General features: G+C 42.7%; 1 protein-coding gene across 1 annotated transcript; it reads left to right on the top strand.

Annotated features, from left to right (window-relative positions):
* The first annotated feature begins 20444 nt into the window (after positions 1 to 20444).
* LOC135542322 (major facilitator superfamily domain-containing protein 3-like) lies at positions 20445 to 54042 on the top strand. Its single transcript, XM_064969600.1, has 8 exons — positions 20445 to 20493; positions 21956 to 22741; positions 32449 to 32536; positions 34794 to 34887; positions 35012 to 35206; positions 41092 to 41192; positions 48491 to 48600; positions 51911 to 54042. Exons 2-8 carry the CDS (start codon positions 22031 to 22033, stop codon positions 52100 to 52102), a joined length of 1491 nt encoding a protein of 496 aa, XP_064825672.1. The 5' UTR covers positions 20445 to 20493; positions 21956 to 22030; the 3' UTR covers positions 52103 to 54042.
* The last annotated feature ends 18047 nt before the right edge of the window (positions 54043 to 72089 follow it).

The following is a 72089-nucleotide window of genomic DNA, read 5'->3' as shown; positions in this document are numbered from 1 at the left end:
GGCATGTCAGTTTGGCAAGTTTGATGCCATTCCATTTGCTCCGTTCCGGACATTATTATGACCCCTTCCCTCCTTAACAGCCTCCTGTATCTGCCATGTAGCATGATTCTGTCTATAACATGATCAGCTCAGTATGTTTCGATAATCCTTGTTACTGCTGCTTTAAAAATATATATATATATAACGTTAGACATGGAGATCTGCAAATGTGTTGCTAATGCTCTCAACAACATTGCTGCCCAGAATTGTGATGACTACTTTATGCACATTGCCAGTGTGAATCGGAGTGACTTGACACAACAACGGGCCAAACAATGTGTAGCTAGCTACAAACCAAATGGAAGCATTCATGCATGTATATGGGTAAAGGTCTAGCTACATTTTCAGATATTATGTTCCTAATTTTGTCAGAAATACATTTATTGCTAGTTATAGCCCAATGTGAGCTAGCTAGTTAACATTGACCTAGTTGCTTAGCTTTAGCTATTTGCAGATTTATACTCCAGCATAATGCACAGTGGCTGGCTATAACAATCCATTTGTCCTGTAGATAATGGGTTGAGATTATGGTTCATTGTTTAGCTAGCTAGATTAAAAAGATAATGATTACATGACCCATCAAGTTAGCCAGGTGTGTCTGGGGTGATTATGGATATCTATTGTATTTCATGAACATGTGTACATGTCTAGACAATAGTGACCCATAAATGTAGCTAGATGTGGCTGGGAGGTGTTTATAGCATTTATTTCACATGACCCATTCATTTAGACAAGTGTCTGAGTAAGCATCTAATATTTATACAATATTTTGATCTGGACACTTTCAAAGTCAGATTAGGATATATGCCAAGGACTAGATAAAGTGTATTTTTATCTGGAGTTTTTCCTTATTGTAGGCTACTATTTTCACCACTTTTAGTCTTGAAATCTTTGGATGTTAACTACCTTACTCACTCTGTTTACCACATTGCCTCATGTGAATCCTCAAAGAGATGGGTAGGGCTTAAGAGGGTGTGAACAATGATGAATAGGTGTAGACAAAGAGCTGTCCTGTAGGTGCACCAAAAATATTCAAGGGCCATTTTCTCAAAAGTTGGGTTACAAGTTTATCAACTTTCAAAGCAGAATTACTTTCCAATTCTTCCTCAACTGCTCAATATATCATTTTGTAGCTCTGAGTCTCTACTTTTATAAAAATGTTGCTACAAAAGACCAAATTGAGGCGGTGGGTCAAATATGTGATTATTTAAAATTACTGGGGGAAAAATGAAGATGTCTTTAATGCAGATGTGTGTTTCTCAGACAAAGGACTTGACCATGGGAAATTATGTTCTATGTTGACAGGTGTGTAGAGGACAACAGGTAGCTTAGTAGTTAAGTGCATTGGGCCAGTCACTGAAAGGTTGCTGGTTTGAATCCCTGAGTTAACAAGGTGAAAATCTATTGATGTGCCTTTGAGCAAAGTTCTTAACTGTAATTGCTAAATTAAATTAATGTAGAGGGTGACTCTGGTCTCTGTAGAGTGCATCGCAGCTGTGGGTGTGGTGATGAGGCCGCCCAGGAAGTGCTCAAACTCAACACGGCCATACCTGAGGGGCGGAAAAAGAGCCTTGATGCTGTATCAACACAACAGCCCAATGTTGCGAGACATTATGTCAGAGGTAGACTTACTCATGTTATCTACATTTGAGCTGATTATGCATATCACCCTGCACTAAGTGGTCTTCCTACTATGGCACACCGCCTCAGTGCTGACAGTGTAACTCTGGTTTATAGGCTCATGATTACTGCTTACAGTAGCTGTAGGATAAACATATGTATTCGGTGCAATTAGGTGAACATAAATTAAATGACTTACATTGTGTTTTCCAATGCCCCTAAGATCATGTACATTTGATGCAGCATTATGACAACTCATTGTCCCAATGGTAGGGATTAACTGAGCTGGTCTTGGAACATTTACCAGTCATTGTTTCAACACAGCCTTGAAATGGGTCCAGAAGCCAAGATGATTTGGAATAGATTAAACGTGGATGTTTGTGAGAGAGAGCAGAGAGAGATGTGGGGTGGGGGGGGATCTAAGATCTGAGATTTGTAGATCTCCTAGTCTATCCTAGCAGCATTTTCCATCCTTTTTCTGACAACAATAAGTATTTAAATCCACGTCTGCCTGGCTGAGGTGCAGTGGTGTAAAGTACTTAAGTAAAAAATATTTGTAAGTACTACTTAATTAAGTCGTTTTTGGGGGTATCTGTACTTTACTATGTATTTATTTTTGGCAACTTTTACTTTATTCCTAAAGAAATATAATGTACTTTTTATGCCATACATTTTCCCTGACACCCAAAAGTACTCTTTACATTCTGACAGGAAAATGGTCAAATTCACACAAGAGAACATCCCTGGTCATCCCTACTGCCTCTGATCTGGCAGACAAATGCTTTGTTTGTAAATTATGTCTGAGTGTTGGATTGTGCCCCTGGCTATCCATCAATTAAAAAAAAAACAAGAACATTGTGCCGTCTGGTTTGCTTAATATAAGCATTTGAAATTATTCATCATTTTACTTATACTTTTGATATTTAAGAACATTTGAGCAATTCCATTTACTTTTGATATTTAAGTATATTTAAAACCAAATACTTTTAGACTCAACTATTATTTTACTGGGTCACTTTCACCTCTTCTTGAGTCATTTTCTATGAAGGTATCTTTACTTTTACGTGAGTATGACCATTTAGTACTTTTTCCACCACTGCTGAGGTGCATGCATGGCTTATGGGCTAATTCAGCACACCGAATGGATTGGGTGTATCATAAAATAAAGAATAAATCATTGATTGCATTTATATAGCGCCTTTCTAAATGCTCAAAGCGCTGTAAACTCACCTCTTCCACCACCAATGTGTGTATTGTACGTGTAGACCTTATGTACCAGGTCTCTATTGAAAAATAGATTTATATCTCAATGAGACCGACCTGGTTAAATAAAGGTTAAATAAAAAATAAAAAAAATTGTGGAAAGGTTACACATGACAAAATATTTTTTGTATAGGCCTAAATGTGGATAGGTTACACATATATTTATTTATTTATGTATAGGCCTAAATGTGGATAGGTTACACATATATTTATTTATGTATGTATAGGCCTAAATGTGGATAGGTTACACATATATTTATTTATGTATGTATAGGCCTTAATGTGGATAGGTTACACATATATTTATTTATGTATGTATAGGCCTTAATGTGGATAGGTTACACATATATTTATTTATTTATGTATAGGCCTAAATGTGGATAGGTTACACATATTTATTTATGTATGTATAGGCCTTAATGTGGATAGGTTACACATATATTTATTTATGTATGTATAGGCCTAAATGTGGATAGGTTACACATATATTTATTTATTTATTTATGTATAGGCCTAAATGTGGATAGGTTACACATATATTTATTTATGTATGTATAGGCCTAAATGTGGAAAGGTTACACATATATTTATTTATGTATGTATAGGCCTTAATGTGGATAGGTTACACATATATTTATTTATGTATGTATAGGCCTAAATGTGGATAGGTTACACATATATTTATTTATGTATGTATAGGCCTAAATGTGGAAAGGTTACACATATATTTATTTATGTATGTATAGGCCTGAATGTGAACGGGTTACACATATATTTATTTATTTATTTATGTATAGGCCTGAATGTGGATAGGTTACACATATATTTATTTATGTATAGGCCTAAATGTGGATAGGTTACACATATATTTATTTATTTATGTATAGGCCTGAATGTGAACGGGTTACACATATATTTATTTATGTATAGGCCTAAATGTAGATAGGTTACACGTATATTTATTTATATATACAAGAAACATAAACTAACGTGAAGCTTACTAGGGCTATACAGGCCACTAACAAAGACAACTACCCACAACTAAGGTGGAAAAATAGGCTGCCTAAGTATGATTCCCAGTCAGAGACAACGATAGACAGCTGTCCCTGACTAGAACGATATCCGGCCAAAACAGAAAACATAGAAATAAAGAAACTAGAATGCCCACCCTAGTCACACCCTGGCCTAACCAAAATAGAGAATAAAAGCCTCTCTATGGCCAGGGCATGACAGTCCCACCCACCAAAGGTGCGGACTCCGGGCGCAAAACCTGACTCTATAGGAGAGGGTCTGGTTGGGCATCTACTTCGGTGGCGGCTCCGGTGCGGGATGCAGACCCCGCTCCACCTCTGGCTCCCCCCACTTTGGTGGCGCCTCTGGACTGCAGACCCTCGCTGCAGGCCCCGGACTGGGGGCCGTCGCCACAGGCCCTGGACTGGGGGCTGTCGCCGGAGGCCCCGGGCTGGAGGCCTTCTCTGGAGGCTTCGTGCCACGGATCATCACTGGAGGCTTCGTGCCATGGATCATCACTGAAGTGAGGAGACAAAAAGGAGGCCTGGTTCTGGGAGCAGGCACAGGACTCACCAGGCTGGGGAGACATACTGGAGGCTTGGATCTTGGAGTAGGCACCAGATACACTGGGCCGTGGAGGCGCAGTGGAGTTCTCGAGCGCAGAGCCTGCACAACTTGTCCTGGCTGCATGTTTACCTTCGCCCGGCAAATGCAGGGCGCTGGCACAGGACGCACTGGGCTGTGGAGACTCGCCGGAGACACAGTGCGCAGAGCCGGCGCAGGATATCCTGGGCCGAAGAGACGCACCAGAGGCCAGATGCGCTGAGCCGGCACCATCTGTCCTGGCTGGATGCCCACTCTAGCCCGGAAGATGCGGGGAGCTGGAATGTAGCGCACCAAGCTGTGAACACGCACTGGAAACACCATGTGCTCCACCGCTTAACACGGTGCCTGAGCAGTACCATGCTCCCTAAGGTAAGCACGAGGAGTTGGCTCAGGTCTGAATCCTGACTGCCGCACTCCCCACGTGTGTCCCCCCCCCCAAAAAAAATTGGAGTGGCCTCCCGGTCTTGCCTGGTTGCAGTGACTCCTGGTATCGCCGCCGTTCCCCCCTTACTGTTTCCACCTGTTTCCATGGTAGGGTCTTGTCCCCTGCCATAACCTCCTCCCATGTCCATGAGGTCATCCACTCCCGGGCCCAGGATCTCTGCTCCTCTTGGCCACACTGTTTGGTCCTTTGGTGGTGGGTAGCTCCGTCACGATCGTCATCATCTTGGAAATGACCGGACCAAGGTGCAGCATGGTGAGCGTACATTTTCTCTTTATTATAAATGTCTCCAACAAAACAAGAAACAACATAAACGACCATGACGCTTACTAGGGCTATACAGGCTACTAACAAAGACAACTACCCACAACTAAGGTGGAAAAAAAGGCTACCTAAGTATGATTCCCAATTGGAGACAACGATAGACAGCTGTACCTGATTGAGAACCATACCCGGCCAAAACATAGAAACAGAAAACATAGAAATAAAGAAACTAGAATGCCCACCCTAGTCACACCCTGGCCTAACCAAATAAAAGCCTCTCTATGGCCAGGGTGTGACACCCGTGGGAATCAAACCCACAACCCTGCGCCATGCTCTACCAACTGAGCCACACAGGACCATTTTTTGTTACACTGTTAATAGTTATGTATAGACAAGTCTGATGACATGACAGTAGTTACTGTATTTGAACAATCTTATCATCAACACTCTCCTTTCCATAGGCCTAAGTAGGCTAAGCACCGCGCCACGGTGTGAAATAGAAACATATTGCTGAACAGTGCTTGATTTGGGCAGAAGCACACTGGAGCTGAGTACCGGCACCTAAAATCTGGTACCGATTGAACTCCTGTTCCTCTTGTAGAAAATTAGCTCATAGAAAAACAAACATAGTCTGCCCACCCCATGCCCTGACCATACTAAATAATGACAAAAATAACAGAAATAAAGGTCAGAACGTGACATATATTTGAAGAAGAAAATATCCTGATGAAAATAAATACCCTCACATTTGCTACACATGGCAGTTGGTTCAGTCAAAAACATCACACCCTGACCTTAGAGAGCTTTTTATGTCTCTATTTTGGTTTGGTCAGGGTGTGATGTGGGTGGGCATTCTATGTTCATTTTTCTATGTTTTGTATTTCTTTGTTTTGGCCGGGTATGGTTCTCAATCAGGGACAGCTGTCTATCGGTGTCTCTGATTGGGAACCATACTTAGGCAGCCTTTTCCCACCTGTGTTTTGTGGGTAGTTGTTTTCTGTTTAATGTTCTGCACCTAACAGGACTGTTTTGGTTTTCCCTCTTGGTTTATTTTGGTTGAGTGTTTGTTGATCCAATAAAATCATGAACACTTACCACGCTGCTCTTTGGTCCGATCCTTCATGCAACGATGATCGTTACAGCGGTGCACAATTGGCCCAATGTTGCTGGGGTAAACTGTCATTGTGAATAATAATTTGTTCTTAACTGACTTGCCTAGTTAAACATAAAATAAATTGCTTTGATGACTGCTTTGCACACTTGGCATTCTCTTCACCAGCTTCATGAGGTAGTCACCTGGATTTCAGCTGCATTTCAACTAACAGGTGTGCTTTCATTTGTGGAATTCCTTTCCTTCTTAATGTGTTTGAGCCAATCAGTTGTGTTGAAACAAGGTAGGGGGGTTATACAGAATATAGCCCTTTTTGGTAAAATACCAAGTCCATATTATGGCAAGAACTGCTCAAATAAGCAAAGAGAAATGACAGTCCATCATTACTTTAAGAAGTTAAGGTCAGTCAATCCGGAACATTTCAAGAACTTGAAAGTTTCTTTTAAGAGCAGTCACAAAAACAATCAAGCGCTATGATGAAACTGGCTCTCATGAGGACCGCCACAGGAACGGGAGACCCAGAGTTACCTCTGGATAATTTCATTGGAGTTACCAGGCTTAGAAATTGCAGCCCAAATAAATGCTTCACAGAGTTCAAGTTTCCTAGTTAAATAAAGGTTAAAAATATATTTTTTTAATTAAACAGAACCATCTCAACATTAATTGTTCAGAGGAGACTGCGTGAATCATGGTAAAATTGCTGCAAAGAAACCACTACTAAAGGGCACCAAAAAAGAAGAAGAGACTTGCTTGGGTCAAGAAACACAAGCAATGAACACTAGACGGGCTGAAATATGTCCTTTGATCTGATGAGTCCAAATTTGAGATTTTTGGTTCCAACCGCTGTGTCTTTCTGAGACACAGAGTAGGTGAACAGATGATCTCTGCGTGTGTGGTTCCCACCGTGAAACATGGAAGAGGAGATGTGATGGTGTTGGGGTGATTTGCTGGTGACACTGTCTATAATGTATTTCGAATTCAACAATAATTATTGCTCAGCATATGTGTGAACTCCTTCAAGACTGTTGGAAAAGATTTCCAGGTGAAACTGGTTGTGAAAATGTCAAGAGTGTGCAAAGCTGTCATCAAGGCGAAGGGTGGCTCCTTTGAAGAATCTAAAATATAATTGTGATTTTTTTTTTACTGTTTTTTGGTTACTACATGATTCCATATGTATTATTTCACAGTTTTGATGTCTTCACTAAAACCCTGGAATGAGTAACAAACTTTTGGCTGGTACTGTATTTCAGTCCAAGTCAAGCACTGTTGCTGATTCCATATCTTTATTTTTTTGAACCTTTATTTTACTAGGCAAGTCAGTTAAGAACAAACTATTATTTACAATGACGGCCTACCACGGCCAAACCCAAACCCAGATGACACTGGGCCAATTGTGTGCCGCCCTATCGGACTCCCAATCACGGCCAGTTGTGATACAGCCTGGATTTGAACCAGGGTTTGTAGTGATTCCTCTAGCACTGAGATGCAGTGCCTTCGACTGCTGTGCCACTCGGCCTGTCTGCCTTGTTGTCTGGCTTGAGCTGTCACTATATACAGTGCCTTGCGAAAGTATTTGGCCCCTTGAACTTTGCGACCTTTTGCCACATTTCAGGCTTCAAACATAAAGATATAAAACTGTATTTTTTTGTGAAGAATCAACAACAAGTGGGACACAATCATGAAGTGGAATGACATTTATTGGATATTTCAAACTTTTTTAACAAATCAAAACCTGAAAAATTGGGCGTGCAAAATTATTCAGCCCCCTTAAGTTAATACTTTGTAGCGCCACCTTTTGCTGCGATTACAGCTGTAAGTCGCTTGGGGTATGTCTCTATCAGTTTTGCACATCAAGAGACTGAAATTTTTTCCCATTCCTCCTTGCAAAACAGCTCGAGATCAGTGAGGTTGGATGGAGAGCATTTGTGAACAGCAGTTTTCAGTTCTTTCCACAGATTCTCAATTGGATTCAGGTCTGGACTTTGACTTGGCCATTCTAACACCTGGATATGTTTATTTTTGAACCATTCCATTGTAGATTTTGCTTTATGTTTTGGATCATTGTCTTGTTGGAAGACAAATCTCCGTCCCAGTCTCAGGTCTTTTGCAGACTCCATCAGGTTTTCTTCCAGAATGATCCTGTATTTGGCTCCATCCATCTTCCCATCAATTTTAACCATCTTCCCTGCCCCTGCTGAAGAAAAGCAGGCCCAAACCATGATGCTGCCACCACCATGTTTGACAGTGGGTATGGTGTGTTCAGGGTGAGAGCTGTGTTGCTTTTACGCCAAACATAACGTTTTGCATTGTTGCCAAAAAGTTCAATTTTGGTTTCATCTGACCAGAGCACCTTCTTCCACATGTTTGGTGTGTCTCCCAGGTGGCTTGTGGCAAACTTTAAACAACACTTTTTATGGATATCTTTAAGAAATGGCTTTCTTCTTGCCACTCTTCCATAAAGGCCAGATTTGTGCAATATACGACTGATTGTTGTCCTATGGACAGAGTCTCCCACCTCAGCTGTAGATCTCTGCAGTTCATCCAGAGTGATCATGGGCCTCTTGGCTGCATCTCTGATCAGTCTTCTCCTTGTATGAGCTGAAAGTTTAGAGGGAAGGCCAGGTCTTGGTAGATTTGCAGTGGTCTGATACTCCTTCCATTTCAATATTATCGCTTGCACAGTGCTCCTTGGGATGTTTAAAGCTTGGGAAATCTTTTTGTATCCAAATCCGGCTTTAAACTTCTTCACAACAGTATCTCGGACCTGCCTGGTGTGTTCCTTGTTCTTCATGATGCTCTCTGCGCTTTTAACGGACCTCTGAGACTATCACAGTGCAGGTGCATTTATACGGAGACTTGATTACACACAGGTGGATTGTATTTATCATCATTAGTCATTTAGGTCAACATTGGATCATTCAGAGATCGTCACTGAACTTCTGGAGAGAGTTTGCTGCACTGAAAGTAAAGGGGCTGAATAATTTTGCACGCCCAATTTTTCAGTTTTTGATTTGTTAAAAAAGTTTGAAATATCCAATAAATGTCGTTCCACTTCATGATTGTGTCCCACTTGTTGTTGATTCTTCACAAAAAAATACAGTTTTATATCTTTATGTTTGAAGCCTGAAATGTGGCAAAAGGTCGCAAAGTTCAAGGGGGCCGAATACTTTCGCAAGGCACTGTATCTCCAGTGGAGACGTCATAAAATAGGCTACCTGAACACGTCTGTCTTACTCAAATACAGCTATGTCTGTTCTGAGCTCATGAGCATGGGAAACATTGAGGGCCCATTTGAAACAATGTTACAAGTTCACTATAGCGTTAGCTCAAGCCAGACAGAGAGAGAGGCAGACAGGTGGAGGAGAGATTCATGTTTTTGACTGAACCAACTGCCATGTTTAGCAAATGTGATTATTTTCATAAGGGTATTTATTTTCATCAGGATATTTTCTTCTTCAAGTATAATTTTGGATTTGCAGGTATTTCACATATTTTCAGACAGATTCGAGGTCCGTGGCCACCGAGCGTGATCCGACCCCAGATCTCAGGTAATCAGGTTAGGGTATATCCGTGAAGACCTCTAGCTCAGAGACGGCTGTCAAAGAGACGACACACACACACTGGGCCAGAAGAAAAAGAAAAAGAGAGGAAGAGAGAAAAAGAGAGAGAGAGAACCTTTCACATGAAACAGAGAAGGAAATTAAAAATAGTTCTCAGAGAAGATGAAAACCTCCAGGAGCGAGGGAATGCTAGGACAACGCACACGTAAACGTTCTGACATTACTATGTGACAGCTAAACTTATGGCAGGAGAAGGAGAGGGATAAACAGTGATATTCATCACGTCTATATTCTATATTCCACAGCAGCGCTAACATCAACAGCTATCAGCTACTCTACTAATCACTATTCCCCACCAGCACCAGTTTAAACTGTCGTACCCCATCAAAACCCAAAATATAAGCTTGTTTTACTCCTCTGTTTGTAAACAGTGTCGGCCTTATTGTAAACAAACACTGTATAGCCTCAAAGTATGGTTAAAACTCTACTCTATTTTGATCTCAAGGGATGGTCATTCCTAGTCTATGAATTTGAGAGTGGTTACATTCCTCCAACCCCATCCCTGAGCAATTTACCAAAACACTGGATAGGGTAAAAACCTTTGTGATTGCTTGAACAGAGGATTGCCCTTTTAAAGCCTGCAGGTATAATGTGTTATAACATGTTATAAGCACTATAAGCCTTTATAATGTCTAATAATCTGCAGGTTACTGTTGCAGTTCATCATATTTCCTACACTGAAATAATCAACTCTTGATTCTTTACCAGTGGTTCTGGGTCTCTACAGCATTCAGTGCTCCCACTGCTTCAAACTCATTAATTATTTAAAAGGGGAGTGCAGACAAACACAACAGGGCTGATTATTCAACATAAATATTCAGGGCTTGTCCATTATTCATTAGGCATCCACAAATTAAATATTCGGGACAAAGATAGAGAGACAACAATTGTCCATTTCAGTGAGGGACACAGAGAGGGGTCATTAGGCATCCACAAATTAGAAACTAGAAGAAAGGGAAGGAGTATGGGAAGGAACAGATAAAGAGAGACAGAGGAGAAGGACACAGAGAGGGGAGAAACACAGACAAAGGAGAAGAAAGAGGGGTAAAGAGAAGGACACAGAAGGGAGAAAGACACAGAGAGGGAAGGAAAGGAGAAGGACACAGAGAAAGGGGAGAGGGGTAAAGGAGAAGGACACAGAGAGGGGGAGAAGGACACAGGAGAAGGACACAGAGAGGGGTAAAGGAGAAAGGAGAAGGGGTAACACAGAGAGGGAGAAGGACACAAAGGAGAAAGACACAGAGAGGGGTAAAGGAGAAAGACACAGAGAGGGGTAAAGGAGAAGGACACAGAGAGGGGTAAAGGAGAAGGACACAGAGAGGGGTAAAGGAGAAACATGAACAGACAGAGAGGGGTAAGGGAGAAACATGAACAGACAGAGAGAGAGAGAGGGGTAAGGGAGAAACATGAACAGAGAGGGGTACAGAGAGAGAGAGGGGTAAAGGAGAGAAACATGAACAGACAGGGAGAGACACAGAGGGTAGAGGGGTAAAGGAGAACATGAACAGACAGAGAGAGAGGGGGTAATGGAGAAACATGAACAGAGAAAGAGGACACAGGGGGTAAAGGAGAAACATGAACAGACAGAGAGAAAGGAGAAGGACACAGGGGGTAAGGGAGAAACATGAAAGGACAGACAGAGAGACACAGAGAGGGGACACAGAGAGGGGTAAAGGGAGAAACATGAACAGACAGAAAGGAGACACAGAGAGGGGTAATGGAGAAACATGAACAGAGAGAAAGGAGAAGGACACAGGGGGGGAGAAACATGAACAGACAGAGAAAGACACAGAGATGGGTAAGGGAGAAACATGAACAGACAGAGAGAAAGGAGAAGGACACAGAGGGCACAGAGGGGGTAAGGAGAAAGAAAGATGAACAGACAGAAAGAGAAGGACACAGAGGGGTAAAGGAGAAACATGAACAGACAGAGAGAGAAGAAACATGAACAGACAGGGGGGTAAGGGAGAAACATGAACAGACAGACAGAGAGAGAGGGGTAAGGGAGAAACATGAACAGATAGAGAGAAACATGAACAGAGGGGTAAGGGAGAAATCAAAGAGGGGTAAGGTAGAAACATGAACAGACAGAGAGAGAGGGGTAATGGAGAAACATGAACAGAGAGAGAGGGGGTAAGGGAGAAACATGAACAGACATAGAGAGAAAGAATTTAACAGACAGAGAGAGAAAGAGGTTTAAGTCAAATCAAATTTATTTGTCACATACACATGGTTAGCAGATGTTAATGCGAGTGTAGCGAAATTCTTGTGCTTCTAGTTCCGACAATGCAGTAATAACCAACGACTGACTAATCTAACCTAACAATTCCAAAACTACTACCTTATACACACAAGTGTAAAAAGATAAAGAATATGTACATAAAGATATATGAATGAGTGATGGTACAGAACGGCATGAACAGACATAGAGAGAGTGGTAAGAAACAAAGGAATTTCCATAGTTAGCCATCCCAGGAAACTGGGTGTGGTATCTCGTATGTCTAAAGGTTGGAAATAAGTTAGGTAGAGTGGGACTTTAGAAATGAAAACATAGCAATGTATCAACCTACATATCACAATATTTTTCAAATGTTTTGACTGCCTGGCAGTGTTTGACGGTATTCTATGTTTCTGAATAATACAAGCTATAAATATGTTTTATGATTAGTTCATAACCCTAGGATGGCAACAGATTCATTCTAATTGGTTTAATGGTCTTTCTCCTTCCTGATTGTTTTATACTCAACCAAACAAGGACAAAACCGTTTTACCTTGAAATATGATATATCACCCAGCCCTACACCAGTGTATTGACCAATGATTGATATCTATGCTGTTGACAAAGTAAACAAACACTGACTATACAATCTAGGGGAGCAGTGTTATGGACAACTAAACAGGGTCACTTGTTGGTTTGGCTCCAGTATTGAAAAAGTCCTGTTATACCGTCCCAATACTGTCCTCTCTCTTTAGGCCTCTTTGCCTTTATCCATTTCTCTCTGTCTCCCTCTGGGCACCATGTGGTGGTTCTTCATTAATTCATCGCCCCTTCAGCCTCCCAGCCGTCCTCCTTTTTCCCTCTTAAAAATGACCCCACATCCCTCCCCCCTCTTCCCCTCACCCATGCTTTGCCATCATCTCTCCTGTGTCTCATAGTCTATCCTCCAAGTATGGCTGTGCATGGAAGGGAGGGGACCAGTTTCCCACAACAGGAAAATAATCCTGCAGCAACAGGAAATTGTAATTATTGTGTGGATTATAATTAATAACACAACATTCAAAAACAAGCACATGTATGTACATGTACATAGAACATGTTTTCCCAACACCAAACACACACACCAATGTGATGCTGCCAATGCTTCCATTTCAATTTCCATGAAAAAAACACCAGACATACAGACACACTAATCCTTACATAATCCCCTCCTGCTGCCAAACACCAAACTCTGTTCATATCAACTCTTGCTCTCTCTCACACACACACACACACACACACACACACACACACACACACACACACACACACACACACACTGCTCAAAAAATAAAGGGAACACTAAAATAACACATCCTAGATCTGAATGAATGAAATATTCTTATTAAATATTTTTTTCTTTACATAGTTGAATGTGCTGACAACAAAATCACACAAAAATGATCAATGGAAATCAAATTTATCAACCCATGGAGGTCTGGATTTGGAGTCACACTCAAAATTAAAGTGGAAAACCACACTACAGGCTGATCCAACTTTGATGTAATGTCCTTAAAACAAGTCAAAATGAGGCTCAGTAGTGTGTGTGGCCTCCACGTGCCTGTATGACCTCCCTACAACTCCCTATAACGCCTGGGCATGCTCCTGATGAGGTGGCAGATGGTCTCCTGAGGGATCTCCTCCCCGACCTGGACTAAAGCATCTGCCAACTGCTGGACAGTCTGTGGTGCAACGTGGCGTTGGTGGATGGAGCGAGACATGATGTCCAAGATGTGCTCAATTGGATTCAGGTCTGGGGAACGGGCGAGCCAGTCCATAGCATCAATGCCTTCCTCTTGCAGGAACTGCTGACACACTCCAGCCACATAAGGTCAAGCATTGTCTTGCATTAGGAGGAACCCAGGGCCAACCGCACCAGCATATGGTCTCACAAGGGGTCTGAGGATCTCATCTCGGTACCTAATGGCAGTCAGGCTACCTCTGGCGAGCACATGGAGGGTTGTGCGGCCCCCCAAAGAAATACCCACACCATGACTAACCTACCACCAAACCGGTCATGCTGGAAGATGTTGCAGGCAGCAGAACGTTCTCCACGGCGTCTCCAGACTGTCACGTCTGTCACATGTGCTCAGTGTGAACCTGCTTTCATCTGTGAAGAGCACAGGGCGCCAGTGGCGAATTTGCCAATCTTGGTGTTCTCTGGCAAATGCCAAACGTCCTGCACGGTGTTGGGCTGTAAGCACAACCCCCACCTGTGGACGTCGGGCCCTCATACCACCCTCATGGAGTCTGTTTCTGACCGTTTGAGCAGACACATGCACATTTGTGGCCTGCTGGAGGTCATTTTGCAGGGCTCTGGCAGTGCTCCTTCTGCTCCTCCTTGCACAAAGGCGGAGGTAGCGGTCCTGCTGCTGGGTTGTTGCCCTCCTACGGCCTCCTCCACGTCTCCTGATGTACTGGCCTGTCTCCTGGTAGCGCCTCCATGCTCTGGACACTACGTTGACAGACACAGCAAACCTTCTTGCCACAGCTCGCATGGATGTCCCATCTTGGATGAGCTGCACTACCTGAGCCACTTGTGTGGGTTGTAGACTCCGTCTCATGCTACCACTAGAGTGAAAGCACCGCCAGCATTCAAAAGTGACCAAAACATCAGCCAGGAAGCATAGGAACTGAGAAGTGGTCTGTGGTCACCACCTGCAGAACCGCTCCTTTATTGGGGGTGTCTTGCTAATTGCCTATCATTTCCACCTGTTGTCTATTCCATTTGCACAACAGCATGTGAAATTTATTGTCAATCAGTGTTGCTTCCTAAGTGGACAGTTTGATTTCACAGAAGTGTGATTGGCTTGGAGTTACATTGTGTTGTTTAAGTGTTCCCTTTATTTTTTTGAGCAGTGTATAAATGTATGTACCTGTTTCTTTGTACATAAATGCTATTCACACAGCTCAAAATTGCATTTTTTCCAAAAACAGGATTTTAAATAGGCTAGATTCTGGACTCACTATCAAGTCCCTGGTAATAACCCACTCATTCCCTTTTTTTCATCAACAGATTAGTTGACCAGTATAGATCAGGGTCGTCACTACCACAGCCACAAAGCCATAAACCCTGCTTAACTTCAACAATTTCTCTTCTTAAAATGTGATTTTAACACTAACCTTAACCACACTGCTAACATTATGCCTAACCTTAAATTAAGACTAAAAATCTAAGTTACGTTTTCATACATGTTTATGATATAGCCATTTTTTACTGTGGCTGTCGTAATGAGTGGAAAACCTAGATCTGGGCCCTCTTAGACATGAAAACAGTGACATCACGTGGTAAGAAATGAGTCCACGGCTGAATGGAGAAAAGACTCAGTCTTGCTTACCTCACAAATGAGGTTACAGGTCATCTGAGTTGTGTTCATTTAGGCACTAAACGGAAGAAAACTGACTGAAACAGCAAGGGGATTACTTGGATCGGACCAATATGAAACACTTAATTTTGTTCACCATTGCTAACTGTTTTAATATGTTTTCTTTTGCATGCCCTAGTGAACAAGACCCAGAGAACGAAATGTTTAGAATGGTGTCATCAAGGTTGTATTCATTAATACCAAACGGGAGAAAACAGACTGAAACAGGGAGGGACTATGAGAGCTTGTCCAATAAGAAACGCTTGTTTTCATTTTCCATTGCAAAATGTTTTGCTACATTGTGCACTAATGAATATAACCCCAAAAGGTTTTGTGTGCTTTCTCATAGGAGTCAAATAGACACTACCTGTATTGAAAACTCCTCTGTCACTTGAACTCGATGACCTAAACCCCACTTACTTGGAGAATTAGTAGAGAACTCGTTAAGGCTATTTTAATGAAAAAGGTGGTGTTCAAATGCTGGGAAAGTACTGATACAACACAAAACAACTTCAACCAGTCTCTACAGTAAAGCTTTTCAACGTGGAGATAAATTATGAAGTGATGGAGGGGTTTTCAACATAGTTATAATATATGGATTAATCGCTGTGCTTTTCAACACAGGCACAGAACCAGTGGAGGTTCCAGACCATTTCAACTGGAGGGGCCAAGCTGGGGCCAGTTGTACTGTTAGAGAGGCCAGTTACATTAGACGTTACTGTTGTCATCGTTTTCTTCACTGCATTGCAGACATTAGCAGGCAAAAGGCCATGTTCATAATCATCATCGTTGCCACTGTCTAATAGCGGATGTAAAAAAAAGAACGATAGCAAAAATTAGTTATGTAAAAATGATTTCATACACCACATTTAGGGGGGCCACAAGGGGGTCCAAAATTGTTGTCACAGGGGCACTGGCCCCCCCTGCCCCCCAACCTCCACTGCACAGAACATTGATGGAGTAATCGCCTAGACCTGTAGGACTACTATTGGAAGAAAACATGCTTTGGCTAAGTCATTTATGGAATAGTGGGTTTCTTATGTAGTAGTCTTGTAGTGGATCAGCTTCAGTGTACAGTAGATGAGTGTGGAGGTTAGTGTTAAGACTTTTAGCTACTTCTCTAGTTGGTACAGTAGATGAGTGTGGAGGTTAGTGTTAAGACTTTTAGCTACTTCTCTAGTTGGTACAGTAGATGAGTGTGGAGGTTAGTGTTAAGACTTTTAGCTACTTCTCCAGTTGGTACAGTAGATGAGTGTGGAGGTTAGTGTTAAGACTTTTAGCTACTTCTCCAGTTGGTACAGTAGATGAGTGTGGAGGTTAGTGTTAAGACTTTTAGCTACTTCTCTAGTTGGTACAGTAGATGAGTGTACATGGTTGTCAGACTGACTAGCAGATTTACCCAGCTTGTATGTGAGAACGTAGATCATGGTCCAGGGCGTCCCAGGTGCTGACAGCATCTTCCTCCACACCCTCCAGGGATGCACAGCGTCCGACTGGACCCCCTTCCTCCCCTCTGCCTGCCCCTCAACAGCTCATTGTACAGCATAGGGTCCCCCTCCACAATCAGCTCTGAATAATACTGAGTGTTGCTGGCCTTTTAATGTGGTCAAACTGCTTAAAACGGGGTGCCTTGACACTATAGGGTACAAATATAACAACGTACAGGAAAAAAATATTATTTGTTCCTGTCAGGACCCGGTTTCGAACCTGGGTCTCCGGAGTGAGAAACAGTCACTTAACCAACTGAGCCACGAATAGACAGCAGAACCCAGAAGATGAGGCAGACACAGCAGTACTTAAGACGGTGTATTTAATAAAGAAAAAATCCTAAAATACAAAAAATGGCAAATCCAAAAGGTGGTAGGAAAAACACAAAAAGACCTCAAAAGAAACTCACCAAAAATAAACAAAAACAAAAAACAGAATACCACAAGAACGTCACCCGGAATCGACAAGAGCACACAGAACACTAGGGTAGGGTGCTAACATACAAAGCACATTGCACAGAACTGAGGGAAACAAAGGGTTTAAATAAATCAGGAGTGTTGGTGGCAAATAATAATGTGGTCAAACTGGAAAAACATAGGGACAAAACACAATAGGGGCATCTATAACCAAAACCCGGAACAACCCTGGCCAAATCCTGATTTGTTCCGATGTAAATGTGGACTATAACACACTTTATAATACACTCATTCGTTGCAATCCCTAGTCGAATAAATCCATTGAATTGGTGAAAAATCTACACTGAGCATACTAAACACCTGCTCCTTTCTATGACATAGACTGACCAGGTGAATCCCGATGAAAGCTATGATCCTTTATTGAGGTCACTTGTTAAATCCACTTCAATCAATGTAGATGAAGTGGAGGAGGCAGGTTAATTAAAGAAGGATTTTTAAGCCTTGAGACAATTGTGACATGGATTGTGTAAGTGTGCCATTCAGAGGGTGAATGGGAAAGAAACATATTTAAGTGCCTTTGAACAGGGTATGATAGTAGGTGCCAAGCACACCGGTTTGAGTCAAGAACTGCAACGCTGCTCGGCTTTTCATGCTCAACAGTTTCCCGTGTGTATCAAGAATGGTCCACCACCCAAAGGGCATCCAGCCAAACTTGACACAACTGGGAAGCAATGCTTTTTCTTTCATTATTATTATTATGCATGAATATGATGGCTCACTGTTTGTTGTTGGCATTTCCTGCCTAAGTTTGCCCACTTTGCCAATAAAGTAATCATTGTAATAATTGGCAACATCAAATGGTTTTGTGATGAATAAGCCATCTGATTCGATGAAAGATTGAATTTGTCCTTCTGTCCATAAACGTTTTTTTCCCATCATTCCATCATCATTCATATATCATTAAGCTTGGCTTCATAATCCAGTTTCTGTTTCTTTTTGTTGAGTTTAGTCACATAATTTCTCAAATTGCAGTAAGTCAGCCAGTCAGATTTGCAGCCAGACTTATTAGCCACTCCTTTTGCTCCTTCTCTTTCAACCATACAGTTTTTCAAGTCCTCCTCAGTCCATGGAGCTTAAACAGTTCTAACAGTGAGTCTCTTAACAGGTGCAGCATCTGGATGCACCTTATTAATCACATCAGACCAACAAATATTTTTAACATCATCCACATAAGTCAAAGCAAATTCTCGGCCCAGCTTTTGGAACTTTGGATTTCCTGGATATTGCAACTATATTGTGAATAGTGAATTCTAAATAAATCACAGACAGTGTCACCAGCAAAACACCCCCACACCATCACACCTCCTCCTCCATGCTTCATGGTGGTAACAACACACGCAGAGATCATCAGTTCACCTACTCTGCATCTCACAAAGACACGGCGGTTGGAACCAAAAATCTAAAATTTCCACTGGTCATTTCCACTACTGATGTCCATTGTTTGGGTTTCTTGGCCCAAGCAAGTCTTCTTCTTATTATTGGTGTCCTTTGGTTGGTTTCTTTGCAGTAATTCAACCATGAAGGTCTGATTCACACAGTCTCCTCTAAACAGTTGATGTTGAGATGTGTCTGTAACTTGAAATCTGGGAAGTATTTGTTTGGGCTACAATTTCTGAGGCTGGTAACTCTAATGAACTTATCCTCTGCAGCAGTGGTAACTCTGGGCCTTCCTTTCCTGTGGAGAGCCAGTTTCATGAGAGCTAGTTTCATCATAGTGCTTAGTGCTGTTTTTTGCGACTGCACTTTCATTTTCATTCATTTTCCGGATTGACTAACCTTCATGTCTTAAAGTAATGATGGACTGTTGTTTCTCTTTTTCCAAATAGGGCTATCTTCTGTATGCCACCCATACCTTGTCACAACACAACTGATAGGCTCAAATGCATTAAGAAGGAAAGAAATTCCACAAATTAACATTTAACAAGGCACACCTCTTAATTGAAATGCATTCCAGGTGACTACCTCATGAAGCTGGTTGAGAGAATGCCAAGAGTGTGCAATGCTGTAATCATGGCAAAGGGTGGCTACTTTGAAGAATCTCAAATATAAAATATATTTTGATTTGTTTACCACTTTTTTTGGTGACTACATGATTCCATATGTGTTATTTCATAGTTTTGATGTCTTCACTATTATTCTACAACATAGAAAATAGTTTTGAAAAAAATAAAGAAAACCCTTGAATGAGTAAGTGTATACAAACTTTTGACTGGTACTGTACATTTTACTTCGACACCTAAACTATATTTCTCTCTATAAGAAAATATGTAATCTATTGGCCTGTAGTGTATTGCATTGGAACCAAGGGAGTGGGTGGTGTAAAAAGTGTCGCTGTGCATATAAAAGTGTCCACCGTGACATAACATCATATATATATTATACAGACCGCACTGATAATTCCTTTCAATACTTTTACTGCGGAAAACAGAATAGTTTTTTTTTCTCTATAAGACAATATGTATTCCATATACAGTTATTCCCATTGTGGCCAATGGAATGGGTTGAGGACAAGGCCAGCAACACTGTATTATTCAGAGCCCTATGAAATGACACCATACATACAGTATATACATTCTACAGACCCTACTGAGTATTTCCTACAATACTTTTACTGTGACACCCAGAATAGTTTTTGCTTTTTTAAACCAATATGTATTCCATATGGTGATTCATATTGTGGCCATTTATTTGACCTTGGAACAAGTTTTAAAACCCAGGTTTAATGCAAATGTAACTTAAATATGAACAAATAGGAATCATTGTTAATGTTAAGACAATAATTGTTCATATATCATGAGTAAATACAGGTTATTGAAACGTTTCTACTATTACTTGGGGGGCTTTTATTTGGAAAAGTTCTGAAATTGCGTGACCCGGATGTACTCTGTTAGTGTTGCTGACGAGACGCTGAAAGCAGGTTCTCCCTTTCCAGTATGTAGCCATCTAGCTAACGACACAATTATCATAACAGATTGCACTCAGATTAACGTTTTATAATATAATATTTATAAAACTTCACCACGGAATTTGCTAGCTATTGGCACGCGCTGATACTTAACTTACTCTGAATTGGTAGTATGACAGCGTTAGCTTGAATACTAGCTATTTGGCCATGCATGTTTATTGGTTTTTGCTTGTGGTATAACTAGCCAAGTTACCGAGACATCAGTTTAGCTTGCTACTATCGAAAGGTCAAGTTTGGGGCGTAAACGGATATCTACACGGTCCCATGTGTTATACGTTTAATTAAAAGGAAGATGAACGTGTTATGAAAGTTAATTATTGCTTGTGAATAAAGCTTGACAGCTGTCTGATGCATCAGTTTGCCAGAATCTATACTGAACAAAAATATAAACGCAACTATTAACGATTTCCCTTAGTTACAGTTCATATAAGGAAATCAGTCAATTTAAATAAATTCATTTGGCCCTATCTATGGATTTTACATGACGAGGCAGGGGTGCAGCCATGTGTGGGCCTGGGAGGGCATAGGCTACCCACTTGAGATCCAGGACCAGCCAATCAAAATGTGTTTTCCCCCACAAAAGGGCTTTATTACAGACAAAAAATATTCTCCGTTTCATCAGCTGTCGGGGTGGCTGGTATCAGACAATCCCACAGGTGAAGAAGCCGGATGTGAAGGTCCTGGGCTGGCATGATTACACGTGGTCTGTGGTTGTGAGGCCGGTTGGACATACTGCCAAATTCTCTAAAATTACATTGGAGGCGGCTTATGGTAGAGAAATTAACATACAATTCCCTGGCAAGAGCTCTATTGGACATTCCTGCAGTCCATATGTCAATTTCACGCTCCCTCAAAACTTGCAATATCTGTGGCACTGTATTGTGTGACAAAAATGCACATTTTAGAGTGACCGTTTATTGTCCCCAGTACAAGGTGCACCTGTGTAATTATCATGCTGCTTAATCAGCTTCTTGATATGCCACACCTGTCAGGTGGATGGATTATATTGACAAAGGAGAAATGCTCACTAACAGGGAAGTAAACAAATTTGTGCACAAAATTTGAGATAAACACATTTTTTTGGTGCATTTAGAACATTTCTGGGATCTTTTATTTCAGCTCATGAAACATGGGACCAGGACTTTACATGTTGCGTTTATATTTTTGTTCAGTGTATAATGAAACCTGAGTTTCCTTCATTTAATACATATACTAAAACCCCAAACTATTTATCATGAGGGGAAGACAAGTAGACAAGGTGACAGATACAGAGGGATATAGGGAGCAAGGTGGAATTTGGAACCCCGTCACTAGCTTGCATGTGTGGTCTGGAGTCTGCCGGACTAACTAGACCAGACTCCGGCACCCATTTGCTCATGTTTTCCGTCAGTGAAATGATCCCCTCTCTCTCTTCCCCATCTCTCCTAGGCTGATCGACCCATTTGATCAGCTCCTGGTGGAACATCGTCATGACCTGACGAATTGTCCCTTTCCTATTTAATCATGAATGACAAGCTGGTTTTTCTGGGCCTCCTGTACTTTGTGCAGGGGATCCCCTATGGTCTCCAGTCCTTGTTGCTCCCTGTCTACCTCCGTGGGGCGGGCCACTCCCTCACCCACATCGGCTTGACCAAAATCCTCTACTTCCCCTGGGTGCTCAAGGTCCTCTGGGCACCCCTGGTGGACCGTGTGGGCACCAAGCGGCGCTGGCTGGTGGCCACGGTCTCTGGCCTGGCGCTTACTTGTCTCTCCAGTGCCGCTCTGGCCCCGGAGGCCCACATCTGGGGAGTGGTGGGGACTCTGCTGGCCATGAATGCCCTGGCGTCGGTTCAGGACATCACAGTGGACGGGGCTGCTGTGGGACTGCTGAAGGGCCGTAGCGAGCTGGGCCTGGGCAACATGGCTCAGGTGGTGGGCTACAAGGCCGGCTCGGTGTTCGCCGGGGGCGGGCTCCTGGCTGTGATTGACGTGGCTGGGTGGGGCCCTATGTTTATGCTGTTGGCCTTTGTGTACTTCGGGGTGGCACTGTTTGTGTTGGGGGCCCCCGTGCTGGACAATGAGCTGTTGAGGGGCCAGGCAGAGGGGAGGAAGGGGGTCCAGTCGGACGCTGTGCATCCCTGGAGGGTGTGGCGGAAGCTGCTGTCAGTACCTGGGACGCCCTGGACCATGATCTACGTTCTCACATACAAACTGGGTAAATCTGCTAGTCAGTCTGTACCAACCATGCTAAAAGTCTTAACACTCATCATCTACTGTACCAACTAGAGAAGTAGCTAAAAGTCTTAACACTAACCTCCACACTCATCTACTGTACCAACTAGAGAAGTAGCTAAAAGTCTTAACACTAACCTCCACACTCATCTACTGTACCAACTAGAGAAGTAGCTAAACGTCTTAACACTAACCTCCACACTCATCTACTGTACCAACTAGAGAAGTAGCTAAAAGTCTTAACACTAACCTCCACACTCATCTACTGTACCAACTAGAGAAGTAGCTAAACGTCTTAACACTAACCTCCACACTCATCTACTGTACACTGAAGCTGATCCACTACAAGGCTACTACATAAGAAACCCACTATTCCATAAATGACTTAGCCAAAGCGTGTTTTCTTCCAATAGTAGTCCTACATTATTTAATGCAAAACATAGCAAAACATTTTGCAACGGAATACAAAAACAAAAATGTTCTTATTGGACAAGTTCTCATAGTCCCTGCCTGTTTCAGTCTGTTTTATTCCATTTGGTGCCTATTGAATACAAGCCAGATGACCTGTAGCCTCATTTGTGAAGTGGGTGGCAGGTAGCCTAGCGGTTAAGAGCACTGGGCCAGTAACCGAACGGTTGCTTGTTCAAATATCTGAGCTGACAAGGTGAAAAATAAAATCTGTTTGTGCTCTTGAGCAAGGTACTTAACCCTAATTGCCCCTGTAAGTCGCTCTGGATAATACCGTGTGCGAAATGACTAAAATGTATAAATAAAGTAAGCAAGACAGAATCATATTTTCTCCATTCAGCTGTGGTCTCATTTCTTACCACTGTTGCCCTGAACTATTTACTACAGCCACAAAGTAAAAAAATGGGCTATATTGTAAAAATTTACTTTTTGGTCTTAATTTAAGGTTAGGCATAAAGTTAGCAGTATGGTTAAGGTTAGGCATGAAGTTAGCAGTATGGTTAAGGTTAGGTTTAAAATATAATTTGTGTCTGGGGTAACTAACGATGACCCTGATCTAGACTGATCATCTCGTCTGTTGATGAATAAAGGGAATTAGTGTGTTATTCCCATGTACTTGGTAATGAGTCCAGAACCTACTTAACATTCCATTTTTTAGAAAATATGACATTTTGAACTCTGTGAATAGCATTTATGTACAAAGTAACAGGTATATATTAGGGATAGTGAGATGTTAGGTATGTTGTCCTTTAAAATTTGTATTTGTCTCCAAGTTTATATTTGCAAGAGAAAACGTTCTATGATGAACACAGTTTGGTGTTAAGCAGCGTGTGTGTGTGTGTGTGTGTGTGTGTGTGTGTGTGTGTGTGTGTGTGTGTGTGTGTGTGTGTGTGTGTGTGTGTGTGAGAGAGAATTGGTAGGAACAGAGTTTGGTGTTAACAGCGTGTGTATGTATGTGTGTGTGAGCGAGAATTGGTAGGAACAGAGTTTGGTGTTAAGCAGAGTGTATGTATGTGTGTGTGAGCGAGAATTGGTAGGAACAGAGTTTGGTGTTAAGCAGCGTGTGTATGTATGTGTGTGTGAGCGAGAATTGGTAGGAACAGAGTTTGGTGTTAAGCAGCGTGTGTATGTATGTGTGTGTGAGCGAGAATTGGTAGGAACAGAGTTTGGTGTTTGGCAGCAGGAGGGGATTATGTAAGGATTAGTGTGTCTGTATGTCTGGTGTTTTTTTTCATGGAAATTGAAATGGAAGACGCAGCATCACACTGGTGTGTGTGTTTGTTTGGGTGTTGGGAAAACATGGTCTATATACATTTGCATACATGTGCTTCTTTGTCAATGTGTGTGCCATTGTTTTTCCTGTATGTGTTCGTGTGTGTTTGAGAGAGAGTGTGTTAGGGGTGGCACAGTAATTGGATGATCCCAAGCAGACACTAGACAGGAGAGTAAGACAGTTCGTTTGAGGGGTTCACCAGTATTGTCATCATCACCACTGTCACGCTCTCCATAGCAATCATTTTCATCATCGCCATTATTGTTAACATCCTCATGAAATTATCGTTAACATCCTCATCCTCATGATGCTATCAATATTAACATAATAATCATATCTAATATAATCAGCATTTACAAATAACCGGCTTAGTTGTCCGCTCTTTATTTCAGAATAAAAAGGTCAGACTGTTTGTGTGCAACTGTCGGGTGAAACTCAACAATCCGTGTGAATGTGAGACTGTTTGTGTGTGAGATTTTAGAATGAAAGGTCTGCCTTAAACCCCCCCTCCCCCAACACACAAACACACTCATCTCAGACCCCTCTCCCACTCACTCTTAATGAACACAGCGAGTTTGCTCTGTGTAGAACCGCAAAACCAATGAGAGGGAGCCATTTGGATGACCCCTGTGTCATTTGAGGTCGCGGACATGGGACTTGCTGTCTGGGCAGAATCCCAGAGAGAGAGTCAGGGGCAAAAGGGATAGAAGGAGAATGAACCTGTGTATTGTAGTCCGGGGAACACTGATGGAGGGATGGGATAGTATTGGTAGATTGGAAAGTGATAACGCTGCTCTTATTGGGTTTAGTACCCACTGATCTAGGATCAGATTAACCTACCCTACAATAATAACCTTAACCACTAATCAAACAGAGAAAAACTGACCCTGTATCAGTCAGTGGTTAACTTGGGGCCAACATCTACAGATGTAAGATCTTAATTTGATCACCCTGTTGTTGCAGGTAATTTCCACTTTAAAATGTCAGACTTGATTTGCACTAACAAAAAAATGTATCAACCCCTACAAAAATGTCCATTAATTATAATCCACGCAATAATTTAAATGTCCTGTTGTTGCAGGATTATTTTCCTGCTATGGGAAACCGCCAACCTCTGCCATGCACAGCCATACTGGATAGACTGTGAGACATGGGAGAGAGGATGGCAGAGCAGAGAGGGGGGCCTGGGAAGTGGGGGGAGAGAGCGGTGTGGGGGGGGGGGTGGGGTTAATTTTCCAGAGGGAGAAAGGAAGACGGCAGGGAGGCTGAAGGGGGGATGAATTAATGAAGAACCACCACATGGTGCCCAGAGGGAGACAGAGAGAAATGGATAAAGGCACAGAGGCCTAAAGAGAGAGGACAGTATTGGGACAGTATAACAGGACTTTTTCAATACTGGAGCCAAACCAACAAGTGACCCTGTTTGGTTGTCCATAACACTGCTCCCCTAGATTGTATAGTCAGTGTTTGTTTACTTTGTCAACAGCATAGATATCAATCATTGGTCAATACACTGGTAACGTGTAGCTAGGGCTGGGTGATATATCATATTTCAAGGTATACCGGTATGGATTTTTTTTAAATCGTCTATAACGATATGTTGATACAGTGCTAAATAAATGAAAAGTCAGATTTGTCCTAGTTTGGTTGAGTAATAAGCAATCAGGAAGGAGAAAGACCATTAAACCAATTAAAATGAATCTGTTGCCATCCTAGGGTTATGAACTAGTCATAAAACATATTTATAGCTTGTATTATTCAGAAACATAGAATACCGTCAAACACTGCCATGCAGTCAAAAGAATGAGAAATATATTGTGATATGTTATTTTGGCCATATCGCACAGTCCTACATGGAATGTTAGGACCCCTGATTGGTGGAATGGTGTAGATCTCCTGGTGCTATGGAGCTCTGTAGTGCAACAGCTTTCTGTAGAAAGGTTAGCGAGGACAGTTATAGTTCATGTGGTTATGGGAATAAAACATAGTTGGTAACGTAAGAGCATTTTAGCAGAGTGACCCATCTGGGTAGGGTGGGTGGTGTTCAACTTTTTTTCCCATGCTTCAGCCTCGTTCCTTAGGGGTTCAACAAACTCTGTGACTCCCTGCAAAGTGCACACCTGTAGGGATTGCTGTTAATGTGTGTGTGTCAATGGAAGGTGTACGTAGAACTGTAGCTTACTGATTTACTGGGCCTCTCTCTCTGTCTTGTTCCCAGGGTGTGTTTTGTGTCTTGTTTTCTCCTAAGTGTCCTCGTGATCCCATCTGATCCTGGACTCTAGTGTCTGAGCTTCATGTGATCACTCTGTTACCCGACCGACCATTCTGTGTCCTAATTGACTCTCATGCTGATCCCTCATCCTGTTCTCTCTCACTATTTCTTTCTTTTTCTTTCTTTCTTTCTTTCTTTCTTTCTTTCTTTCTTTCTTTCTTACTCGTGCACAAACACCTCCTGTTTCCCATCAGCAACCTGTCAGCCCTACTCTCCTCATCACCCCTCCTGTACCAAATTCCTCATTCTCCTCAGTCTCATTCTTCCACATTTTGCCTCTTTTTCTGCATCCCTCCTCCTCTATAAACCCAGTCTCTCTCCATAAATCATTCTCACTATCTATCTCCCTTACCCCTCTCTCTCTGTCTGTTCATGTTTCTCCCTTACCCCTCTCTCTCTCTGTCTGTTCATGTTTCTCCCTTACCCTTCTCTCTCTGTCTGTTCATGTTTCTCCCTTACCCCTCTCTCTCTGTCTGTTCATGTTTCTCCCTTACCCCCTCTCTCTCTCTGTCTGTTCATGTTTCTCCCTTACCCCTCTCTCTCTGTCTGTTCATGTTTCTCCCTTACCCCTCTCTCTCTGTCTGTTCATGTTTCTCCCTTACCCCTCTCTCTCTGTCTGTTCATGTTTCTCCCTTACCTCTCTCTCTCTCTCTCTCTCTCTGTCTGTTCATGTTTCTCCCTTACCCTTCTCTCTCTGTCTGTTCATGTTTCTCCCTTACCCCTCTCTGTCTGTTCATGTTTCTCCCTTACCCCCTCTCTCTCTGTCTGTTCATGTTTCTCCCTTACCCCTCTCTCTCTGTCTGTTCATGTTTCTCCCTTACCCCCTCTCTCTCTCTGTTCATGTTTCTCCCTTACCCCTCTCTCTCTGTCTGTTCATGTTTCTCCCTTATCTCTCTCTATTTTTTCTCCCTACCCCTCTCTCTATCTGTTCATTTTCTCCCTTACCCCTCTCTCTCTGTTCATGTTTCTCCCTTACCCCTCTGTCTCTCTGTTCATGTTTCTCCCTTACCCCTCTCTCTGTCTGTTCATGTTTCTCCCTTACCCCTCTCTCTCTGTTCATGTTTCTCCCTTACCCCTCTCTCTCTCTGTCTTTCTCTCTTATCCATTATTTTTCTCTACACCTTATCTCATTTTCTGTCTCTGTCGTTCTCCCCCTCTCTGTCTCTCTGTCATTATCCCCCTCTGTCTCGCTGTCATTCTCCCTCTCTCTATGTCTCTCTGGCATTCTCCCTCTCTCTCTGTCTCTCTGTCATTCTCCCTCTCTCTCTGTCACTCTGTCATTCTCCCTCTCTCTCTGTCTCTCTGTCATTCTCTCTCTCTCTGTCTCTGTCATTCTCTCTCTATCTGTCTCTCTGTCATTCTCTCTCTCTGTCTCTCTGTCATTCTCCTCTCTCTGTCTCTCTGTCATTCTCCCCCGCTGTGTCGCTGTCATTCTCCCTCTCTCTCTGTCACTCTGTCATTCTTTCTCTCTATCATTCTCTCTGTCATTCTCCCTCTCTCTGTCTCTCTGTCATTCTCTCTCTCTATCAGTCTCTCTGTCATTCTCCCTCTATCTGTCTCTCTGTCATTCTCCCTCTATCTGTCTCTCTGTCATTCTCTCTCTCTATCTGTCTCTCTGTCATTCTCCCTCTATCTGTCTCTCTGTCATTCTCTCTCTCTCTCTCTCTCTCTCTCTCTGTCTTTATCCCCCTCTGTCTCTCTCCCACTATCTGTCTCTCTATCTTTCTCCTTTACTCCCCTCTCTACTAGTTTCTTCTTTGTGGATGCCTAATGAAATCCCCACTGAAATGGACAATTGTTGCTTTGCGAATATTTATAGAATTGAATAATCAGCCTTGTTGTGTTTGTCTGCACTCTCCTTTTAAAGAAATAATGAGTTTGAAGCAGTGGGAGCACTGAATGCTGTAGAGACCCAGAACCACTGGTAAAGAATCAAGCATAGGAGGTTGGTGGCACCTTAATTGGAGAGGACAGGGCTCGTGGTAATGGCTGGAGTGGAATGAGTGGATTGGTATCAAATACATCAAACACATGGTTTCCATGTGCAACAGCATCCTGCGGTTTATTAGACATCATAAAGGCTTTAAAAGAACAATCTGTTCAAACAACAACAAAGGTTTTGGTAAATATCTCAGGGATGGGGTTGGAAGAATGTAACCACTCTCAGATTCATAGACAGAGCTAGGAATGACCATCCCATGAGTGACCAACTGCCCCTCCCTACCTTCAGGCTATGCTCAAACCCTACACCCCAACCCAAGCACCTCTGGTCTCCAGCTCCTGCTCAGCCCAGTCCAAGCTCTTCTCTTCCCTTGCACAACCCGATGGTGGAACTGGCTTCCCCCTAAAGCTAGAACAGCAGAGCACCCCCCCCTGCATAAAAATACATTTTGTGAACTAACACTTTTCTTTCCTTACTAACTCTGACTTTGCTGATAGCTACTTTATTGAGGTTTTTCTGTACTTAAATGTACTTACTATAACTGTGATATGTGTTTGTGGTTGTCCCACCTAGCTATCTTAAGATGAATGCACTAACTCTAAGTCACTCTGGATAAGAACACTTGCTAAATGACTAAAATGTAGAAATTAAATATGACATCAAAATTATAGTTATAGTATAATTTTTAGGCTATTTTGATGCAGTGTTTGTTTACAATAAGACCTACACTGTTTACCAACAAATGAGTAAAACAAATGTATATTTGGGGTTTTGATGGAGTAAAAGAATTTAACTAAGCTCATGAGGCATTTGAACTACACTGAGTGTACAAAACATTAGGAACAACTGCTCTTTCCATGACAGACTGACCAGGTGAATCCACGTGAAAGCTATGATCCCTTATTGATAGGTTAAAAAATAACAAAGATTTAAGTGCCTTTGAACAGGGAATGGAAATAGGTGCCAGGCGCCCCGGTTTGAGGGCTTTTCACGCTCAACAGTTTCCCATGTGTATCAAGAATGGTCAACCACCCAAAGGACATTCAGCCAACTTGACACAATTGTGGGAAGCATTGTAGTCAACATGGGCCAGCATCCCTGTGAAACACTTTCGATACCTTGTAAAGTCCATTCCCTGACGGCCTGAGGCTGTTCTGAGGGCAAAATGTGGTGCAACTCCATATTAGGTATGTGTTCCTCATGTTTTCTACACTCAGTATATATTCTTCAAGAATCAATGGGTGTATATCAATCATTTCAAAGTCAAAAAAATGGATGTAGCAATGGCAGATTGTCCATTTAAGTAATGTCTTGCCTCAAACTATCTACCCTGTTGGATGATAAAAAGTTCCCCAGGTTTCAACCGGTGATGGTGGGAAGTAGTGAGTAATACAGTAGCGGATAGCTGTTTATGTTACACCGGTGGGAAGTAGTGAGTAATACAGTAGCGGATAGCTGTTTATGTTACACCGGTGGGAAGTAGTGAGTAATACAGTAGCGGATAGCTGTTTATGTTACACCGGTGGGAAGTAGTGAGTAATACAGTAGCGGATAGCTGTTTATGTTACACCGGTGGGAAGTAGTGAGTAATACAGTAGCGGATAGCTGTTTATGTTACACCGGTGGGAAGTAGTGAGTAATACAGTAGCGGATAGCTGTTTATGTTACACCGGTGGGAAGTAGTGAGTAATACAGTAGCGGATAGCTGTTTATGTTACACCGGTGGGAAGTAGTGAGTAATACAGTAGCGGATAGCTGTTTATGTTACACCGGTGGGAAGTAGTGAGTAATACAGTAGCGGATAGCTGTTTATGTTACACCGGTGGGAAGTAGTGAGTAATACAGTAGCGGATAGCTGTTTATGTTACACCGGTGGGAAGTAGTGAGTAATACAGTAGCGGATAGCTGTTTATGTTACACCGGTGGGAAGTAGTGAGTAATACAGTAGCGGATAGCTGTTTATGTTACACCGGTGGGAAGTAGTGAGTAATACAGTAGCGGATAGCTGTTTATGTTACACGGTGGGAAGTAGTGAGTAATACAGTAGCGGATAGCTGTTTATGTTACACTGTTTATGTTAGGTGGGAAGTAGTGAGTAATACAGTAGCGGATAGCTGTTTATGTTACACCGGCGGGAAGTAGTGAGTAATACAGTAGCGGATAGCTGTTTATGTTACACCGTGGGAAGTAGTGAGTAATACAGTAGCGGATAGCTGTTTATGTTACACCGGTGGGAAGTAGGGTAATACAGTAGCGGATAGCTGTTTATGTTACACCGCGTGAGTAATACAGTAGCGGATAGCTGTTTATGTTACACCGGCGGGAAGTAGTGAGTAATACAGTAGCGGATAGCTGTTTATGTTACACCGGTGGGAAGTAGTGAGTAATACAGTGTTTAGCGGATAGCTGTTTATGTTACACCGGTGGGAAGTAGTGAGTAATACAGTAGCGGATAGCTGTTTATGTTACACCGGTGGGAAGTAGTGAGTAGTAATACAGTAAGCGGATAGCTGTTTATGTTACACCGGTGGGAAGTAGTGAGTAATACAGTAGCGGATAGCTGTTTATGTTACACCGGTGGGAAGTAGTGAAGTAATACAGTAGCGGATAGCTGTTTATGTTACACCGGTGGGAAGTAGTGAGTAATACAGTAGCGGATAGCTGTTTATGGATGTTACACCGGTGGGAAGTAGTGAGTAATACAGTAGCGGATAGCTGTTTATGTTACACCGGTGGGAAGTAGTGAGTAATACAGTAGCGGATAGCTGTTTATGTTACACCGGTGGGAAGTAGTGAGTAATACAGTAGCGGATAGCTGTTTATGTTAGTGCTGCCTTGGAATATAGAATATAGACGCTGGAATATGTCACCACAGCAGCCTCTGTTTACCCCTCTCATTCTCCTGCCACATTTAGCTGGCTGTCAAGGGTGTGCGTTGTCGATAGCATTTATCCCGTGTGCCAGGAGGTTTTGAGCTCTTCTCGGAGAGCTCCTTTTGATGTCTCCATTTCATGTGAAAGATTCTCTCTCTATTGTGTTTTTCTTCTGGCCAAGTGTGAGTAATACAGTGTCGGATAGCAGTGAGCTTCACTCAGCACTCCGTCTCCCTGTGGTCACTCTCCATCCGGCAGCGCTGAATATTTTACAGCGTCGTGGGCAGAAAATTGTCCTTTTAAACCACACAGCGACAGAGGCACTATTGTCTCACTGACAAACTTTTATTTCACCAGAAAGCACTGTGACTGAGGCTTGTGTTATCTGAGGAAGTTTTACATTTGGCCCTTTTGAAAAAATGACAGGATATTGATAGCTTTTTTATTTACATCTATTATTGATACTATCTAGGAATAGTGTATGTTGTTTGATTAAGAAAGCACCAATATAACATTGTCCAGTCTATTAAAGGTAGCTTTGTGCAGTCACAGTGTTTAAGTTGGAGTTGTCATACATGAGACATACACTATTGTTTTCTTCTTCCTGTTTTCCTTTAACTAGCTCTGTCACAGGAAGGTGGATTGTGGGTGTTTTTGAGTATGTTTATTTCCAACAGTAGCATAGGATCTTGCTATGTTGTAGATAAAATGACTAAAACTACAGATGAACAGATTTGTGAGTAACTCTCTACAGTAACCTGAACTCCATTTGTCTGTTTCTGTTCTACACAGGTGAAGCAGTGAGTACCATCACATGACAGCCCGGATAGCTGGAACGGCATGTTGTATCTCAATCTGTTCCTCCCTCCTGTGCTCTCCCAGTTCAGTAGTCAGAGGCAGCACTCTCCTGTTAGCGTTCAGATAGTTAGCGTTCAGAGGCATCTCCTGTTAGCAGAGGCAGCACTCTCCTGTTAGCGGGGCAGCAGTTAGCGAGAATAGCACTCTCCTGTTAGCGTTCAGAGGCAGCACTCTTGTTAGCGTTCAGAGGCAGCACTCTCCTGTTAGCGTGGGAAGTAGTTCAGAGTCTCCTGTTAGCGTTCAGAGGCAGCACTCTCCTGTTAGCGTTCAGCAGCACTCTCCTGTTTAGAGGCAGCACTCTCCTGTTAGCAGAGGCAGCACTCTCCTGTTAGCGTTCAGAAGCACTCTCCTGTTAGCGTAAGGCACAGTTAGCGTTCAGAGGCAGCACTCTCCTGTTAGCTGTTCAGAGGCAGCACTCTCCTGTTATTTGGCACTCTCCTTGAGGCAGCACTCTCCTGTTAGCGTTCAGAGGCAGCACTCTCCTGTTAGCGTTCAGAGGCAGCACTCTCCTGTTAGCGTTCAGAGGCAGCACTCTCCTGTTAGCGTTCAGAGGCAGCACTCTCCTGTTAGCGTTCAGAGGCAGCACTCTCCTGTTAGCGTTCAGAGGCAGCACTGTTACTATCTCCTGTTAGCGTTCAGAGGCAGCACTCTCCTGTTAGCGTTCAGAGGCAGCACTCTCCTGTTAGCGTTCAGAGGCAGCACTCTCCTGTTAGCGTTCAGAGGCAGCACTCTCCTGTTAGCGTTCAGAGGCAGCTCTCCTGTTAGCGTTCAGAGGCAGCACTCTCCTGTTAGCGTTCAGAGGCAGCACTCTCCTGTTAGCGTTCAGAGGCAGCACTCTCCTGTTAGCGTTCAGAGTAATACTCTCCTGTTAGCGAGGCAGCAGCTGTTATGTTAGTTAGCTGCCACTCTCCTGGAGAGGCAGCACTCTCCTGTTAGCGTATAGGCAACTCTCCTGTTATTCAGACGCTCCTGTTATGAAGCATGTTAGCAGAGGCAGCACAGCAGCAGCACTCTGTTTTCAGAGGCAGCACTCTCCTTCTCCTGAGGCAGCACTCTCCTTTAGCTTGGCTGTCACAGCGTTCAGAGGCAGCACTCATCAGAGGCAGCACTCTCCTGTGCGAGAGGCAGCACTCTGTTAGCGTTCAGCAGTCCCTGTTAGCGTTCAGCCAGGAGGTCTCCTGTTAGCGTTCAGAGGCAGCACTCTCCTGTTAGCGTTCAGAGGCAGCACTCTCCTGTTAGCGTTCAGATCAGCACTCTCCTGTTAGCGTTCATGTTAGCGTTCAGAGGCAGCATTCTCCTGTTAGCGTTCAGAGGCTATTGTTGTTTTTCACTCTCCTGTTAGCGTTCAGAGGCAGCACTCTCCTGTTAGCGTGTGAGGCAGCAGTTAGCGTTCAGTCTCCTTTGAGGCAGCACTCTCCTGTTAGCAGTCTCCTGAGCTGTCAGCGTCAGAGGCAGCACTCTCCTGTCTCCAGAGGCAGCACTGTCTTTGCGTTCAGAGGCAGCACTCTCCTGTTTCAATAATGTTAGCGTTCAGAGGCAGCACTCTCCTGTTAGCGTTCAGAGGCAGCACTCTCCTGTTAGCAGAGGCAGCACTCTCCTGTTAGCGTTCAGAGGCAGCACTCTCCTGTTAGCCAGAGGCAGCACTCTCCTGAAACCACTCCTGTTAGCGTTCAGAGGCAGAGGCAGAGGCAGCACTCTCCTGTTAGCGTTGTCTCACTGAGAGGCAAACTTTTCTCCTGTTACGTTCAGAGGCAGCTCTCCTGTTAGCTGAGGCTTCCTGTTATTCAGCGTTCAGAGGAAGTTTTAGAGGCAGCACTTCCCAGCACTCTCCTGTTAGCGTTCAAAAAGCACTCTCCTGACGTTCAGAGGCAGCACTTGATAGAGGCAGCACTCTCCTGTTTTCACATCTCCTGTTAGCGTTCAGAGGCAGCTCTCCTGTTAGCGAATAGCACTGTAGCGTTGTTTGATTAAGAAAGCACTCAATATAACATTCCTGTCCAGTCTCCTTTAGCGTTCAAGGCAGCACTCTCCTGTTAGCGTTCAGAGGCACTGTCAGAGGCAGCACTCTCCTGTTTAAGAAAGTTGAGGCAGCACTTCCTGTTAGCGTTCAGAGGCAGCACTCTCCTGTGAAGACATACTCTATTGTTTTCTTCTTCCTGTTTTCAGAGGCAGCACTTCCTAACTAGCTCTGTTAGCACAGGAAGGTTCAGGGCAGCACTCTCCTGTTAGGTGAGGCAGCACTCTCCTTTTGAGTCTGTTTATTTCCAACAATGGCTAATCCATCTCCTGTTAGTTGAGCACTCTCCTGGCTAGAGTCTCCTGTTAGCGTAGAAGCACTCTCCTGTTACGTAAAACTCTCCTGTTAGCAGATGAACAGCACTCTCCTGTTAGCGTTCAGAGGCAGCACTCTCCTGTTAGCGTTCAGAGGCAGCACTCTCCTGTTAGCTCCTGTTACGCCAACTGGTTTGTCAGAGGCAGCACTCTCCTGTTAGCTGTCTCTAGCGTCAGAGGCAGCACTCTCCTGTTAGCGTTCAGAGCAGCACTCTCCTGTTAGCGTTCAGACAGCACTCTCCTGTTCCTCTCTTAGCGTTCAGAGGCAGCACTCTCCTGTTAGCGTTCAGAGGCCATCACATGACAGCACTCTCCTGTTAGGGTTCTGGAGGCAGCACTCTCCTGTTAGCGTTCAGAGGCAGCACTCTCCTGTTAGCGTTCAGAGGCAGCACTCTCCTGTTAGCGTTCAGGCAGCACTCTCCTGGTTCAGAGCCAGCACTCTCCCAGTTCAGTTAGCGTTCAGAGGCAGCACTCTCCTGTTAGCGTTCAGAGAGGCAGCACTCTCCTGTTAGCGTTCAGAGGCAGCACTCTCCTGTTAGCGTTCAGAGGCAGCACTCTCCTGTTAGCGTTCAGAGGCAGCACTCTCCTGTTAGCGTTCAGAGGCAGCACTCTCCTGTTAGCGTTCAGAGGCAGCACTCTCCTGTTAGCGTTCAGAGGCAGCACTCTCCTGTTAGCGTTCAGAGGCAGCACTCTCCTGTTAGCGTTCAGAGGCAGCACTCTCCTGTTAGCGTTCAGAGGCAGCACTCTCCTGTTAGCGTTCAGAGGCAGCACTCTCCTGTTAGCGTTCAGAGGCAGCACTCTCCTGTTAGCGTTCAGAGGCAGCACTCTCCTGTTAGCGTTCAGAGGCAGCACTCTCCTGTTAGCGTTCAGAGGCAGCACTCTCCTGTTAGCGTTCAGAGGCAGCACTCTCCTGTTAGCGTTCAGAGGCAGCACTCTCCTGTCTATAGTGCCCATTTTAGTGTCCCTTTCTGTGAGCACCTGTCCAGCACTCTCCTGTTAGCGTTCGTCACCACTCATCAGAGGCAGCACTCTCCTCCCCACATTGGGGGATGTCTATAGTGCCCATTTTAGTGTCCCTTTCTGTGTGTGTGTGTGTGTCCTCTCACGTCACCCCATCACCTCCCTCCCCACATTGGGGGTGTGTGTGTGTGTGTGTGTGTGTGTGTGTGTGTGTGTGTGTGTGTGTGGTAGGAGAACAGCACGGGGAGATGCTTTGTAGCCTCCGGTGAGGCAAGGAGACAGGCCCCAGCAGCAACACTCGGTCTTCTGTGTTCTACAGCTGATAATTCAAAGCATTCACCAATAATCAACTATTTCTATTGACCTAACATGAAGTGAACTAAATGTGTTATTTTTGAGAGAGATCACAGATCAGACTTTAGCCTAAAAGTCATTATAATCTGCAGCAGCGCCATTTGCTCGTGAAAAGTGTCACTCCTATAGACTCTCCTTGACGTCATATTATTTTCTAAGAATAATATTGAAGTTCCTAGCAAACGGTAGTAGAACATACGTTTGGAAAGGCAGCAGCTGCACAACAAAGCAGAGATGCCTCAGCTCTAGAGATTAAAGTTCTCCTTTCAATTGCTAGTTAACCTTACATTTTCGCCAACTGCCATTACAGCACATACACTACCCTAACTCAACCTCCAATGCATAAAACAATACATGTGATGTAATGCAATCTATAAATAACAACAATACGTAAGTATTTTCCCATACAGGGCATTGGCATGAGACATACATTATATATACAAAAGTATGTGGACACCCCCTTCAAATGATTGGATTTGGCTATTTCAGCCACACCTGTTGCTGACAATCATTGACAGTAGATTGGCCTTACAGAAGACTTTCAACGATGCACCTTCATAGGATGCTTCCTTTCCAACAAGTCAGTTCATCAAATTTCTGCCCTGCTAGAGCTGCCAGGTCAACTATAAGTGCTGTTATTGTGAAGTGGAAACATCTAGGAGCAACAACGGCTCAGCCGCGAAGTGGTAGACCACACAAGCTCATAGAATGGGACCGCCGAGTTCTGAAGCGTGTGGCGCATACAAATCATCTGTCCCCGGTTGCAACGCTCACTACCGAGTTTCAAAATGACTCTGGAAGCAACGTCAGCACAATAACTGTTAGGTGGGAGCTTCAGGAAATGGGTTTCCATGGCCTATCAGCCACACACGAGCTGAAGATCACCACACACAATGCCAAGCGTTGGCTGTAGTGGTGTAAAGCTTGCAGTCATTGGACTCTGGAGCAATTGAAAAGTGTTCTCTGGAGTGATGAATCACTCTTCACCATCTGGCAGTCCGAAGGACGAGTCTGGGTTTGCCGGATGCCAGGAGAGTGCTACCTGCACCAATGCATAATGCCAGCTGTAAAGATTGGTGGAGGAGGCATAATGGTCTGGGGCTGTTTTTCATGGTTCGTGCTTGGCCCCTTAGTTCCAGTGAAGGCAAATCTTAACGCTACAGCATACAATGACATTCTAGACGATTCTGTCCTTCCAATTTTGTGGCAACAGTTTGGGGAAGGCCCTTTCTTGTTTCAGCATGACAATGCCCTCGTGCACAAAGCAAAATGGTTTGTCAAGATCGGTGTTGAAGAATTTGACTGGCCTGCACAGAGCGCTGATCTCAACCCCATCAAATACCTTTGAGATGAATTGGAATGCCGACTGCGAGCCAGGCCTAATCGCCCAACATCAGTGCCCGACCTCACTAATTATCTTGTGGCTGAATATAAACAAGTTCCCACAGCAATGTTCTAACATCTAGTGGAAAGCCTTCCCAGAAGAGTAGAGGCTGTTATAGCAGCAAAGGGGGACCAACTCCATATTAATGGTCATGATTTTGGAATGAGATGTTCAAGTGCCGGTGTTCACATACTTTTGGTCATGTAGTGTACATCACCTTATTCATTGCTAGCGCTCACAAACCTAGATTGGTTAATGATAAGCATTAGCATCGAGCTGAAATAGGCCCTATATGAAGAGAATACCAATGTCTTATCTTTCTATAAAACATCTGCAGAAGTCTGTGGTCTGTCCTGTTTTAATTACATCTCCATATGGTCGCTGATGCTGGCTCCCAGGTATTTGTCACACTACCCATAAAGAAATATGACCAAAAACAATGTTGTTTGGAATCTCTTTCACAAAAGCGCTGTCAAGTTTTTGGGGTACTTCTACTCTTTCTTCCTGTCTAACTTTTTGAGAAGGCACACCTGTTAATTGAAAATCATTCCAGGTGACTACCTCATGAAGCTGGTTGTGAGAATGCCAAGAGTGTGCAAAGCTGTCATCAAGGCAAAGGATGGCTATTTGAAGAATCTCAAATATAAAACATATTTAGATTTGTTTAACACTTTTTTTGGTTACTACATGATTCCATATGTGTTATTTCATAGTTTTGATCTTCATTAGGACTCGGGCAGAATTGTCACATTTTCACACACAGAGTTGCGTTCACCTGACACTGTACACCCAGTCCAGATTCCCACAGAATGACTCACCAAACCTCCCAACACGCAAGCACACATACCCACACTACACAAAGCCAATCCACCAAGCCATCTCAATGCTCTCAAATCAAATTTGAACATTTCTCCTGGGCCCCATCAGAAACGTCTGAGAGCCAGAGACTGACCGCCTCACACAGATCCCCGAGAGCCTATATGGTATCGCAGACCAGCCCGTGTGAGGTGTCAGTAGTGAGGCAGGTTCTCCTCTCACCCCATCACTACTGCAACTCCTTACAGAGACAAATTTTAAAGAGTGTCATTGAGAAGGAGAGAATAGAAAATGAGGGAAACAATGTCTTTAGCATGTGTATGATAGCAGATTGGTTTTCCGTTGGAAAGGGTAAAGAAGGAGAAATGAGAGCGGTGTTGTAGAGCCTGTAGACGTAAAGACTGACAGAATGGACAGATACTATTTAGTATCAGATATAAGTATAGTGGTAATGGTAATGTCCATGTGGTAATGTCCTTGTCAGATGGTATAGATATCAGATACCAGACAGTGACACATGTCTGGTTCGTCTGATAGACAGGATCCTTTGGGGACTGATTGGCACAGTGGTAATCCCTGGGAGACACACACACACACAACACAACACAACACAACACAACACAACACAATGCTCTAAGGGGGTTGAGAAGTGGGGAGCTTCTTGGGTTATAGATTACCCCATGAGCCATGCCTATCGGGAGACACAGCTCTTCGACTAACAAGGAATCAATTAGCGTCTGGGGACATGTCGTGGGTGGGTGGGTGTGTGTGTGCGTGTCACGGTTTCCGTTAGCCGGTAATGGGCGGCTTATGGTCAATAAATATTTTTTAAGCTGATAAATAAAATTTGTACCGGCCAATTGTCTGGGAGAGGGAAAACAATCCCATAGCAAGATTATGCCTTTTAGCATAATCCATCAATTTCCATTGATGGAAATGCCAGTTGATGTAAATACATTTGACCAGTCATGCTTATTGGTCTATGGATTCATTTCCATAATTTTGTGGAATTAAATTGGCATGTGTATATTTTTGTTAGTCGTTATGATTCTTATTTATCACACATGCACAGCATACAGAGCCTAGCATACAGAGCCTAGCATACATAGCCTAGCGTACAGAGCCTAGCGTACAGAGCCTAGCGTACAGAGCCTAGCGTACAGAGCCTAGCGTACAGAGCCTAGCGTACAGAGCCTAGCGTACAGAGCCGAACATACAGAGCCTAGCATACAGAGCCTTGCATACATAGCCTACAGAGCCTAGCGTACAGAGCCTAGCAGAGCCTAGCATACATAAGCGTACAGAGCCTAGCATAGAGCAGAAGAGCCGAGCGTACAGAGCCTAGCATACAGAGCCGAGCGTACAGAGCCGAACATACAGAGCCTAGCATACAGAACCTAGCATACAGAGCCTAGTTTAAGCTGAACATCTTTGACAGCACGAGACCTGCTGCTACAGCTCCTGGTGCTGCTGGAGGGAAATGTGCTTTTATAATAAGCCCAATCATTGCGCAACAATTCTAACTGAAATCTTGTGTTAAAAACAATTTTGATAGCATGATAAAAAGAGCTACTATTTTTATTTCTCAACTGGTATTGGAAGTGCACTTCCCATTTGCCATTCTAAGTGCCTATAATGGCAGGTAGGCTTCAGTGCTACCTGCTCCCTTGAACCGTTTAGAAATGACAGCACTTTTTGTACATAGTCCCTTCATTTTAGGGGACAACATGTATTGGGACAAATTCAAAGTATTAAAGTAGTCCCATATTCCTAGCACGTAATGATTACATTATTTACCATTAATTTTTAAACGGTTCACCTGATATGGATGAAAATACACTCAAATTAAGCTGACAGTCTACACTTTAACTTCATAGACATTGCATCATTTCAAATTCAAAGTGCTGGAGTACAGTGCCTAAACAACTAACAAATTGGGGTTAGTAGATTGACATAGGCTTGTGGTTTGGTTGTTCATTACTCGTCTTGCTGGCTGAGAAAAAGTAAATGTGGTAGTTATTCTAACATCTTTAAATGGAATTCGGGAAGGACCGACACCGTTTCATCTTTGAGGTTCATGATTTGTTAAGATGAATTACTATAATTTAAATGTGATTTCTGTCATTCTGAATACCGTGGGTGGACGACCTGATCATGTTACGCACCAAATGCGTAAGGGTCTGGTAAATTTCTCAAATGTCAGGTATCACAGTGCTAGCTGTGCCGCGAGAGATCCTGGATTCGAGTCCAGGCTCTGTCGCTGCCGGCCGCGACCGGGAGATGGGGTGGCGCACAATTGGCCCAGCGTCGTTCGGGTTAGGGGAGGGTTTTACCGGCAGGGATGTTCTTGTCCCTTCGCGCACTAGTGATTCCTGTGGCGGGCCGGGCGCAATGCACGCTGACACGGTCGCCAGGTGTACAGTGTTTCCTCCAACACATTGGTCCGGTTGGCTTCCGGGTTAAGCGGGCATTGTGTCAAGAAGCATTGTGGCTTGGCTGGGTTGTGTATCGGAGGACGCACGGCTCTCGACCTTCGCCTCTCGCGAGTCCGTACGGGAGTGGCAGTGATGGGACAAGATTGTAAAAATACCACGAAATTGGGGAGAAAAATTCTCAAATGTCCAGTAAATGAAAATGCTGCCAGTCAAATGTCCGGTGGCACATTTTCCTAATGGAAACCCTGGAGTGTGGGTGTGTGTGCTACTGTAGAAGGAAATATGGTGTTTGTTTTTGTTAGCATACACATACTACACAGTATTCTTTGCCTGTGTGTGTGTCAAATGGCATTTGTGACTGGTTGTCTGTCTTGTGTGTCTCCACAGTATTGGCTCTCTGATGAGGCGTGTGTTTGTGATGCGGACTGTCAGTATGGTGTTCCAGAGCTCCCTCCTGACCATACTGGAACCTTCCCCGCTCATGAAAGGTGAGAGAAGACCAGACCGCACTCTGACCGCAGCATTGACCACGTTTACATGCGTATTCCGGATAGTATTCCGGATAGTAGCTCATATCCCGCTTAAGGGCTTGTTCAGGATAAGCTGTTTACATGCACCTTTGATATCCCGCTCACAAATATCCCGGTTTCCATGAATAAACTGAATATTCCTCATTTTAAGTTCATATGGGTGAAATGGAATAGTAACTGAAATCTGGACACTGACTGTAGGTCTATAACCTCTCACATGTAGAGTAATAAAATATTAACTCTGCAGAATTATGCATTTCTTGCAGTAAAATTAGACAACAAATGTTAATTTTGTGTCTGGAACAGGAGTGGAAAAGTCTGATTTCTTTCTTTCAGCATTATTTGAGAAAATGTGAATGTGCGTGTAATGTTTTGTCTTTGACACTGTTATGCAAGCAGACAGTATTTCAACCACATAAAACATGCAGCCAAGACGAACTGAAGTCTTATCAGAAACTTGTTTAGTCGTTTTCTTAGCTTCCTTTCCTTAAAACCGGTCAAACTGATGACATTTGGACATTCTGCACCGGACCAATCTTTCCACTGTGTTGGAGTTATTGTGTTTTCTCCCCGGTTCCTAAACCAAACAACTTTACTGGTGTTAACTAGATTAATGCATTCATTCTATTGATATAAGAGATTATTCTGGTGAGCACTACTTTATTTAGTGTTCTGGGGCAACAAGTTATGACAGAGGCAAAGCTGCATGTAGACTATCAAACTACGGTTTACAAACAAATGGCCTACCAAATGTCTGACATTTTAAGCAGAAACTTGATTTAAAATATAGTAAATGAATTATAGTAGGCAAAATTATTATGGAATTATTAATGTTGGATGGAACTGCACAGGTAGCCCACTTTGTTCAGTGATTTGTTTGATAATCAGATAAAAAGATCATCACACAACACCATAGAATGCACAACACCATAGAATGCACAACACCCATGATTTGCACAACGGAGCCTGAAATACAACAGTAAATGGCATAAGATGTTTACATACCACAGTATCACCATCACCATCAGCATATCCCAGGCATCTTATCTGGTAACCCGTTCACATTTATACTAAATATATGACCATGATACATAAATAAATAAATATATGTAAGGCCTATACATAAATAAATAAATATATGTGTAACCCGTATTCAGGCATACATAAATAAATAGGCTTATACATTCAAATAAATAAAAATAAATAAATATATGTGTAACCCGTTCACATTCAGGCCTATACACATAAATAAATATATGTGTAACCCGTGTATACATAAATAAATAAATATGTGTAACCCGTTCATTCAGGCCTTCAGGCCTATCCACATAAATAAATAAATATATGTGTAACCCGTCCACATTCAGGCCTATACATAAATAAATAAAAATATGTGTAACCCGTTCACATTCAGGCCTATACATAAATAAATAAATATATGTGTAACATTCAGGCCTATACATAATAAATAAATATATGTGTAACCCATTTAGGCACATTCAGGCCTATACATAAATAAATAAATATATGTGTAACAAATATATGTGTAACCCATCCATACATTTAGGCCTATACATAAATAAATAAATAAATATATGTGTAACCCATCCACATAAATAAATAAATATATGTAGGGCCTATACATAAATAAATAAATAAATATATATACATAAATAAATAAATAAATATATGTGTAACCTATCCACATTTAAATAAATAAATATATGGCCTATACATTTGGGCCTATATAAATAAATAAATATATGTGTAACCCGTTCACATTCAGGCCTATACATAAATAAATAAATATATGTGTAACCCATCCACATTTAGGCCTATACCTATACATAAATAAATAAATATATGTGTAACCCACATTCAGGCCTATCACATTCAGGCCTATACATAAATAAATAAATATATGTGTAACCCTATACATAAATAAATAAATATATGTTCACATTCAGGCCTATACATAAATAAATAAATATATGTGTAACCCATCCAAATTCAGGCCTATACATAAATAAATAAATAAATATATGTGTAACAGGCCTATACATAAATAAATAAATATATGTGTAACACATTCAGGCCTATGCATAAAACATTTTGTCACGTTGCAACCCTCCATCCATACATTTAGGCCTATACATAAAAATAAATAAATATATGTGTAACCCGTTCACAGGCCTTCAGGCCTATTCAGGCATAATAAATAAATAAATATATGTGTAACCCATTCACATTCAGGCCTATACATAAAACATTTTGTCACGTTGCAACCTATCCACATTTAGGCCTATACATAAATAAATAAATATATGTGTAACCCGTTCACATTCAGGCCTATACATAAATAAATAAATATATGTGTAACCCATTCACATTCAGGCCTATACATAAATAAATAAATATATGTGTAACCCATTCCCTAAATTATATGTGTAACCCATCCAAATTCAGCCTATACATAAATAAATAAATAAATATATATGTGTAACCCTATACATAAATAAATATATGTTCCCATCATTCAGGCCTATACATAAATAAATAAATAAATATATGTGTAACCCGTTCATTCAGGCCTAAAAAACATTTTGTCACATTTTGTATATGTGTAACACATTCAGGCCTATACATAAATAAATAAATATATGTGTAACCCGTTCACATTCAGGCCTATCCATCACATTTAGGCCTATACATAAATAAATAAATATATGTGTAACCCTATACATAAATAAATAAATATGTAACCTGCGTTAAAAATAAATATATAAATATGTGTAACCCACATTTAGGCCTATACATAAATAAATAAATATATGTGTAACCCGTTCACATTCAGGCCTATACATAAATAAATAAATAAATATATGTGTAACCCATCCAAATTCAGGCCTATACATAAATAAATAAATAAATAAATAGTGTAACCCGTTCACATTCAGGCCTATGCATAAAACATTTTGTCACGTTGCAACCTTGCAACCTATCCACATTTAGGCCTATACATAAATAAATAAATATATGTGTAACCCGTTCAAATAAATAAATATATGTGTAACCCGTTCACATTCAGGCCTATACATAAATAAATAAATATATGTGTAACATATTCAGGCCTATACACCCATTTTGTCACATTCAGGCCTATGCAAAAACATTTTGTCACGTATATCCACATTTATACATAAATAAATAAATATATGGTAACCCGTTCACATTCAGGCCTATAAATAAATAAATATTCATATACATAAATAAATAAATATATGTGTAACCCATCCACATTCAGGCCTATACATAAATAAATAAATAAAACCCGTAATTCAGGCCTATATAAATAAATTTATGTGTAACCCATCCACATTTAGGCCTATACATAAATAAATAAATATATGTGTAACCCGTTCACATTCAGGCCTATACATAAATAAATAAATATATGTGTAACCCATCCATTCAGGCCTATAATTAAATAAATAAATATATGTGTAACCACGTTCACAGGCCTATACATAAATAAATAAATATATATGTGTAACCCGTTCACATTCAGGCCTATGCATAAATAAATTTTGTCACGTATGCAACCCTATCCACATTTAGGCCTATACATAAATAAATAAATAAATATATGTGTAACCCGTTCACATTCAGGCCTATACATAAATAAATAAATATATGTGTAACATCCAAATTCAGGCCTATACATAAATAAATAAATATATATGTGTAACCCATCACATTCAGGCCTATACATAAATAAATAAATATATGTGTAACCCATCCAATTCAGGCCTATACATAAATAAATAAATAAATATATGTAAACCCATCCACATTCAGGCCTATATAAATAAATAAATAAATAAATAAATAAATAAATAAATATATGTGTAACCCGTTCACATTCAGGCCTATACATAAATAAATAAATATATGTGTAACCCATCCAAATTCAGGCCTATACATAAATGAATAAATAAATAAATATATGTGTAACCCTATACATAAATAAATAAATAAATAAATAAATATATGTTCACATTCAGGCCTATGCATAAAACATTTTGTCACGTTGCAACCTATCCATACATTTAAATAAATATATGGCCTATACATAAATAAATAAATATATGTGTAACCCGTTCACATTCAGGCCTATACATAAAACATTTTGTCACGTTGCAACCTATCCACATTTAGGCCTATACATAAATAAATAAATATATGTGTAACCTGTTCACATTCAGGCCTTCTTAATGATTGAACCTTTATTGAACCAGGTTTGTCTTTTGTCACGTTGAGATAGAAATACTTTTTTCAATAGAGACCTGGTACATAAGGCCTATACATACAACACACACACATACAGTGCTTTCATAAAGTATTCATACCCCTTGACTTATTTCACATTAAGTTAGTATTGGGGAGCGGTAGGTAGCCTGGTGGTTAGAGTGTTGGGCCAGTAACTGAAAGGTTACTAGATCGAATCCTTGAGCTGACAAGGTAAAAATCATCTGTCGTTCTGCCCCTGAACAAGGCAGTTAACCCACCGTTCCTAGGTCGTCATTGTAAATAAGAATTTTTCTCAACTGACTTGCCTAGTTAAATAAAGGTAAAATAAAAAGTAAATAAATTGTTACAGCTGGAATTAAAAATGGATTAAAAAAATAAATCCTCCCCCATGTACACACAATACCCCATAATGACAAAGTGAAAACATGTTTTTAGACATTTTTTCAAATGAATTAAAAATGAAATACAGAAATATATTATTTACATAATTATTCAACACCCCTGAGTCAATACATGTTAGAATCACCTTTGGCAGTGATTACAGCTGTGTTTTTCTGGGTAAGACTCTAAAAGCTTTGCATACCTGGATTGTACAATATTTGCACATTATTATTTTTTTAATTCTTCAAGCTCTGTCAAGTTGGTTATTGATCATATCTAGACATAGATGTTTAAGTCAACTTTAACTAGGCCACTCAGCAACATTCAATGTCATCTTGGTAAGCAACTCCAGTGTATATTTGGCTTTGTGTTTTAGGTTATTGTCCTGCTGAAAGGTGAATTTGTCTCCCAGAGTCTGTTAGAAAGCAGACATTTTCTTCTAGGATTTTGGCTGTGCTTAGCTCTATTACGTTTATTTTTATCCTAAAAAAAACTCTATATTCCTTGCCAATGACAATCATACCCATAACATGATGGAGCCACCACCATGCTTGAAAATATGAAGAGTGGTACTCAGTGATGTGATGTGTTGTGTTAGATTTGTTTCAAACATAGCGCTTTGTATTCAGGACTTAAAGTTCATTACTTTAACAACAAAACAATTGCACATTTACTTTATTGCCTTATTGCAAACAGGATGCATGTTTTGAAATATTTGTATTCCTTCTGTCTTTTAGGTTAGTATTGTGGAGTAACTACAATGTTGTTGATCCATCCTCATTGTTCTCCTATCACAGCCATTAAACTCTGTAACTGTTTTAAAGTCACCACTGGCCAAATGGTGAAATCCTTGAGCAGTTTCCTTCCTCTCCAGCAACTGAGTTTAGAAGGATGCCTGTATCTTTGTAGTGACTGGGTGTATTGATACACCATTCAAAGTGTAATTAATAACTTCACCATGCTTAAAGCAATGTCAAATGTCTGCTTTTTATCTACTAATAGCTGCCCTTCTTTGTGAGGAATTGGAAAACCTCCCTGGGGGGCGCTCTATGTGTTTGAAATTCACTGCTTCGACTGAGGTCCAGACTACAGATAATTGTATGTGTGTCTCCTTATATGGTACAGAGATGAGATAGTCATAAAATAAATTATGTTAAGCACTATTATTGCATACAAAGGGAATCCATGCAACTTATTATGACTTGTTAAGCACATTTTTACTCCTGAACATATTTAGGCTTTCCATAACAAAGGTCCATTGAATCACGTGCAAGACATTTTACCAGGTGTCCGCCCGGTGTCCTGCACCGGATTTCATTTATGTAGTTAATCCGGAAAAAGTTTTACGTTGTATGACTGAATTTTCGGTTCGTTTAAGCTGTAGAAAACGGAACAATTTCTCCTACACACAGACGTAGGAAAAACTGATTTGGTATGTAACTGAGAGTCTCCTCATTGCTTTTCATGTTTTATTCATTTGTAAACATTTCAAAAAGCATAATTCCACTTTGACATTATTGAGTATTGTGTGTAAACCAGTGACACAACATCTCAATTTAAGCTATTTTAAACTTGGGCTGTAACACAACAAAATGTGGAAAAGGTCAAGGGGTGTGAATACTTTCTGAAGGCACTGTATGTGGTGGAAGAAGAGGTGCGTGAAGAGGTCCGTTTACAGCACTTTGAGCATCTCTCACAAACATCCCATTTTAATCTCATGACTAAATTGAAGGAAAGCTGAAAGCAGAACAAAAGCTTTCTCAGTGACCTGTTTGAACCTATGTTGAGCTGTTCACTCTGGGAACCTCTGGAAGTGGAGGCCTCCCTCTTTAGAGCAGGAACAATGATGTCAAAGATTAAAAAATGTTTTGCTGTAAAATTCTCAATATTACATGAGTGCCCCATTTTCTCACTCTGATAAGCTGAGTTAGTGTCTCGCTCTCTGAATCCTGTGAAATGGAGAAGTCTTAAAACTCGACATCTCCGGTGAATAATTCAGCGTCAGTGGGAGCTGTGAGACACTCTGTGTCGCCTGTGTTCTGCTGTCTTCAGAGAGGGAACAACTTGTTTGGGGGAACGCGAAGAGACAGCACCCCCCTCACTTCCACCTTTGTTGTCTCGGTTCAGCGACAGATCAGGCTCCACTGATATACGCTGTGCCACTGAGCTCTCCTTCTCACACCATCCATCCAGTAGGGACTCTGGGTGAAAAGAAAGAGATTTAGAAAACACGACTTTAAGACAGGAACGCAGCAGGTAGACTAGGGGTTAGAGCGTTGGGCCAGTAACCGAAATGTCACTAGTTTGAATACCTGAGTCGACAAGGTGAAATATCTGTCAATGCGCCCTTGAGCAAGGCACTTAACCCTTAATTGTTCCAGGGTCGCTGTTGATAATGGCAGACCCTGGCCTTGACCCCACTCTCCAAGGGTCTCAGGGAGAGTGGGATGTGCAAAAAACACGTGCAATTCACACGTGTGAAATAGGACAAATGTAAGCACCCATAATGTTTCGCAATATTGTGTTGAGACAGTGTCAAGGCTGTTACTGTGTTTGCCCCTCAGGTATGGCCGTGTTGAGTTTGAGCATTCAGCACTTCCTGGGAGGCCTCATCACAACGCTCACTTTCACAACCATGATGCACTGCACACAGAGAGCGGAGGAGAGTGTACAGGTAAGAGTCACCCTCTACACACCTGTCAACCTAGAACATTGTTTCCCATGGCAAAGTCAGGTCCTTTATGTGAGAAACACGTATTAAAGACAGACATCTGAATTTTTTTCATTGATATTAAATAATCACATAAGCTTGAGGAAGGCTACCTGAAGTTTACATCCACTTAGGTTGGAATTATTAAAACTAGTTTTTTTACCACTCCACAAATGTCTTGTTAACAAACTATAGTTTTGGCAAGTCGGTTAGGGCATCTACTTTGTGCTTGACACAAGTAATTTTTCCAACAATTGTTTACAGACAGATTATTTGACTTATAATTCACTATCACAATTCCAGTGGGTCACAAGTTTACATACACTAAGTTGGCTGTGCCTTTAAACAGCTTGGAAAATTCCAGAACATGATGTTATGGCTTCTGATAGGTGAATTGACATAATTGTACCTGTGGATGTATTTCAAGGCCTACCTTCAAACTTAGTGCCTCTTTGCTTGACATCATGGGAAAATCAAAAGAAATCAGCCAAGACCCCAGAAAAGAAATTGGAGACCTCCACAAGTCTGGTCCAAGCTCCTGAAGTTACCACATTGATCTGTACAAACAATAGTACGCAAGTATAAACACCATGGGACCACGCAGCCGTCATACCTGTCATCTGTCTCCTAGAGATGAACGTACTTTGGTGCGAAAAGTTCAAATCAATCCCAGAACAACAGCAAAGGACCTTGTGAAGATGCTGGAGGAAACAGGTACAAAAGTATCTATATCCACAGTAAAATGAGTCCTCTATCGACATAACCTCAGCAAGGAAGAAGCCACTGCTCCAAAACTGCCATAAAAAAGCCAGACTACAGTTTGCAACTGCACATGGGGACAAAGATCATACTTTCTGGAGAAATGTCCTCTGGTCTGATGAAACAAAAATGAAACTGTTTGGCCATAATGACCATTGTTATGTTTGGAGGAAAAAGGGGGTGGCTTGCAAGCCGAAGAACACCATCCCAACCGTGAAGCACAATGTCGCAAATGGGTCTTCCAAATGGACAATGACCCCAAGCATACTTCCAAAGTTGTGGCAAAATGGCTTAAGGACAACAAAGTCAAGGTATTGGAGTAGCCATCACAAAGCCCTGACCTCAATCCTATAGAAAATGTGTGGACAGAACTGAAAAAGCCTGTGAGAGCAAGGAGGCCTACAAACCTGACTCAGTTTCACCAGCTCAGGAGGAATGAGGCCTACAAACCTGACTCAGTTTCACCAGCTCAGGAGGAATGGGACAGAATTCACCCAGCTTATTGTGGGAAGCTTGTGGAAGGCTACCTGAAACATTTGACCCAAATTAAAGAATTTAAAAGCAATGCTACCAAATACAAATTGAGTGAATGTAAACTTCTGACCCACTGGGAATGTGATGAAATAAATTAAAGCTGAAATAAATCATTCTCTCTACTATTATTCTGACATTTCACATTCTTAAAATAAATTGGTGATCCTAACTGACCTAAGATAGGGATTAAATGGGATTAAATGTCAGGAATTGTGAAAAACAGAGTTTAAATGTATTTGACTAAGGTGTATGTTTTCTTCTGACTTCAACTGTATACCCCTTGATTTTGGTGAATGTGACTGAGATAAGTACAAATGTCTAACATCATCAGTACATTGGGGCGGCAGGTAGCCTAGTGCTTAGTGCGTTGCACTAGTAACCGAAAGGTTGCAAGATCAAATCTCCAAGCTGACTATGTAAAAATCTGTCTTTCTGCCCCTGAACAAGGCAGTTAACCAACTGTTCCTTGGCCATCATTGAAAATAAGAATTTGTTCTTAACTGACGTGCCTCGTTAAATAAAGATAAAATTATGTTGAGATGTGTCAGAAATCAAGTTCTATTTGTCATGGGGATGCATTTGCTCAGTTGTTAACATTTTTGCCTGTGGCCCAATCTTTGAGGCTATGCACACATTTACGGTGTGAGGCTCTCATCCTTTTACCTCCACTTGGAGGAGATGATTTTTATATAAGAAGACAGAATTCTCTGAAACCCGGTGGCCTCTGAAATGGTCTGTTATGTTAGCGAGCAAAACGGAAACTCCTGGAGATAAATTAAATCCTACAATGTCAACAGCCAGGACAGGTAGCCCTCCTCACAGCAACAACACCCACCCCTGATCTGGGACTAACAAGGCCATTTTCTTCTCCTAGCTAACTCTCTCTCCCCTTTTACATCTCTATATTTCCCTCTCTACCCCTCTTCTTTGACGTAACTTATTTTGTCCTGTTTAAACTGGGCCATCGCTGCCTGGAGGTGTTCTGTTTGCAGCCTCTCAATCGTCACTCAATCAATTCTGAAGGGGACGAGTTACCACAGTTCTAACAAAGAGTCGTTGACTAGGAAAACTACACCAAGGAGGGTACAGGGCTGTATCTGGGCAATTATGGAAGAAAAACCTAATGAAACAAAGCTAATAACCTCTGGGGTTAATTTGGAATGTTCTCATGACAGTGACACATATAGCTACCTTTTTAAGGTCATATCCAGTGACAGAAAGCTGATACCGTGAGTGCCTGTCGATGACTGTCGAGGAGAGAGAAACGGAATCTCATAAGCAAGTTAGCCCGAATAAAAGCACTTCACTAAACTCGGGTCTACAGGCACTTCAACTGTGTGAACCTGGCTCAAACCAGCACTTTTCTCAATACTGAGACCCAGCAAAGATGCCTGGGTAATGTCTACTTTACAGTTTGCTCGTTTCGTCACCGGTGACATTTGTCCGAGTCAGGTAACTGGCTAAATTACAATTAGCCACACAGGAGCTATGTTACATGGCGTCAAAGGCACAACTAAGGAAGACCTTGTCGCCTTTTCACAGCCCCAAAGTTCTAATGATCTAAGTCATCTGCTCACCATGATCACTCCTCCCCTTATTAAGATCCATCTCACTTTGATCATGTGGATTTAGGGATAGCCAGAACTGTACTTATAACTATGCATGCCACAGCGGATGGCTTAGTGGTTTCTGCTGAAATAAATCCATTCAGTTAAGAGGTTAGCAGTTTACATTGTTTCATTTGTAGAGTCTTTGTCATACACCTGAGTGTATGGAACAGGGTTGCCATTGTGTGAACATTTCGGTGTCAGTGGAGGGTGGAGACCCATGGAGATGCGTTGGCTATGTTGCCTTGTTGTGTTTCTGTGGGCCTGAGAGTTGGAGTCTGGGATGTTTGGTAATCTGTGTCGGTGTGGTGTGGCCTCTAGTTTTTCTCTCTCTGAGCTCGTCCCTACCTAACCCTCTCCTCTTCTCTCTACAGGCCACCCACTACAGTTTCCTGTCCACTCTGGAGGTACTGGGGAAGCTGATGTTCGGTGCCCTGGCAGGGGGCCTGGTGGACTGGGTGGGTTTCCCCACTGCCTTCCTCCTTTTCCTGGTCCTCTCTGCTGGAACAGCCCTCCACATCTGGAAGGCCACAGACACAGGGGCCCTCAGGGAAGAGCCCAAGTGATCAGCTTTTTGTTCTAGCCTTTACTAACACATCAGATCAAGCTACTCAAGGGGTCGATAATCAGTTGACTCGTTGAACAAGCTGTGTGAGTGTAGGGTTGGAACAAAAACCTCCACACCCTATAGGTGTCCAGGACTAGGGATGGTGATCACTGAGATTGAGGAGGAAGTAGTGTGTTGCATGAGTGCGAAGCAAATTCTGTCGTACGTCGGCGTCCTAGAAAAACTCTGTATCTCACTTTTTTTTAACATAAATTGAAAGTTTCACAGAACATTCCACTCCATGTTCTGTGAAAGATTGATGAATCTAGTACTAATATAAGTAATTCAAAGCCATGTGAATTCCCATTAATATATGGCAACAACAACATTGTTTCAGATTCCTGAAAAGTAAACTTTTTTGTACAAGATTTTTCCAGGACACTGATTAGTAGCTATATTGAGTTGGGAGATTGGATCAGTAGCATAAGGGATAGGGAGGACAATAAATGGGAAAGCTGTTAAGGGGTTGTTGGAGAACATACAGTACCATCTGAGCCATTTTCATATTTGCCAAGGCTGCAGTAAAATGTAATCCAGCAGTTATACTTAGTCATTGATTAGCCTGCGATGAAGGTTATATATGTCATATCAGTTTCCTTTTTGAACTTGTTCTGTGGTGACGTTTATGAATGAATCCCTACTACCTCTTATCAACACTGTAAGATACGCAGAAGAGTCTAGTGAGCAGTAGAATACAACATTTGCTAGCTAGTGTGCAATTTTGATTAGAGGTAGCTAGCTTGAACCATTACTCTGCTATCCTAGGTTAGTTGTTAGCGCAATTAGAGAACCAGGTCAGACTTTATTTATATAGTCTGGATTTTCCATCTGTAGATGCTCTACAGATGGTCATACTATCAACAAACTATCTGTTGATAAGCAACTGCTTGCTATGGTTACTGTTAGGTTTAGGGTTAAGGTTAGGGTACGGTCTAAGCTTAGGGTTATGATTAAGTTTAGGGTTACAGCTAGGGTTAGTAGATAGTTAGTTGAAATGTTACTGATGGTCTATATCTACAGATGGACTATCCAAATAAAGTATTACCGAGAACAGTACTGTAGCCTTACATTTTGTATGGTGGTTAGTTTTACAAGATTGGCAAAAAAAATATGAAAAAATGATATTTATATGTAATTTGACATATATGCTGATTGTTTTACTACCTGCTGATATTGCTTGTTTGAGTTGTTAAATAATGTGTAAAGTTCTTGAGAATAACACACACCTTATCTAATCACAGATGGTGCAGTTCATTTGACTGGTGAGAGGCGTCTACTGGCAAAAGGACTGAAATATTCAACCAATGCCTCACACTGATTGAATACCATCTGTCTTTTGTTTACCGTATCACACATTGTGATGGCTGAATTACAATATAACAGATAGTCACAGGGATGACAATCACAGGGGACAAGTCAAAGGGATGACAGTTCAGAGGTGGCATAGTGACACAAGGCCTAGGCAGTTTCAGATAGAACCAGAGCAGCCATGTTATCAACTGTCATGATCAGCAAGGTCACTTTGACCAATACAGCCAAGTCCACGCTAATGTAAAGCACCTGTTGCAAAGCACACCCCTGCCTCTGACATGCTGAGAGATTGTCACAAAATAAAACTGCTACCCAAATGTCATATCCTGTAATAATCCTCTACCTGAACGTACCTGTTTTTAATACTGTCACTTTGGCATCAGTCTAAAAAAGAATCATAGTAAGCACCTGTACATTTGAAAGATAGAAGCATAAAGTTAATATATCATACAAATTATATCCAGCCGACTGAATAAGATTTAGGCTTGCCATTGTTGGGGACATTACACCATGCCAAATCTCGGGACACAATTATGTCTTCCTCACACACGTCTATCATATATCAGGATCCTCCTGATAACCATAGCTCTGTGTGTGTGTGTGTGTGTGTGTGTGTGTGTGTGTGTGTGTGTGTGTGTGTGTGTGTGTGTGTGTGTGTGTGTGTGTGTGTGTGTGTGTGTGTGTGTGTGAGTCCATCTCTCTCCTATACCTCTCCCCTTGCTCCATGCAATACACCCACCACGTTCTAGCTACAGCATTGATATTTCTCAGAAATCACAGGTGGTATTGGCATTTTCAACACACATTGATCAGGTTTGGTTCTCTGTTGGGGATTCAAAACACAGGTGTTTGGAACAATGACTACATGAATGACCATTTAATCAATAGACCCATTTAAATTCTAACGTAACATCGAGCGATTATGTCGCTACATGTGCAGTGTTCAGTTTTTGTGCAGTACAGCACTGTTGAGTATTACTCTGCCTAATTTGTTTCAAGTCAGTTGTAATCCGTGTATTTGCTACAGGTGTTATGTACCAGATTAGGGAAAACACTAGTCTTCATCTGTACAATAGGTAACCTGGCAGAAAATCCAGATAACCCCTACCAGCCCAATGTTTTCCCCCTTGCCAGTTAAAAGGGCATAGCGTAACACACTTCCCAGATCATTTCATATTTGGTTATGGAAAATGATAGATACAACAAAGATAAATTATACAAAGATACATATTCATTTGACTCCCTTGAATGTGAGACAGAGTATCCTGATGAATCACTTCAGTTCAATCAATCATACAAAGGCAGTTAACCCCTTCAACTCTTCTCGGAGTTGTGGATTTGCTACAGCACTGGCTGATGGACAGACATGTAATCATGGCATCGTTAGAGAGGGCTTTTCACAACACCCTGAACACTGTGATGCGGCCCTCAGCCAACGTGTCACGACAGGTTGTCTATGAGACACAGAGGGGGTTGGGATGTAGTAGTAGTAGAGGGCAGAGGAATGAAGGGATGGGGAGGTGGGGTGCAGAGAGGGGTGGTTTGAAACATGGGGCGTCTTCTGCTATGGCCCTAATGGCTCAAACGAGGCTGTGAGAGAATAGGGTTGAGGCCAGGGATGGGGGCGAGAGGGGCCCACGACCCACTGTGAAGTGACTCAAGCACAACACCATATGAGCTGGCAGCCTGTCACATCTCCACCCATCAGAAAGGACTCTATAGGACCCTCTCTATTGGACTTTTCCCTACAGACCAGCTTCTATCACTTTATACAGTAGTACTTCACTATACAAACTAACTCCCATTACCAAACACATCACCATAGACAGCTAAGATAACTAGGCGTTTGGTTTTACATAGGCCATTGACCTAAGATGACATAACCCTCGTGGCCAGGTAGGCTCTAGCAGATCAGTGGGTGGTGTCTGCTGGTTGCCTGCTACAGGTGTGGATGGATAGTCACTCATCATGGCCAGGAATGTGAGGTGTTTTCAATTATGGACAGCAGTGTCCGCAAAGAGCAGTGAAAAGGGGAAAACGGTTTCCTCTCACTAATGTCTACAGATTTATCAAAACAAACAGATATGTAGGTAACTCTTAAAAAGACATTGACACAGGCAATCCTCGTTACCTTGATACCTACTTCTTTTTAATTTGGACGCAGTAATTGCAGTGTTTCCTCTAAATATCTACAGTTGAACTACAAAATGACGGCACTACTGCGGTTACAAACGTGAGGATGCAGTAATTATAAGATGTTAATTGATCTTTTGCTTCTGGGCATGTAACTGTGTGCCCCTTATTCTGTCCAATGAGGTATTTTCGGGAAAATATACGTGTCCATTAAAGGGGAAATCTGGGATTCAAACAACAACAAAGCGGTTACCCCACCACTGGAAAAATGGATCCACTTTCCAATTCATAGAGAGAGCAATGGATGCGAGGACTGACCATCCACAGCGGTGGAATGTTGCGTTTGGCGAGCCGTCATCGAGCCGTCATCGGCCAGCAATCTCACTCTTATCCTCTTTGATTGTGACTGCCAGTGAAAGTTATTTCACTTGATCTCTGATTCAGTCTTGTTACTCAGAGCAATAGATCTTCTCACAACAACCCCGCTGAGAACTGATCACTGGTCATTTTGTCTTCAGTAATGATACTTATAACACTCAAGTGGAATATTCTTTCATCTATTTGATAGGCTATTAATAGATTTTGTTTTCATGGAGTCGATTAAGCCATAACACAAGATACCAAATGAATTGCTGATGAAATGACTATAGTGCATTTGGAAGTATTCAGACCCTTTCACTTTTTCAACATTTTATTATGTTACAGCCTTATTCTAAAAGTGATTTAAAAAACAAAAATCCTCATCAATCTACACACAATACCCCATAAAGAATTTGAATTTTTTGCAAATATATTAAATATTAAAACTGAAATAGGACATTTACATAAGTATTCAGACCCTTTACTCAGTACTTTGTTGAAGCACCTTTGGCAGCGATTACAGCCTCAAGTCTTCTTGGGTATGACGCTACAAGCTTGACACACATATATTTGGGGAGATTCTACCATTCTTCTCTGCAGATCTCAAGCTCTGTCAGGTTGGATGGGGAGCTTCGCTGCACAGCTATTTTCAGGTCTCTCCAGTTCAAGTCCGGGCTCTGGCTGGGCCACTCAAGGACATTCAGAGACTTGTCCTGAAGCCACTCCTGCGTTATCTTGGCTCTGTGCTTAAAGTTGTTTCCTGTTGGAAGGTGAGCCTTCATCCCAGTCTGAGGTCTTGAGTGCTCTGGAGCAGGTTTTCATCATGGATCTCTCTGTACTTTGCTCCGTTCATCTTTCTCTCGATCCTGACTAGTCTCCCAGTCCCTGCCGCTGAAAAACATCTTCACAGCATGATGCTGCCACCACCATACTTCACCGTAGCAATGGTGCCAGGTTTCCTCCAGACGTGACGCTTGGCAGTCAGGCCAAAGTGTTCAATCTTGGTTTCATTGGCTTCTTGGCTTCTGTCTAGCCACTCTACCGTAAAGGCCTGATTGGTAAAGTGCTGAGGAGATGGTTGTCTTTCTGGTAGGTTCTCCCATCTCCACAGAGGAACGCTGGAGCTCTGTCAGAGCGACCATCAGGTTCTTGGTCACCTCCCTGACCAAAGCCCTTCTCCCCCGATTGCTCAGTTTGGGCAAACGGCCAGCTCTGGGAAGAGTCTTGATGGTTCCAAACTTCTTCCATTTAAGAATGAAGGAGAAATCTGTGTTTTGGGGGACCTTCAATGCTGCAGAAATGTTTTGGTACCCTTCCCCATATCTGTGCCTCAACACAATCCTGTCTCGGAGCTCAACAGATAATTCCTTCGACTTCATGGCTTGGTTTTTGGTCTGACATGCACTGGCAACTATGGGACCTTATATAGACAGGTGTCTGCCTTTCCAAATCATGGCCAAACAAGTTGTAGAAACATCTGAAACATGACCAATCGAAACAGGATGCACATGAGCTGAATTTCGAGTCTCATAGCAAAGGGTCTGAATACTTATGTAAATAAGGTATTTCTGTTTTTAAAATTATTATTTTTAACTGTCATTTCACTGTCATTACGCTGTATTGTGTGTAGATTGATGAGGACATGTTAATTTATTCTATTTTAGAATAAGGCTGTAACGTAACAAAATGTGGAAAAGGGGAAGAGGTCTGAATAATATCTGAATGCAATTGTTTCATGTCAGTTCTTTGACCCGAAGCCAAGGTTATGGGACGTCAAAAACCTGTTCCCAACTTACTTGAATTTTATATGGTATTGCGGTGAAACCTTTTGAGTTTAATTGAAACTGCTGCATTTCTCAATTTTTACTCATCAATTTAAGCCATTGGTGATTTTTAATGGGTGACAGGCAAATTCTTTCATTTCTTCTTTAAGCCGTGATGAGTTGGTTATAATTTTGTATTAAGCATGCACCGCCATACACAGTTGTATCGTGTGACATAATTGCTTGCTTGTGTGACATAATTTTACAGTTCTTGTTTACAATGTCCTTCATAAATATTAATCTTCCCGTAAATGGATAGGTTTCCCCATCTCCATGGTTTCAAAATTCTCTATATTTTGCTACATTTGATATGAAAGTTAATAGTTGCAAAATTGCTAAACTTTTTCAGGATATGTACATCAACTTCACCATCCACCCATTTAAATCGAGAGACCACATAGCAATTAATCCGTAATATAGTACACTTATCATAGTTGGGTTTTAGTCCAGAGAAACTGGAGAAATTATCCAGTTCCTCAATGAGGCCCTTCAAGGTTAAGGACTCAAGAGAGAACTTGAATCATATGCGTACATTGATACTCTAATTCCTTAATTTTAGATGTGATTGTTATATTTAGATTTGATTGTTAAAGCTAACAATTCAATGGCCATAATAAATACTGTATGTATGGTGACGGAGGGCAACCTTGTTTTATGCCTCTTGACACTTCAAAGTTCTCAGATGTAGCCATTATAAAAAAAATATATAAATAATTGTTGTACATGACTTTTACCCATCTTGAGAGATTCTATAAAGATGAAAAAATCCAGGCACTTATAAACAGATTCTAGACATACTGTATCATACTGTATCAAATGCTTTCTCAACATCTGCTATAAAGATTATACCTGGTTTCCCTGTATTCTCATAGTTTCCCATTATTTCTAGTAGTTGTCTAATATTGTCTCCAATATATCTTCCTCTTAAGAACCCTGTCTGCTCGTGATGAATCGTGTCCTGTGAGAGGGCAAGTGCCTCTGCTATCTCATTGGAATACTCATGCAGATTAGAGTACACCTCTAAAAATAGCTGACTGATTATGTTGGCAGGGAGTACAGATTCTATATTGAAAATACTTTTGTACAAATTAAATGACTATGGAATGTAGTGCTCTACTTGAATGCATATACACACGGTACAGATACCAGGATCTGATTTCAAGTCTGAAGATTAAACTGAGAATCCCCGATATGATAGTGCCACGAGAAGCAGGATGATCTGAAGAATTTGCAGATGAGTTCCATGCAAGACGCTGTTCTGCTCACACAGAGTATTTGCACATGTGCACAGGTGCACTTCCCTCTGCTGCGGCTCAACAAAAGCCAAGAAGTTTAGCTTCTCACTCTTAGTTGTTGTGGAAGTTGCCCCGATACTGCCGTTTACTTTGTGCATCACTATCTTTAAATTCCTCCAGTAATATAACATATTTTAAACTAAACATGGTCAGATATAATTAGAAGAAATCACTTGCTAGGCCTATGCTACCAACATGAGGGTGAACAGTGTACAGGTCCTGCCACCATTGGCTAAGGAAGCCACCCTAGTGTGATGCTCCCAATTCTAAAAGGTCTGTCTTCGATGACCTCCAAGGACCATTTGTCACTCACCAGAAGAGACATTGCATCACCTCGTGGTATTGCATCACCAGCCCAAGCTGGATAGGTTTACTAATTGAATTTAAATCATGTAGAAATTGGTGCTATCGTCATGTGACCTGTGCTTCATGTGCATCCGCCTGGTGAGAGCCAACTCGGAGGGAAGGGAAAATTCCACTGCTGCTACTGTATCTATCCATCACCTGCATCTGTTCTGTAACTAAGGCAGGCCAGTCCCGGTGCCAGGATGAAGGGATTAAGGGGGCAGTTGAAATTGGCGAGGGGGCTACATTTTTGGGAGTTCTTACATTGGAATTATATTGAATTCTGCTTACATCACGGTATACCACAATAAACATAAAGTTCAAATGCAGACACTCCGAGATCATTGAGTGCTTTTGAAGTGACAGGTTGGCGGGAAATGTGTCGCCCATCTCCGCTGAGCTGTATCAGTGTAAAATAGCAGCAGTCCTAAGGACAAAGATTCAGCAGGAGGAAGGCAGGTAGAGGTGCTGATGAGTGTTGGATTTATTTACTCAGTGCTGGTGCTTCAATGATGCCGGTAATATATATATATATATATACACACACAAAGTTCTGACTTTAAAATGTCCACATTCAAAAGAAAAAGCCTCTCATCAGGCAACACCTGTCTTAACCAATAATGAACAGGTGGGGTCTACCAGGCTCAGATACAGCTGCCCCTTGAGTTACCCAAAAGGGAACTAACTAGACTAGAACATCTCCAAATGGGCAATTAAATACATTTGGCAACACCTATTCTTGGCGTACAGGCCAGGGATGTCTATGCACACTAAAAGTTGCATGTTCACACAACATTAAACATGATAGAGAATTCATTAAATACCATTCTCTCCATACAAAAAAATAAAATAAATGGACAGTAAACTGGTAGATGCAATTCAATAAACCAAAAGTTCTTAATCACAAGTATTGCACCGTTTGTGTGCTCTTCAAACAATATGTCCACATGGAAAATGAGAATGGTATGAATGTTTATTATATTTAATGAACTATCAACATTCCCAAAACCAAACATTCTAGATGAATGGGTGAATATGTTGGGATTAACAGTAACTTCACATATTAATATATATTTCACAGGATATTGACAAACTTTGACAAACAATTGACACAATGAAACAAATAGTGCGCACGAATTGGTAGGAGTCGAGAGAGACGTGTCTATAGACTGTCTTCACCACACAACCCTCCCCTTATTCCAGTCTCAACATTTTAAATGATTCTCGAGGCACATTCCTCACACATAAGCAGTAACCTCAAACATTGTCAGGAAGTAGCAGTGGTCATTTTGACTTCAACTGGAAGCATTACGGTTCAGTATTTCTGATTTAAAAGCACACAATACCCAAAGTAATGGACATGTGACAGCAAGGCAGAATGGCACATTCCAAAAGAGCACTGGGTACATATTGACCAACATGGTATGTCCATTTGGTGAATGGAAAAGTTTCCCTGAGGCAGATGAACACTGCCCTAAACACTATCCACTAACCTTTTGATGCGAGGGCACAAACTTCCCCGTATGGGCCTTTGTTGAAGCAGGTAAGGGAGTATTCTCCCCCAAACGATGCACAGTGGACACTGGGAGTTGTCTCCAGACCCCCCAGCAGTGACACTTCTTCTGTGTCACTCCCAGGAACATTTTACAGTGCAATCATTTTCTCTCCAAGCCTCGGGAAAGGGTCAGAACACACCCTCTCCTCTCCAGGCTCCGGGGAGAGCTCGATCATAATCAATTCATTGTCAATCAATGTTGGGATGAAAACCTCCCACACCATAGAGTGCCCACCATAGGAACAGCAGAGGAGTAGGAAGGAGACAGTTCGGCCTCCAACACAACGTCTTCACCAGGGCCCGACTGGTAAACTTGACCCCACCATTTTAAATCAAAATAAAATATTACAGGTGGAGGCATATCACCTTATTCACTGAGAAGTGTTTTCGCCCTCTCTATATGGAACCCCAAAGGAGTCATACCAAACCACCCCAGTGGCTTTCAATAGCCCCCCCCCCCTACACACACCGTAGCGCTGCTCTGTCCATTGTGCTGACACAGCATAGCGGAGATACAGATTTTTGGGGGGAACTTTTTTACTGTTTTTATATAGTGACATAAAACTAAAACTGAGGAGGAACAAGTTTGAACTGAGGGGCTAAGTCCCCATTAGCCCCCTCTCGGAGCCAGGTATGAGGCAGGCTACAACCTTATACAACCTTATACATCCAGGTCAGCCATTGTAGTTCTGGTTCTCAGTCAGAGTATCTGTCACGACTTCCGCCGAGGTTGGCTCTCCTGCCTGTTCAGGCGGTGCTCGGCGGTCGTCGTCACCGTCCTACTAGCCACTACCGATCCCTTTTCGTGTATCTGTTGGTTTTGTCTGATTCGTTAGTGTCTGTATATGTAGTAGGTTGTCCCGCCCTTGTTTTGTGCGGGATTGTTTATTTGTTATTCATGTCAGTCGGTGTATCTTGTGTTCATATTCTCCGGTTTGTCTTTATCCTGTGTTGGATTGTCACCCTGTGTGTGTTGGGTTGACCGTGTTTCTTGTTCACCGGAGAATAAACTGTCATATCGCTATCTGCTCTCTGCGCCTGATTCCACCCACCTTGATTAGACGTGACAGAATCCCGCACCACCATGGAATCATCAGGAGCAGCAGCGTCTCCTCTCCCATCGATGGAAGAGAGGGTCCTCCATCATACCAGCGTGCTTCACCGGATTGGTTCTGCTATGGACCAAATGATGGAGAGAATGGATCGATGGGAGAGGAGTGGCCTCCCCACCTCATCTCTAGCAACCCCTTCTTTAGCACCTCCTGTTTCTGCGACCACATCTGGCTCCGGGGCTCTTCGGCTGACACTCCCACGGGAGTATGACGGATCGGCGGCTGGGTGCCAGGGTTTCATCCTTCAACTGGAACTATACCTGGCTACCGTGCGTCCTGCTCCCTCTGGAGAGGAGAGCGTGTGCGCCCTCGTCTCCTGCTTGACTGGGCGAGCCCTCGAGTGGGCCAACGCAGTGTGGAATGGTCCGGACTCGGCTAAGGATAATTACCCAGAGTTCACCCGCCGATTCCGAGCTGTTTTTGACCATCCACCCGCCGCCCGACCCTCGGAAACGACAGGACCTGATCTGAAAGCCCGCGAGCAGCCAGCAGGTTGTCGAGACAGATAGCCAGATCGATAAGTCCATCCAGTGTGAATGTGGTGTCCCGACATGCCAGCTCCCTGCGTCAGGAGACGAGGAGCGTACAGGAATTTGCCTTAGAGTTTAGGACTTTGGCAGGCAACAGGAGCAGGATGGAACGACAGGGCCTTGATTGATCATTTTAGATGTAGTCTCAGGGAGGACGTCCGCAGGGAGCTGGCATGTCGGGACACCACATTCACACTGGATGGACTTATCGATCTGGCTATCTGTCTCGACAACCTGCTGGCTGCTCGCGGGCTTTCAGATCAGGTCCTGTCGTTTCCAATCCGCAGCCCCCTGTCCCTATCCCTATGGAATTAGGAGGTACGGCTTCGAGGGGGACCGGAGGAGGAGTGTCCTCCTGCACCAGTTGTGGTCAACGAGGGCACACGTCCGAGGAGGAACTCGTCTAGAAGTCGGGATGACAGGCGGAACACTGCTCGATCACCCCAGGTGAGTAAGCACCAAACTCATTCAGAGCTTCCTGTCGGTCATGTGTTTGTATTGACTTCTTTCCCTGGGTTTTTCCCCTCTCTACATTTACATTACATTTAAGTCATTTAGCAGACGCTCTTATCCAGAGCGACTTACAAATTGGTATATATATATATATACATATGAGATGAGTAATGTAGGGTATGTAAACATAAGTGGCATAGTTTAAAGTGGCTAGTGATACATGTAATACATAAAGATGGCAAGATGCAGTAGGTGGTATAGAGTACAGTATATACATATGAGATGAGTAATGTAGGGTATGTAAACATTATATTAAGTGGCATTGTTTAAAGTGGCTATTGATACAACTTAAAGTGGGTACAGCCTCAGTGTTTACAATAAACACACAAAGTTGCAAGTTTGTGCATAGCAGACCTGAAAATTTGCTCAGTGATGAAAAACATTTGAGGGAACATTGGTAGTGACTACTACTCTCTACAGCATAAGGCGCTAGTCGATTCAGGCGCAGCTGGAAATTTTATGGATTGTGGGCTTGCGTTAAGGCTAGGGATTCCCCTGGTGTCGTTAGATCGACCTTTCCCCGTGCACTCCTTAGATAGCCGACCATTAGGGTCAGGAGTAATTAGGGAGGCTACGGTGCCGCTGGACATGGTAACGCAGGGTGATCATAAGGAGCAGATTAGCCTGTTCCTTATAGATTCACCTGCATTTCCAGTGGTGTTGGGGGTTCCCTGGTTAGCTCAACACAACCCGGTGATTTCCTGGCGACAGGGGGCTCTTAAGGGGTGGTCAGAGGAGTGTTCAGGTAGGTGTATAGGAGTTGCCGTTGGTGCGACTACGGTGGAGAGTCCAGACCAAGTTTCCACCGTGCGCATTCCCTCTGAATATGCCGATTTGGCTATCGACTTCAGTGGAGGGAAGGCGACCCAATTACCACCTCATCGTCGAGGGGACTGCGCGATAAATCTTCTGGAAAACGCTGCACTTCCTAGGAGTCACGTGTATCCATTGTCCCAGTAGGAGACAGTTGCGATGGAAACATATGTTTCTGAATCGCTGGGACAGGGGTACATTCAGCCCTCCGTATCACCCGTCTCCTCAAGCTTCTTTTTTGTGAAGAAGAAGGATGGAGGTCTGCGTCAGTGCATTGATTATAGAGGTCTAAATTCCATCACAGTGGGGTTTAGTTACCCACTACCTCTCATCGCTACGGCAATGGAATCATTCCCCGGGGCGCGCTTCTTCACAAAACTGGACCTGAGGAGCGCGTATAATCTGGTACGTATCCGGGGAGGAGATGAGTGGAAAACGGCATTTAGTACTACTTCTGGTCATTATGAGTACTGCATCATGCCATACGGGTTGAAGAATGCTCCAGCCATTTTCCAATCCTTCGTAGATGAGATTCTCCGAGACCTGCTCGGGCAGGGAGTGGTAGTGTACATTGATGACATCTTGATCTATTCTGCCACACGCACGGAGCATGTGTCTCTGGTGCGTAAGGTACTTGGGCGACTACTGGAGCATGACCTGTATTGCAAGGTGGAGAAATGTGAGTTTTTCAAAGTCCGTTTCCTTCCTGGGGTATCGTATTTCCACCTCCGGGGTGGTGATGGAGGATGACCGCGTTACAGCCGTGCGTAATTGGCCGACTCCGACCAAGGTGAAAGAAGTGCAGCGGTTTTTAGGGTTTGCCAATTACTACCGGAGGTTTATCCGGGGTTTTGGTCAGGTGGCTGCTCCCATCACCTCACTGCTGAAGGGAGGACCGGTGCGCTTGCGCTGGTCAGCAGAGGCGGGCAGAGCTTTCAGTCGTCTGAGGGAGCTGTTCACCAATGCGACCGTGTTGGCGCATCCGGACCCCTCTTTAGCGTTCATAGTGGAGGTGGATGCGTCCGAGGCTGGGGTAGGAGCCGTGCTGTCCCAACGCTCGGGCGTGCCATCCAAGCTCCGCCCGTGTGCTTTCTTTTCGAGCAAGCTCAGCCCAGCGGAGCGAAACTATGATGTGGGGGACCGGGAGTTGTTAGCTGTAGTCAAGGCTCTGAAGGTGTGGAGACATTGGCTTGAGGGGGCGAAACACCCTTTTCTCATCTGGACTGACCATCGTAATCTCGAGTACATCCGGGTAGCTAAGAGACTAAATCCACGTCAGGCTAGATTGGCCATGTTTTTTACCAGGTTCCAGTTTACCCTCACATATCAGCCAGGCTCCCAAAACACCAAAGCCGACGCACTGTCTCGCCTCTATGATACCGAGGAACGGTCAGTTGAGCCAACTCCCATCATTCCACCGTCATGTCTCGTGGCACCGGTGGTATGGGAGGTGGACGCTGAGATAGAGAGGGCCTCACGGTCAGAGCCGGCTCCTCCTAACTGTCCAGTAGGGACCAAGTACGTACCGAGGGTGGTCCGGGACAAGCTGATTCGGTAGGCTCATACTCTTCCCTCCTCGGGTCATCCTGGTATCAAGAGGACAGTGCAGAGTCTGAGAGGGAGATACTGGTGGCCCACACTGGCTAAAGACGTGAGATTTTATGTCTCCTCCTGCTCAGTGTGTGCTCAGAGCAAGTCTCCTCGGCACCTGCCTAGAGGGAAATTACAACCCCTCCCCGTTCCACAACGGCCGTGGACACACTTATCGGTGGACTTTCTTACCGACCTTCCCCGTCCCAGGGAAGTACTACGATCCTGGTCGTTGTGGATCGGTTTTCTAAGTCCTGTCGTCTCATTCCGTTGCCCGGTCTCCCTACGGCCCTGCAGACTGCTGAGGCTTTGTTTACCCATGTCTTCCGGCACTATGGGGTGCCTGAGGACATCGTCTCTGATCGGGGTCCCCAATTCATGTCCAGAGTGTGGAGGGCGTTTATGGAGAGACTGGGGGTCTCGGTTAGCTTAACCTCAGGTTTTCACCCCGAGAGTAATGGGCAGGTGGAGCGCGTAAACCATGATGTGGGCAGGTTTCTGGGGTCCTATTGTCCGGACCAGCCTGGTGAGTGGGCAAGGTATGTTCCATGGGCCGAACTAGCCCAGAACTCCTCACGCCACTCCTCTACTAACTTGTCTCTTTTTGAGTGTGTGTTAGGTTACCAGCCGGTCCTGGCGGTGGAGGAATGGGTACAGCGCTCCAAGGACCCCTGGAAAGCCGTTCAGGACTCATTACGGTTAGCGGGAGAATGGCAGAAGAGGAGTGCTGACCAGCACCGCAGTGAGGCCCCCGTGTTTGCACCGGGGGACAGGGTCTGGCTCTCGACCCGAAACCTGTCCCTCCGCCTGCCCTGTCGGAAGCTGGGGCCGCAGTGTGTGGGGCCGTTCAAAGTCCTGAGGAGAATAAACGAGGTGTGTTACAGGTTACAACTTCCTAGGTATTACCGTATTAACCCCTCGTTTCATGTGTCTCTCCTCAGGCCGGTGGTGGCTGGTCCCCTGCAAGAAGGTGAGGTGCCTGAGGTCTCTCCGCCCCCTCTGGACATCGAGGGGTCCCCGGCGTACACAGTTCGAGGCATTCTGGATTTGAGACGCCGGGTGGGGGGCCTACAGTACCTCGTGGACTGGGAGGGGTACGGTCCGGAGGAGAGATGCTGGGTTCCGGTGAGGGAAATTTTGGACCCTTCTCTCCTGATAGATTTCCACCGCCTCCACCCGGATCGCCCAGCACCTCGTCCTCCGGGTCGTCCTCGAGGACGGTGGCGTCGGGGGGGGTACTGTCACGACTTCCGCCAAGGTTGGCTCTCCTGCCTGTTCATGCGGTGCTCGGCGGTCGTCGTCACCGTCCTACTAGCCGCTACCGATCCCTTTTCGTGTATCTGTTGGTTTTGTCTGATTGGTTTCACCTGTGTGTTGTTTAGTTAATTAGTGTCTGTATACAGTGCCTTGCAAAAGTATTCGGCCCCCTTGAACTTTGCGACCTTTTGACACATTTCAGGCTTCAAACATAAAGATATAAACTGTATTTTTTTGTGAAGAATCAACAACAAGTGGGACACAATCATGAAGTGGAACGACATTTATTGGATATTTCAAACTTTTTTAACTAATCAAAAACTGAAAAATTGGGCGTGCAAAATTATTCAGCCCCCTTAAGTTAATACTTTGTAGCGACACCTTTTGCTGCGATTACAGCTGTAAGTCACTTGGGGTATGTCTCTATCAGTTTTGCACATCGAGAGACCGAAAAATTTTCCCATTCCTCCTTGCAAAACAGCTCGAGCTCAGTGAGGTTGGATGGAGAGCATTTGTGAACAGCAGTTTTCAGTTCTTTCCACAGATTCTCGATTGGATTCAGGTCTGGACTTTGACTTGGCCATTCTAACACCTGGATATGTTTATTTTTGAACCATTCCATTGTAGATTTTGCTTTATGTTTTGGATCATTGTCTTGTTGGAAGACAAATCTCCGTCCCAGTCCCTGCTGAAGAAAAGCAGGCCCAAACCATGATGCTGCCACCACCATGTTTGACAGTGGGTATGGTGTGTTCAGGGTGATGAGCTGTGTTGCTTTTACGCCAAACATAACGTTTTGCATTGTTGCCAAAAAGTTCAATTCTGGTTTCATCTGACCAGAGCACCTTCTTCCACATGTTTGGTGTGTCTCCCAGGTGGCTTGTGGCAAACTTTAAACAACACTTTTTATGGATATCTTTAAGAAATGGCTTTCTTCTTGCCACTCTTCCATAAAGGCCAGATTTGTGCAATATACGACTGATTGTTGTCCTATGGACAGAGTCTCCCACCTCAGCTGTAGATCTCTGCAGTTCATCCAGAGCGATCATGGGCCTCTTGGCTGCGTCTCTGATCAGTCTTCTCCTTGTATGAGCTGAAAGTTTAGAGGGACGGCCAGGTCTTGGTAGATTTGCAGTGGTCTGATACTCTTTCCATTTCAATATTATCGCTTGCACAGTGCTCCTTGGGATGTTTAAAGCTTGGGAAATCTTTTTGTATCCACATCCGGCTTTAAACTTCTTCACAACAGTATCTCGGACCTGCCTGGTGTGTTCCTTGTTCTTCATGATGCTCTCTGCGCTTTTAACGGACCTCTGAGACTATCACAGTGCAGGTGCATTTAAACGGAGACTTGATTACACACAGGTGGATTGTATTTATCATCATTAGTCATTTAGGTCAACATTGGATCATTCAGAGATCCTCACTGAACTTCTGGAGAGAGTTTGCTGCACTGAAAGTAAAGGGGCTGAATAATTTTGCACGCCCAATTTTTCAGTTTTTGATTTGTTAAAAAAGTTTGAAATATCCAATAAATGTCGTTCCACTTCATGATTGTGTCCCACTTGTTGTTGATTCTTCACAAAAAAATACAGTTTTACATCTTTATGTTTGAAGCCTGAAATGTGGCAAAAGGTCGCAAAGTTCAAGGGGGTCGAATACTTTCGCAAGGCACTGTATGTAGTAGGTTGTCCCGCCCTTGTTTTGTGCGGGATTGTTTATTTGTTATTCATGTCAGTCGGTGTATCTTGTGTTCATATTCTCCGGTTCGTCTTTATCCTGTGTTGGATTGTCACCCTGTGTGTGTTGGGTTGACCGTGTTTCTTGTTCACTGGAGAATAAACTGTCATATCGCTATCTGCTCTCTGCGCCTGATTCCACCCACCTTGATTAGACGTGACAGTATCTGCTGTCTCAGCTCTATATGTAGAGTTAAGGTTTCCTAACTAAGAGCATGGGATCTATTGATTTGCGCATAGGAGTGCATTGATTGTTCGCAAGCATGAGGTACCAGCCACAATGGCATTCTGCATTCTTAAAATGGTAGCACTTTACATTACAGCACGGTAATAACATGTTAGTAGTGTGGTAACAAGTTCTAGTTACTCACTTTGAAGACATTCATTTGTCCAGATCCCCCATAAAGCTGCAATATGTAACTTTTTGGGCTACCCAACCAAATTCACATAGAAATGTAAGTTATAAATCTGTCATTCTCATTGAAAGCAAGTCTAAGAATCTGTAGATCTGTTCTGTGTGCCCTATTACTATGCTCCCCGTTCTTAAGTTGAATTTCTGCATCTTTTACTTTTGGTTTTGTATACCATCTTCAAACAGCTGAAAGTACAATATCTTGGGTTATTGAAAATATATTTCACAGCAGTTTAGATGGTATAATGATTCTCTACAATATACATTGCTTGTTTTGTCACATAAACTGAAAGGTAAACTATAAGAATTTTAGCAACCAGGAAATGGCAGAGCAATTTCTGCATATTGCACCTTTTATTTCAGTATAATGATATTGTTTTTCAGATTAATACACCTTATCAAGGGGTAACAATACAAGAGCCCTTAAAATCGTGTCAATTATATTGTAAGATAAATGCGATACTTTTGTAGCTTTAGAAAGTCCACAGCAAGGTCCATAAAATGTATAATATATAGCAGGAGTATTCAAATCTTACCCTACGAGGTCTGGAGAACTGCTGGTTTTATGTTCAACCTGATAATGAATTGCACCCACCTGCTGTCCCAGGTCGAAATCAGTCCCTGATTCAAATTTGAGGGATATAAAGGTTCATCCTTTATAGCCCCAACTCATTGTGATGTTATTTACCGTAGCCATCTAATGTTGTTCATGATGAATGTGAAACAAATATAACCAGCAGTTGCATCATTCAATGCTAATAGACCATTTGCCATGGTGTGCTCAAATTCTCTGTATGCTGGCTGTTTGTGGCCGTCCTGTCACGAGGTGGAAAAGTGACAAATTATTTTAGGTCTGAGTTGAGCAGGTAAAGTAGAGGAAGACAACAGTTTCAACAAACATATTTTAATAGGGCATGGCTTTCTGATAGTTAGATTTGACAAATGTTCCACAAATGGCATTCTGTTACTTTTAAGTTGAAAAACCATGCTAGTTGAAATGACAGACATAGAAACCAAACCAAACAAAAAGGGTCACAGGAAGTGGTGCAGTCCAGGAGGCAGGCTTCCATTTTTTCAAGATCTCAATGTAGCATGGTGGTGTCACCAAGCTAAGCGGCTACATCAGCGTTTTCCAAACTCGGTTTTTGCCGAAAAAATACACAGCTGATTCAAATGATCAGGGGGGGGGACACTGCACTACATGCTGAGACAAAGACAAAGGGTGCGTTCCTCAGCCCAGGTGCATGCCAGATCTTACAACGTCTGGATAGGTATTTTATGTATCAGGTTAACCACATCTTATGTTATAGCAATCTGGTGCCTGACAGAACAGTCGATGACGTGGCATACAACTATTATTTGATGCATGCTACGTCTGAGCAGGGGATCCCGACCACAACCTTGGTTCCTCCATACACTTCCTGTGTGCGGAAGCCTGGGAAACAAAGACAAGGGGGCTTAAATACACTGACTTAAAGTCACATGATCTGTCGATTAACCAATAGAACTGCTAGATAGATAAAACATGCAAATAAGTCACACCTGTAAACCCAGAGGAGACTGGTGGGATTTTTGTTACCTTTATTTAATGAGGCAAGTCAGTTAAGAACAAATTCTTATTTTCAATGACAGCCTAGGAACAGTGGGTACTGGGTAGAACAACAGATTTGTACCTTGTCAGCTCAGTGACTTGAACTTGCAACCTGTCGGTTATTAGTCAGATGCTCTGACCACTAGGCTACCCTGCCACCCCATTTGATGGTACTGTAGTGGCTCTGGATTTGGCTGCAGCACCCTTTCTCCTGAGCTTTCCATCTGCCAACCCGTTGATACTGCATCGAATGCATGTAAAAAATATAGAACTAAAACGCTTCCCTCTACATTCTACAGACAATGTGTGTGAGTGTGTATGTGTGTCAGATAGACCTATATTGAGTGGATCTGTAAAACTAATAATAGTACAACACACACACACATTTTAATAGAAAGGACATGGATTGTACTTAAAACCATCTACTGCATCTTGCCTATGCTGTTCGGCCATCACTCATTCATATATTTTTATGTACATGTTCTTATTCATTCCTTTATACTTGTGTCTATTTATTTATCTTAATTTTACTAGGCAAGTCAATTAAGAACAAATTCTTATTTTCAATGACAGCCTAGGAACAGTGGGTTAACTGCCTGTTCAGGGGCAGAACGACAGATTTGTACCTTGTCAGCTCGGGGATTCGAACTTGCAAACCTTTTGGTTACTAGTCCAACACTCGAACTACTAGGCTACCCTGCTGCCTGGTAGTTGTTGTGAAATTGAAGCACAAGCATTTCGCTACACTCGCATTAACATCTGATAACCATGTGTATGTGACCAATAAAATGAATTTGATTTGGATTGACGTGGATGTTGTAACACCTTTCAGAGTTCATACAGGGAAATCTAAAGACAGTCTGGTCCCAATGTGAATGTTTGTTTTTATTAATCAGAAGAACACATTTAAGCTTTGGATTGATAAACACTTGGGAAGGAGATGATGATGGTGAGGATGATGAAGAGGAGAAGGGGAAGGAAACAAAGTGGCATTGTGCTGGGATAGGATCAGACCTGGAGAGGTGTCCATGTCTCTTATTATTCTAAATCAAACAAAAGGTCAACGCCTGATGATCCGGCTCGCCCCTTACCTCCCAGCTCAGGTTACCCAGCAGGCCATTCTGCCGTCCGCGAGACAATAGCTGCGCAAAAAGACGACACCTCTTCCCCCTCGGGGGACTCCGAGGTGACAAAATGGAAGAAACAACACTTTTGTTTGCTGAGATTAAAACATGTTGCAATCTCTACCTCCCTGTTCCTTCCCCGATGGTAGACGATGCAACAGTCAGAGAACCCTCTCTCTGTCATACTGTTCCTACGTTTTAAATAAATGTTTTTTATTTGGTCTGTTTACAATTGTTTTGGGGTGTATTTGTATAGCTTACAGTTTGGCACAGGCTGAATGGGGCCTGAATGGGGTCTGATTGGAACCATAATAGGGCCTGATGGGGCCTGTCCTTTCCCTGAACGTCTATGTGATACGCATATAAAGTTGGTGTTATTGACCACCTCTGTGTCCCATCTTAATGGGACACAGAGGTGTGAAATGAAATCACGGGCATCCCTT

Source organism: Oncorhynchus masou, chromosome 1, assembly GCF_036934945.1.
Source record: "Oncorhynchus masou masou isolate Uvic2021 chromosome 1, UVic_Omas_1.1, whole genome shotgun sequence".
Lineage (NCBI taxonomy): Eukaryota > Metazoa > Chordata > Actinopteri > Salmoniformes > Salmonidae > Oncorhynchus > Oncorhynchus masou.
Note: the sequence above shows the minus strand (reverse complement) of the source record. Positions and strands in the feature narration are given on the sequence as shown.

Bases quoted from the DNA above. Each gene is read 5' to 3' on its own strand.
- LOC135542322 (XM_064969600.1), top strand. From the start codon at position 22,031: ATGAATGACAAGCTGGTTTTTCTGGGCCTCCTGTACTTTGTGCAGGGG. The intron at 22,742-32,448 runs GTACCAACCATG...GTGCTCTCCCAG, and splicing joins GTAAATCTGCTAGTCAGTCT to TTCAGTAGTCAGAGGCAGCA. The intron at 32,537-34,793 runs GTTAGCGGGGCA...TCCTGTTAGCAG, and splicing joins AGCAGAGGCAGCACTCTCCT to ATGAACAGCACTCTCCTGTT.